This window comes from Scomber scombrus, chromosome 18, assembly GCF_963691925.1.
Source record: "Scomber scombrus chromosome 18, fScoSco1.1, whole genome shotgun sequence".
Taxonomy (NCBI): Eukaryota; Metazoa; Chordata; class Actinopteri; order Scombriformes; family Scombridae; genus Scomber; species Scomber scombrus.
Genome location: NC_084987.1, coordinates 10,281,790 through 10,342,737, shown reverse-complemented (window position 1 = coordinate 10,342,737; position 60,948 = coordinate 10,281,790). Strand labels below are relative to the sequence as shown.

General features: G+C 37.4%; 1 protein-coding gene across 1 annotated transcript; it reads right to left on the bottom strand.

The window, feature by feature from the left end:
- Positions 1-4,059: 4,059 nt before the first annotated feature.
- Positions 4,060-22,092, bottom strand: hs3st2 (heparan sulfate (glucosamine) 3-O-sulfotransferase 2). The gene is made up of 2 exons (XM_062438031.1): positions 21,581-22,092; positions 4,060-4,678 (listed from the first exon to the last, which is right to left on the bottom strand). The coding sequence occupies exons 1-2, from the start codon at positions 22,090-22,092 to the stop codon at positions 4,060-4,062; spliced, it is 1,131 nt and encodes a 376-aa protein (XP_062294015.1).
- Between the last annotated feature and the right edge of the window lie 38,856 nt (positions 22,093-60,948).

Genomic DNA, 60,948 nt, shown 5'->3' with positions numbered 1-60,948 from the left:
AGGTTTTAACAGTTAGCGCTGTGTTTGTGGGCACATACATTAGGTGTGCATTTGTGCCTGCATGGAGCTATTATTCCTTCCTTTCAAAGAATTCATGGCTCCTTTAATGGGAAACTTTTTTTTTTCATTAGTGTGACACAGAACTCGTCAGTTGTATTACATCAAACAGCAGCATTGCAGATGTCGAGAGAAAACACCAACAAGCATCTGCAGAGGAAATAAATCAATTTTATTTTTTTTAAACATCTTTTAATTTAGAGGAACAGCTTGAAGTACAACAGTGATAGAACATGTTCCTGGGAGAACCTTGGGGAATGATGACATATTCAAAAGGTGCACTGAAGCAGGTAGAGGTTAGCTCACATGCCATTTTAGTATTTAATGAGATTTCCTCTGGAGGGGTTTCTTGCTGCAAAGTTTCAAATCATCTAAAGAGAAGTCTGCTCTTCTCATTGTCCAATGGAGAAAAGGAACATTCTCATTATCATCCATGGCTTTGGCTCATTAGGTTGGACAAGGAGATGTCTCGATATAAATACTTCAACACTGTCCCCCAAATGAAAGAAGAGATATCTGCTTCTACAACTCATTACATGTGTGAATTTCAAGTGACACCAGAAAACAAATGGCAGAAAACTTGGTATATTATATTTAAGAGATACAAACTAATTAATATAAGATGTTCTAAACTTTTTGAGCATCTTTCTTTGTCATTGAGCCATTTTATGAAATAGGCTATTGTTACTTTGTCTGTCTGACAACAGTTTTTCTTTAGATGTAGAGATTACATACACAAACTTGTAAATTGTGTGGAGTTTCAGGGTTGGAGCCTTAGCAGAATTTCAATAGACTTTCATGGTTATGACAGACATCTAAAGCTTTTGATTCCTTATGAGGCCACTGCAAAACACATATCTTAATGGGGCCTCATTAAATGGACTCCACAGTAATTGATTTTATTGTGTACTGTTAGATATTACTCATGCAGCAGAGGTGTATGTAACCTCAGAGTCTTTCAAAGTTCATGACATTTACAACAGCTTCTTTGGTATTTACTTAGAAGGTTAGAATGGTCAGTCAGACAGTTTTTAGTTACCCAGTGAATGATTTGTTCTTCGATAAAGGGGAGTTGGTACATTATATACATCAATGAACAGGGTGTTTTTAACCACACACAACTACACATGTGACATTGCAGGTGTATGGTGTCTGTTATATATAATATATGTATATTGCAAGAAACAAAAAGACGGAGGAGCACAAGCATTTGAAGATGTACAGATGCAATTTTTCTATCTGCAACATGGCACGCATGTAAAAGAGGTATGAATATTCCCAAAAAGTTCACCTTATGTTGTTCAACATAAGTCACACAGAAAGGAGTCATATGCAGGACTATTACATCAGAGTATTCACTGGATTTCATACAGTGGCAGCGGTGTGCAAGTTTTCCTCAGTGCCTTGTCATCAAGCCTTAAGCATTCTTGGGGGAAAAAATGTATAATTAACTGAACTGAGATAAAGTTGAGCTTATTGCTAAACTGACGTGTTTGCTGATGGCTCACTAAGTAGCAGGCAGCGGCTGCAGACAGCATTGGCAGGTTAATCAAAAATTAATGTGGAATATCACAAATGACAATTTAAATACTGCTGTTGGCCAACGGACATGTGCAAGAGCACAAGTGCACAGTTGGAATGAAGGTGAATATCTAATTTCCTTAATATGGAAGTTCACATTGTCACATTTGCACATTAGCCCAAGTGTGGCTAGATAGGACTGCTCAATTCAAAGCCCTGCAGCGGGGGATTAAACAATGAAAGCGAAACACCTATGGAGGAAGTCGAAGACACTTTACTCTTTCACAATTACCATGTTATCTTTGCTTTTTTTGGCCAGGATGCTTTTGTGGGATTATCATTTTACCTTAGCAGATATATTCATTAAAAAACCTTTTAACAGTTGGGAATGTGTTCATGAAATATATTAAACGACTATAGAAACTTCTTTGACATTTTCAGTAGTAACCATTCAATTTTACTGAATCCTCCATTTGCAACACTTTCTGTTAAAATGATAATAATTATGTGTATTCCTACAGTGGCAGGTTTGTATTTGCAATGCTTTTGTGAAAGTACAGTATGATATGAAAAATACTCTAGTTCAGATTTTCCCATTAATTGACACTGCACACATTAAAATGCGTTTGTTTTTTTATTTTTTGGTTTTATTATCATGTCTAGTTGATTTCATGTGGCCTGGTTTTATTTTTTGTATGTAAATGTTCAAAATCTTACTATGTTTTTGTCCATAAAATGTTGTTGTTTGTTATTGCAAACATATGGATTTGCTATAAACCAAATGCACAAACAAATAACAGTTCAGAAAGCAAGGAGGCAAGGAGAAGACTAATATATCAGACCATTGAGGCTTGTTTATTTAACAGGCCTATGCTAGCAGTTTTAGCAGTGTTGGAAGGTCATATAGTTAGCTGACAAGGAAAGTTAAATCTAAAGCTGTATTCACACGGGATAGATTATTATCGAGGGACTTCATGTTGTTTGAAATAATTGCAGACGTCATCTGTTTTCTTAATCCTGTGCTTATCTCCCATACCAGTAATCTGCACAGTAAAAACACTACCGTAATTTTGCTGCAAGTTTTCACAGAACACACAAGTTATCCTAAAATATTAGTGCAGCCAAATTTGCATATAAGTAATTTGGGCTTTTGTTATTGTGTCAATTCTTAGGATTCTCTGGTTTTCTTTGGCTTCTCCTCCTCTTTTGTTTCGGAGAATTGAAGGCTTCAGTAGAAATGATTACTTTGACTGGCTTTAGGGTTTCACATTCAGGAGGTTAATCAAGCTTCTTAGCATGAAGACCCGTTCAGAGAAAGAGCACAATCAGATCCATTGAAAGAGGAATATTGGAAGATAATAAGATCAATGACATGCATGGCAGCATTTGGTAAGCGTCACTTTTCCTCTCAAAGAAAACAATACAGCTGTGAGATGTGGTCAGTGAGTGAATGTCACGCTCACATGTGAAGGTAAGGTCTGTTGGTAAAAGTAGATTTATGAATACAGTGTTATAGCTGGAGTAAGTTATAAGTTCTGATTTTGACATAGTTGTCTGTTTTCTTCCTTTGTTACACATAGACTGGAACCAGGTTGTATTAGAATGTTATATCATATCAAAAATACACCACACATGTAGGGAAAACACATTATGCAGAAACCATAAAAAGGAAACTGCTATTTTTTCCCCCTTATTTGTTGACAAGAAAAACAGAAAGTATCTCAAATACTTGAATGTGAGATTTTAGCCTTTTATTTATGTGATCACAACAGAAATACTAACACAGAAAGAGCTGAGATCAACAAACTGCAAACCTTTACCAGCGTTGATTTTAATGTTTGTTTGTTTTTTGACAGTTGCAGTTCATTTATTCAGTTAATTTGCCACTGTTGCCCAGGAGCTTTTGTCAACAATAAGGAGATACATTTCATTGCAGGATAACTGACAGGCTGATTTTAATATTCATTTGACATTATGCTGCGACTTTATGTTGAGAGCTCATTTTAGCAGTAAAGCCAGTAGTTCAATTTGAGTGGAAATGATGAAAAAATAAGCAATCTAGCCAATGAATATTTAAGCAGTGTCATTAATGTAGGTCTGGTGTGGTTATATGACAGGGAGGTATTGTGTGAGCTGATGAATTGTTTAATGGATTAATTCTGGTTGCCTGATGATAATAATTCATGGCATGTCATGGATGTATGTGGTTGAGAAACTGTGTTTTTGTATACTGTATATGTTCATATAGTTTTCATATATTTTAAATAAATGGAACTTATCATGACCTGAATGGCCTAACCCAAGACCCAGCAACATGATGTGAAACCATTTATATTACTATATATTTTATTTTCTGAGTTGTATAATATTTCATATATATTTTCTCATTGTATAGATAGCTTAATAAACTTGTCATTTAAACATTTTGGTAAACCCTCAGAGGAAGCCATTTTTAAAACAGCCTGTTTCTGTATGACGCTCTCATTCCCACTTGAAGTCCTGCCCCACTGTTTCAAAGAATTTGATATTAAATGGCTTATAAAATTCCTTAAGCTGCTCTATGACCTCCTCTTCAATTTGTACGTGAGTCCTGCCCTTGGACTTGCCGAGGCAGCGCGGCTGGCTGCTGCTTTCCGGCTTCTTCAGACAGGGGAAGCCTTTGGTTCTATTAAAGTAGAAGTGCTTGTCCGTGATTATTCGTTTCAGTCCCAAAAAGTCCTGGACGCGGCCCATTTCCCCTGCTGGATCTGTGATCAGCCGCTCCCCGCTCACAAAGTGCATCTGCGACAGACGAAAGTACTGCAGCCAGTTCTCCAGATGCAGAATATACATCCCGATCCGTATGGCATTCCAGGAAGTGTCGACTAGTCCTAAACTTCTGTTCTTAAAGGCCAGCTCTTCAAACGTAGGGATGTCAGGCTTCTTGGAAAGTGTCTGAGTGTAGTCGGAGATGGCTCTTGTGACTGGGTTGCGCACCACAACAATCAGCTTGGTCTCATGGGACATGCTGGAGATGCGTCTGGGTGCATCTCTGGTGACAAAGTAGCTCGGAGTCTTCTCTAACGTGATCTGGCTGTCTAGTGTTCGTGGCATCAGTCCCCTTGAGAGAGAAACAAAGAATAAAACAAACATAGATGACTCAGCAAGAGTTATTATTTTCCTGTCCTGGAGCATTTCTACATTTCTTTGCTTTTCTGTTTCACAGGTGACAGATATAAATATATAACTCAAAGGTAAATTTCACATTCAGAATGTAAACAATAATACCTACCACTTGCGCAAACTGTCTAAATACTGTGTCATTATTATTGGAGAGTTGAGATAAATGCAGTTAGATTTTAAAGAAAAGAAAGAAATGCAGAAAGCAGAAAAAGGAAGCCGCAGTACAATGTCCAGTTAAGACAAACAAACAAATAAACTCAGTATAAATGTATTTGGTAGATATTCATTGGTGACAGGACAGCTTGCACAACCAAAACATACATCATCATTATCATCATCATGCTGTCAAGATAATGGCTCTGCAAACTACAGGCAAATGTTTCTATTTGTCAAATTTGTCATCTGAGTTTTCCTTCAGAGTGTAATATGTCATTCTGCTTTGGCACTTCGGTTCAATAAAAGTTGATTAATAAGCATCTGGTGTTGGCTGGTGAGAATGCCTCGCCCACAATTCAGAGACAATCCATACTTTTCCTCCCGTTTCCTCTAAACAGAAAAAGTGACTTTGCAATAGTGTCAGCACAATAAAGTGGCAGTTTGAGAAGAATACCTACAAAATAGTAATATTAAATCAGTCTTTTACTTTTAGGATTGCAGAAAATATAGTGCCTGAATTTCTCCTTTTCACAGAAATGTGAATCAATCTGGATTTCAGGTGTGCTACCACACAGTTCTGATGATTAAATATCACATTATTGTCTTTATTATTACTGGGGGAAAGCTTCGATTAAAATCTAACCTTTCTCAGAGCTTATACTCTCTCAAGGTAGGGGTAGCCATAGGTTACTTTTAAAGTCTTGAAAATATCGATCCATTTAGCCTTATTTATGAATCCTGAGTTGTTGGCTTGAGTGCCTCAGGGCCACTAGGCAACTATTAATCTTGCATGAGAACAGCACCCTTTTCAAGCAAACACACTAAAAAAACTAAGAAACAAAAAAACATGCAGCTATTTTCCAAGAGATGCAGAATCTACACAGATCTGTGGTTGTGTGCTGAGGGGACTGCCTTGTCCATTCCATACATTTTCACCATCCTCAGATATGAAGGTTGTGTAGTTGAAAGGACCCTGCACTGTGTGTGCTTGTTCAGAGTTGCAACTTGTCGTACTGCAAAATTGGGCTGACAATGTGAACATACAGAGTGAAAGGTCACAGATGGTTTTGCTTAAAATAGCAAATACGCAGCTGCCTGGTGTCGACTACAGCTGTAAGACTACACAGCACACTGTACTGCACTATAAACCATGAGGATTTTCAAAATTAAGTCTGTGTTCATAAAATTATTTTGCTAATATTAGGAGAGGATTTAGCAATGGTTGATTTTTGTTTGGACTCAAAAATCCATGTGAGCCTGTCCACCAGAGGAAGTTACAGCATGCACTAACTTACCTTGAGTTATTGATTTTTACAGCTGTTACGTCTGTTTACTCCCACTGAGTCTCAACACTGGGTAAATTACATGACAGTGAGATGGAAGTCATAGAACACTGAAGGGACAGAAATAGAGATGTAAAATAAATACTGATGCATTTGAAGGTGGGAACCAAGTGGCACCATTGGGATCAATTACCATGAAAGTGTTAAGAAGGACTGATATAATATTGAGGTATGTTGTGAAATACTACACTTTGATTTGACATGTGTCTGTCCAATGTCCCTCCGTTCCACAGTTTTTGTTTGAAGTCAAATCTACATTTAAATGTCTAAAAATGACTAGACCGTTGCTATATAATTTGTTCAGGACTGACTGCCAGCAATTTGAAATGTAACAAAGCCCACCAATGGCAGAAGACCCCAAACAGGAGTTGAACATGCCACAACACCATTCCTTAGCCCTAACCTGCCTTTGCACTTGACTGCATCAAATATTGTCTCATGGTTGATGAATCAATTGATGAAAAGGATTCTGTTCACACAAGATTACATGAAAACCGAAATATTAACACATTCCTCTGCTGTGCATTATCTAACCATGACTCTAATCTGGCACTGTTGCTCATTAAACTGATACCTGCAGCACCCCTCCTCTGAGCTTTGGGTGTCTGATCTTTTACCTGCAGTTGTCAGTTGTCTATTCAAAGGATCGTTTAACTAGCTGTAAATGCAGCCAGGGAGAACAAGGTGCAATCCAATGATCAAAGGATTTTAGTCTTTATTTTTTTTATCAAAATCAGGGTTATTTATAATGGATGCTTTCATGTCAGTGGGAGCAGCCTGGACCAATAAAATCCAAGTCGCCTGTCTCGGAGTGACGTTAATGAGCAACACTGTGGGGTGTCTGTAATATCTACAAACATTTTTTGATCTAACATTTTGTAGTTAGGGCTTATGTTCATTCTCATTTGTGTGGTTATCACACAATTAGCATCCACATGTGAGTCAGCTCTACCACAACACATTTTAATGGTCACACATGAACCTTTAATGGCCACGTGTGCCTTTTAAAGTGATGTAAGAAACAGAGTGCGAGTGAAGGGCAGAGATTTATTATTACTAATAAATCATTTTCTTTGCTTATTCAAACACATGACAGCAGTGGCCTCATTTATGTATTTCTTTGTTATTAAGATAGTGGGAATCAGGCCAGAAGGAGAACATGTGATACCTGAGGCAGGCGTCTGAACCAACCACCAGAAATTTTTTTCTCGCTATGACCCCAAGAAAGTTTCAGCACTGCACACAATATCAGAAATTAAAAAATAAAATCAGGAGTCTTTACTGCATCAGGTCTGCTTTTCTAAAGCTGTTATGTCCTGGCTGGATATTAATTATCTGCATTTATCTAAATCATTGTAATTCAAATAAAAATGGTTTGAAACTTCTGAATCTTTATCACTGAAACCAAACTGCACTTTAAGTTAACATTTTGCTTTTTGGAATGACACAAGCATGCACGCACATACACACATGTTGTCCTAGGTCACTTTTGTGGACATTATGTAGACTTAGACTCATTTCCTGGAGACTTACCCAAACCATGACCATAACCACTATTCACCTAACCCTAACCTGTACCTTAACTTTAACCACTGACCCGAAAATCAGCTTATTCCAATTTGAGGACACAGCTTTTGTCCCCAATTGGACAAGCTGTTCCCAAATTAACTTGTCAAAAGTCTGAAAGTTGTCCCAGAAATTAGCCTATGACAGCCCACATATCAGATCATGGTCACTTTTGGTGATAAGAGTTACATTCATTTACTGGAGATAACCACTACTTGCCTAATCTTAACTTTAACCACAAAACCAAAAATGTGCCTTTTCCAAATTGGGGACATAGCTTTTGTTCCCAGTGTGAAAGCTATCCCCAGTTAATCAGGAATGGCTTTGGTCCCCAATTGGACAAGCCGTCCCCAATTAACTCTGACATTTGTCCTCAAAAGTAGCCTATAACAGACCACACACACCCATACACACACGCACATACACACACACCTTGATCAACTGACATTTGAGTGAAGTGCTCTGATTGATTACCGCCTTCTCCCTTGGAGTCAACATTAAATTCGTTGGGGTAATTTACAGTGCAATGTGGAGTCTTCACCATTCTTGGTGAAACTTTAAGTCAGGATGCATTACAGGCTTTGCTATGACATTTTAATCACTGTGGGAAAATGAACTCAGGTGTGGAAGATCTGCTCAATACTGTAAATGAGACCCGTTCTGGGTCAAATAAGAGAACGTAGTTGGAAGTTAGTTTGTTCTGAATGCAAAAATAGCAAATTGAATTTTATTCATTGGTTAAATTATGACATGATATAACCCTAAAGGAAATGGTTTCTTATAGAAGGACAGAAAACAGAGTTGTTTTTTAACTGAGCTATTCTAACAGTGAGAACCAGCTCAATCTGTTTAAACACATCACTGGGTGTCACTGAAAATGGGTGTCATGCAGGTGCTAATGGGTATTCACATGGAGTTCCTTTTTTGATTTGGCTCCTTTCACAACAGGGAGATTTAACAGTATGTTAAGTGTGTAGCACTGGTTCACTTTAATGTACTGCAAAATAAATTCCAATATGAAAACAGATGAAGCAAACACTAAAGGCAAACAGACTTATTTATACGTTTCTTTATTGAGTCTTCACATGTATTCATTATTAAATATGGCATTTTCTAACTAGAATTTGGGCTATGAAGTGAAGCATTAAATCAATTTTAAATAGACTTTCTACAATTCTAACAACTCTGGTCTATAATTATTTGATAAAATGTTTTCTGTTAGCTTTAATTCTGAGAAAAGAGAGCAAGAAAAAAAAAGAACATCCTTCTGCATCTCTTATCTACAGGTAGTTGGGGTCAACAGAGGAACGCAAGGCAGTCATTGCCACTCATTAATGAGCTGCAGTGCAGTGAAAGCTTGTCTGGATGTTGTAGTGACCCTGAAAGAGCCTTCTGGCTACCTTGCTCACCGATTTATCTCTGTTGGTGCAGTGGAAGCAGGAGGTCTGGAGTTCATTCTTAGTACCCTCTGGACTCTGGTATATAATTAAGGATGCATAAGCCACGAACATGGATGTCTTTATTTCAAAGTCCCGAGGACTCCCTATTAAACCCAGATAGACCGTTGTACTGCAGTGTGCATTTCCACCGGGAGAACATGCCACAATTGTATACACCGCTGAGGCACTAAAAGACAACAATTGGACTGTTATTACTTGGCCAATCAAGAGTCAAACTCAAGACAACCGTGATACTACTATTTATATTCCTAAAAATGAAGGAATTCATGCATTTTAAATCATGTGTGCCTAATTCAATTACAATTTATAGCTGAAAGTTAATCCCTGTAACAATTCCTTTAACTTCTGTGGGCTAGTTAATATCTGTAAATTGCCTGGTTATTCTATTTCACACAGGCTTTGACCTCTCATGAGGCTTTTAAATGTTTAGTTAATCTTCTAAAGTGTTCAGTGTACTTCTGTATGTGCTCTACTGATCAGGATGAGCCCTTTCAACCCAACATGGTCTGCCCCAACAGTTAGGTAGAACTTCATGTCATCAAGCTCACACAGGTCTGGAGAAAATGTTATCAAAAACAGGATGTCCACTCTTCAGGCAGCCATTCATCTGGCTGTGAGTTTCCATCTACAGAACTGTGGGTAAGATTTTGCAATATGTGCTAAATTTATGACAGCATAAATGTAGCACATCCTCTATTTAAAAAAAAAAGAAGTTACTCATGAACAGGAGCCAGGCAGCAATCTTGTCAGCACAAAGTAGGAAAACAGTTGGATGGGTAAAAAAAGTCCTCTGTAGCGCAGTGTTGTTGTGTAACCACCTTTTGTGCTCAAATTAGACTGACAGACAGTGATCTGGCAATACAACCATTCCAGTTACATCACCTCTCATCTACTGTTTTCAATGACAGCACCAGCAGAGGACTGCAGGAGACTCTAATACCCCCACCCCAGCTAAGTCACAGGCACTGACCTTATACACTGAGCGCTATCACTCAGCCACCACCTGGAAGCTGCTAACAAAGGAAAATGTACTGTTGTGGTCTTTTCAACACCACCTAGAGCACCTTTTTTTGTCCAATCAATGTGGTACTAGAGGCAATCTTATGGAATGACTGATAACGTAAGGGTTTATTCTCTTTTGATCATGAATATGCTCAGTAATGTTTATAGCAACCTCACATTTAAAGTTTGATATTTCTTACACAAAAGTAGACATTTTGGCCTGTTGGTGTTGCTGGAGAAACATCAAGGGGGACCAAATACAATAGGATTTGTTCAGAGGAGTTCAGCTAGTAGCTGTCAACATGTCTTCCTCTGTTTCAAAGTGTTGGACAGATGGCCAGACAGGCCTCACAGAAGGGACATCGCCCTCCTTACATCCCATGGCTGGCAGAGCAAATAACAAAACTAAATAACATTTTTCCCAAACAGAGATATGAAATACAGTCAAACTGCAGCTGAGTAAATCCAATCTGACAGCAGAATCCAAAAGATTACCACAGAGTAAAAAACCTGACTCACACACATACTAAACAAATATTGAATATTAAAGCCATTTGGTGCACTCCCTGTATGTGACTTTGAAGAAGCTTAGCCAGAGTGTCAAGAAAGGTGATATGAGCCAGACTCAGAGACTCATTGACAGACTACAAAAAGGTGATTTATTCTGACCAGTGAAACAATAGCAAAAAACAACAAACAAATCATACTTGACATAAACTAGATAACTCAACTTCAGCATGATCACATGCACACAGCTACACAGACTGATTTGATTGATTGATTTCTCTCTCTCTCTCTCTCTCTCTCTCTCTCTCTCTCTCTCTCTCTCTCTCTCTCTCTCTCTCTCTCTCTCTCTCTCTCTCTCAAACCAACAACTCTCCCCTTAAATAGGCCGTCTAATCTATCATAGATAGTCCTCACCATAAGCCAAAATAAGTACACATCTTACAGATACTAAACCAAACATTTAACTGAGTGAAATTATTCACCCCCTCATACTTAGTCTAACCCATGACATCACTGGTAATGTCAGGAAGAGGTTAAAAGCAGGAAGTCATTGGGAGACTCCAGCTGTGTCTCAATTCAGGGAAGGCATCCTTCGAAAGGCTGCATTTGAAGACCAAATGTGTCCAAGCGGCACAACCAAGGTTGTCATTTCAAAGGCTCCTTCAAATGCAGAATGAATGCAGCCCCTGAATTGAGACACAGAATCCCCCTTTGCCATGCTACTTTGTCAGAAATAAGACGTAGAAAGAAAGCATTTGATTCAATATCTCAGAAAGATAAAAAGGACACATTGATCTGATAGATATTGAACAAAATAATTAATAAAAAGTGTTATTGAATTCTTTTTCAGTATCTTAGACTAACTAATTTGAATGAGAAGATATGAGTTTTTTATTAATATTGTGCTAGACATTATGATCTACAATCGACACCAGTTGGTGGCGGTAATGCGACAATTATTTGTTTGCCAACTGCCAATAAAACTCAAAAGAAGAAGAAGAAGAAGAATAAGAAGAAACTTCCCCTTTGTCTCCCGAAAAAATGGTAGGTATGGTAAGAAATACAAGCTCCTCTATACTCATAAAACTCAGGACTAAATGAATACTTCTAAAGAGCTATGCAGATTCATCAGGGATGCAGACCATCAGAACACGTAAAGGTCAGCTTTGAATCATCTCCTCGTGAACAATCAATGAATTCAGAATGTATTACTTTCATTTCACTGTGGTTTGAACTTAAAACTGAATGCTGCAAATTGTCAACACAACACAATTTCTCAGTAAATGCTTGCAGCTCAAATAAAGCAGTGTCATGCAACTATACATGCAAAACCCAAATCCCTTACAAAAATACAACAAATAGAATCTATCACAAACACTATACTGTTGGCACAGGTGGTTTTCCAGTAGGTTACATGTGAAATGTAGAGTGGTGAAAACATCAGTGCCAAGGCTTTACCAGTTTACCAGTATTGTGTGAGTTTACCTTCCACAAATTACTTATATTATATATCAAACTGTTAGCTTTCAGCATGCTTTGTCAACTTTGTTTGTCATGTGACCTTTAATCCCAAATCTGGTCCCTGTATCAAAATTCTCCGTTTTCTCCTGTGGAGTTGAATCAATGATTCGTTACGTATTACCTAATAGTGCTGGTGCACGGCAAACAGTAGTTCAAGTGTAGTCACAATGCAGTTTTTCTTGTGCATAAGCCTATTTATTTGAACTTGTATTATTTTGTAATTTTACTGGCTCCACATGGACCTTCTCTGAAGTGGGAGGAGGACACTCAGTCTTTACTGCTGATGGGCACCAAAACTTGTTGGCCACTCGCCACATTTGTTTTTTTGTTTTAGCTTGTGCCCAGTTTCAGGTAGATAAGATCCTTTCATTTGGTTTGCTTTATTCGGGAGCAAAGTCCCAGAGTGGATCTTTGCTTGCTGTAAATAACCATTAAGTGTAGTGGGGAATAATTTGCTTAATTGCTGCATTTCTGTATTCATTTATTTTGCTCTATTAATGTGATATTGTCTAGATGTTTGTGGGGTTTTACTTGACTGAATCGGGATGATGGTTGTCAGATTTAAATCCTGAATCGGTTTTATATTTGTTTTTTCCAAATAAAACAGTAATTCACTCATTTGGATATAGGGACAATATAATATTTCACATACAAAGACGTTCATTTTGCATGTTCTTTTTGTGTAGTATTCAAACACATTGTTTTCCTATGTGACTCGATGTCATCAACATGTTTTTTGTCCAATGAGCAATCAAGCACATTTGAACATGTGAATTAAGACAGAAACTAGCTCTGATCTGATTAGGATTTATCTTAGGAACAATTAAACACAAACACTAAACCATTAATCAGAGAGAATTTGAAAATGCCCTTTACCTACCTCTAGACAACAAATGTTTGTAACCACAAGGACTAACAATGAACCCTACCCATTAAACAATATGCAGACTCACAGGTTGACCATTGAGAGGCCAAAATCAAAGTAAGAAAAAAAGAAAAATTAAGAAAAAATGTGTTGGGTGTGTTATCACAGCTACCAACACAGGGTAATGAGGGTCACAGGCCAATGTAATATCTTACACAAAAAGCTTTGGTGTAGGACAAAAATGTGACACTTTGTAGACAGAATAGTTCAAAACTTGTATCAGAGGTACTGCAAGTCAAATAATCTCAAACACACAGTTACAAATGAATTCAAATTCCAGTTTTGATCTAGTTCTCCAATCATGTAGCTTAATTATAGCTAAACATGCAATAAGATGAAATCAACAGTAACAAAGGGAAGAACAAAGTAATATGAATGTACTGATGAAAAGCTATTCTAATTTACACGCTCAATGTTGTGCCTGGGTTTATAAAAGCATACGCTCATTAAATGAGTGTCTGATTTATACACTGTCCTGAAAGCCTGTCATAGCAGCTTCAGGGTAAATCCTAGCTATGGTATCATTTTTGGATAAATTGGAGCACTCAGGTATTAGGTTTTGTGTTATCAGATGTCTGAGATACAGCAAATTATTTTGCCCCCCATTTGGGTTACATGATTTTGCATTATTTTTAATAATCACGAGTTAAGCCCTGAATAGGTTTTCTCTGATTCAAGTCTTTCAAAAGTGAAAATATCTTTTGTTGGCAAACTTCCTTCCATATTTTAACAAAACGAACTTGGGGAAAATGTGTTTCATACAAACCATTTGTCCTGAAATGTCCTGAAAAGCCAATACCACACACAGACTTGCTCCCTGCCACCCAAACCCATTAACAGTTTGTATTACACAGGTAGACTGTGCAGAAAAAATGTTCTTATGCTGTGTGATTCTCATAATGTCTATGCCACTGCACTTCCTAAAAATGGCATCTTCCTCTTCCCTGATATGACAGCACAGATCCAGTCTGCAGTGGAGAGGCTGCTCCATTATTAAAGTATCACTCACTAAGATTACAGCTGTGAAGACATTTGATCATTAATCACCAGCAACACCAGCCTGCCTCCTCCAAAGTCTATTAAGAGTGAACAAAGAGAAGTCCAGACGAGTACAGTAATCCTGCGGCCAATTCAGCTATGGGAAGAAACAGAGGTGAATAGCAATGCAGCGTCCTGAGAATCAAGCACCCATTTCTCTCATTTAATTGAGGACAAATTGCTTGAAAATAGCAGACTGACTGAGCCAAATGCCTCAGTGTAGAGGATTTTTCTGACATCAGGGTACATAATAGAATTAAAATATATTTATAAGAAGACAATACAGTTCAGCAATACTGTAAAAAATGGCATAATGTATTTGACCTTGAAACAAAACCTATTTTATTGCTGTCATTTCAACCCTAGGCCCTTGCTTTCCCTGAAATAACAATTATTCATGGTTTGGTCTGCAGAGGGAAATGACTGACACTTGCTCTCCTTGAGCAATAACACATTGAATTGAACTGAGCTTCGAGCTGTCACATTAACATGTAGCACGACCAAGTATCCACGGACACCAAAATGAAGACATTCAGGCTGACAGGAAAGCCTCTGAAATCCTGAACTGCACTTTCTCAGATGAGGATTGCTTCTTATTGTCTTGATTTTGGTGAATCTATAACTGCTGGACTACTGTTTAAACCGATGAACATGTAAATCACGTTGGTACAGTGTGGTAATGAGATATTTATATTATATATATATATTATATTATATTATATTTTTATACTTCATTTGAAATAATACTGATGATACCACTGTGACATTGCGGATGACAGCCAGTGATTGGCAGATTATATCCTGCCCCTGCACATCATAAACTGTATACATCTCCTGAATTTCACCTATTTGTCCAGTTGTGTTGCAGCATATTACTGAACATAAATAGATACTTCTTGAATTTTCATCAGCCATGGAGGCTGAAGCTCTTGAAGGTTCTTTCTGGGTTTACAGTATAGCCTCTGGCAATGTGACAGTCAAGGATATTAATAAATAGAGAGCGGACAGTCCACACACCTTTAGTAGTTTCACTCTTTACTTAGATGGTGAAAAAGTACAAAAGGAGACAGAATATGGGAGACATAGGAGGGAAAAGCTCAGGATTTGATCCCTGCCTGGTCAGTAGGGACACACCGGGTTCGCCAGGGGAGAAAGTTAACAAGCTGACAATCTCTAAATGTGAGCTAAGGATCACTGACTGCTGGAATCACAAAGTCCCTGAAGTGACATGAGTTATTTTTAAATACTATTTGTTACAGGGTGTGCTGTGAAGTCAAAATGTTATATATTTAAAGGTTGCACCAATTAACACAGATAAGCGACATCAATTATGTGTAATTTAATCTGAAATGATTTGTATGACCGCACAAATGCTTTTTGATGGATCTACAATTAAATGTGATGATTAGCACCATGCATTTAACATTAATTTGGTTATGTGTCCAGTCTCTGTATTATCAACAACATACATCACTTCATAAACAGCAACCCTGATGGTTGCAGCTGTGCATAATGTTCTCTCTGTGTATGAGTGGGTGTGTAAATGAGAGGCAAATTGTGAAGTGCTTAGTCTGTTAAAGTAGAAATGCACATATACAGTAGGTAAGTCCATTTACCATTTTTCAGGTGGCATTTGCCACCAAACACACACATTTTTTCACACATTCATTGTTCCAGATTATATCAATTTAACCTTTAGCAGACAGGGTTGTCATCAAAAGTAGTGCAACAAGTTAAGTGTAAAGAGGAGGTAGAATCAAGTGCATTTTACACTTGATTTCTCTGAAATGATTCCCTGCATTTAACCCATTCAAACTATGATATAGACAGACAGATAGAAAGATATTTAGAAATATTCTTTAAAAATACTGTTAAAATCTGCAAATGGTGCAAGTTCTGAAATGCTATTACATCATATATCACACCAAGACAGCTGCAAGATTGAACTGGAACTACGGCTTCTTCAATTATAAATATTACAGCTATAGTATATGACTGGTTCATAATATATGCATGATTATATCACTCCCTGAATAAAAGCACTATCTTGCTGCTTTTCAGACTGGTCTAAATGGGGAAACATCTCAAAAAGAGTTGTTTGGTAATTAATGTTAACCGCTATATGTCTCTGAGCTGCACTGGAATGAAGACAGCTCTCATTAATAATGCAGGGTTACGTCTGACCATCCCTCGCTGTAAAATGTGCAGTTTTCTGTGTTAAATGAGATCCATCTAACTTTCTGTCCTCATCAACCTTTCTGATGATACTGTTCCAGAGCTCCCTGCCTCCCCGAGCCAATTAATGTGGACCTGGAGAATATTCGTTACTGCAGCCTCTCATACAATTTCAACCCTTCTCAGGGAATCTACTGGAATGCTTCTGCCTCCTGTGAAATCAATAGGGCTGAGATGCCCTTTTAAGTCTTGATGGTGTATAGCAACATGTTTTTGTTTGATCTTTATGATTCGGTGAGAAGGGAAAATGTGGTGAGAGGAGTTTCAAGGAAATTGGTGGCAGTGAAATGTCTGTTTTATCAGGTCCTGTATGGTTATGTGAATATCGTTGCACAAAATAAATGAGGCCACATGTGTTTTCTGATCAGGAGGCACAGTAATGAACGCGGCCACATTCTTCTTCTGCACCTAAATGATCTGTCACATGCTTAATGTAACAGGACAGAGTGTGCAGAAAAACTGGGCAGTACACTGCACTTGAGGAGAGTTAAATTGGTGTCATGTTGTTTTCTATCCGTTTCTCAGACATTAGTCAATGACTTAAAATATGAACAAAAGGTTTTGAAATGATAACAAATTCATATTTTTATCTTCTTTAGAAAAGAGCATTTTGATTTTCAAGTTACACATACTTGTTGTCCTGTAATGGCATTTCCAGGAAGTTCTAGTTGATGAAGGACTGTGAGTTGATAATATTAAACTTGCAGTGAACTTTTTTTTTCTTTTTTAGATATAAATGAATGTCCATTATATTCAAGCCCTTGCAAAATGATTTCACACACTGTTGATTAAGCCTATCCCTGCCAGATGAATCTCTCTGCATTTCACAGTATACAGAGTTTTTAAATCTCACATTCCTGTGCTGGCTGTTTGGCTGTCAATTGTGTGGCTCTTCCAGACTTCCAAAATGTTATAGGACAATATCAATCAACTTTTGATAATGCAACAAGTCATTTCATTGGGTTTGTGTGACATGTAAAACACTTTATCCATCTTTTCGGCCAATGGTATGCTGGCCGTCAGGCATACAGAGACAAATCCTGGTGGGCCGGTGGATCGTCAAAAATATGTTTTTGGGCCGGTGTCAAAACATCCATTTTTACTGGCCCGCTTTATGTGCCTGCCATTCAGGGTGCGCATGAGTGTGTGCCGCATGCCTGTGTCAGGCAATCACAACCAAGCGCCCCCCTTTACTCTCACAGCCAGAGGGGGGAAGACAGAAGTCCCACACTCCAGCTTTAATGTACTGATCCCAAAGTGAACTTCAATACTCAAATTAATCAGAAAATTAATCAATGTCAGCAAACAATTATTGGACTCATTCATCAAGTATAGACTGTGGGGCTGTAATGTTCAAAATAGGCTACAAAGTTAATTTGTTGAATGAATTAAATTGAGAGTAATCCTCTTTGCTACTAAATGGCCTTTGAGTAAAGATTATTTTGTCAAACTACTGTTTCTAAGTTATGTTAGCATGTTAACAGCATGGATGTATTATCAGATCTGGACACCAGACTCAAAGATGGTGCCTACTCAATTTAATAAGAATTGATCGCCTGGAACATGAGCCAAAACGTTTCTAGCTTCCAGGGTTTACCTCAGTGTGTGTGTGTGTCTCAGTGAAAATGCACAGTTGTGTTTCTCCCAAGTCTGTGGGCTAATACTTTATATTGTGGTGGCGTCACATATCTTAAAATCATTTTCTAGGCTCGAGGAACGTTTTACAAATATAAGACCTTCATGGATCAAAAATGAATAATATAAAGAATGATAATGGATTGTAATCGCATTCATAGGGTGTCCTGCTAACAGTTTTATAGACATCTATAATGATGGTCTGTGTTTCCCATAGCCTATGCGGCCATATCCAGGTGTTATTATACATTCATGTTTAACAGTCATACAGCTGTAAAATGCTAATGTTAGGCATATTAGCAGTCTATGATATAAGATATAATGTTAAATGAAAAGTAAATTAATCAAAATAGAATAACACGTTAAATGGTAATTTATATGCAATAGTTTTTGACATTTTACCCAGGGCCAAAGTTGTTGACTGACTGACCATCTCTGTCCTAACTTGGCTAGAGGTTTCTGGTTACAGATTTTCAAATATTAATGTTTTCTTGCTTGTCTTTCATATCATATGAATGCAAACATTCACACTTACTGATTTGTTGACTAAATATAAAATAATAACAGAACAATAATACACAATGGCCATGTTGGTCCGCTGACTTTGGTATATATTTTTATTTTCTATTCTTTATTATTACTTTTTAAAATGTGTAGTTTGGATGAGAAACTTTGCACTGGAAATAAATCATAGTGTTTAATAAATATTACTTGTTTTATATTCCCCAACCAGGACTTTCTATTTCGACATTAAAAGATAAATAAGATAAATTATTGATTCATCTAAAAATCACCTTTATTTGCAGCCCTCTGATAAACAGGTAGATTGACAGATGGGGCAACTTATAAATTGGGCTGTTGAAAATAGCTCATTGCAGAGCACATGTAGAATGTACAATTACATAATGTAACTTGCTCTAGAGACACATCTGACAGTTAATCAAAATGGAAAGATACTTTATGTGACATGGTGCCAACAAACCAAACATTGGCCCTCAGTGATTATCTGTCACAGCCTAATACAATGAACATCACTCAGTCAGTTGCCAAGATGGATAACAGTTGCTGCAGGCTGAATTAACCAGTCTCCAAAGTATTGTTAAAGTGCTTATCTTGAATATATATTCTACAAGTGACATCATATCACTTTGGTAGCTGAATTTATCTTTGCTTAAATAATCTAAACTGACATGAATATAAAAAATTTTAAAAAATCGTACTTAGTTAAACCCCCACCCGCCTGGTCTAATAGTTTGCTCACCCATGAAGTAAACTGTTGCTTTTGCACCATTAGGTTGCATTACGATGGCATATCTAAGTGATGGGAGTTTGCTGGTGCAGTGAATGGACTAATGGATGGGGTAGGATAATGTCTGATGTGTTGCTTTCTGATCTGGGCTCTTGGAGAGGCAGAAAAAGTGTGGGTGTTGGTGTACTTCTGTTACTGCGGTGTGTTGTGTTGACGCTTATTAATGAAGTAACGTGAATACACAATGTACGAATGACTCCATCAGTCTGCGTCTACATTTGGCTTTGCGTGTGCATGTGTTTCCATAAATTAATCAACGTGGGTGAATTATTACTGTGTATAATGTCTTCATGTGCTGAGGTATTTACTATTCATCGCACTCATACAAGTGTTACAAAGACAGGAACCTTCATTTGTGAATATGCTGTTTGTAAATCTAGGACATTAGTGAAATACGCACAACAATAAGACTATCTATCAAGTATGGCCTTGGGAAGTTTTAGTTTTAACGTTTAAAAAGCAAAAGGCTCTTTGCTGCACATTCAAATAAAGTGGCATTACAATGTGTGCTTGACAGCCAAAAATTACATAGAAAATTAAGATTAATATCAGACATTTCAATTAAAAAGAGACCTTAATAAACATGCAAATTATTGAAGAAGCGTTTTCTTTTTAACTTCTGACCAGGGGTTTCTGGAGTGTTTTTGTGTCTTACTTTAATGCATTTTTGTAATGTTGTTTATTACTTTGAAGATAATTTCATGAGCATGGATGTGCTTTTGAGAAGAATCCATTGTGAAGACAAATTTTGTATGTGTATGTCTAAGGTTGTCTTGCGTTTGACATTCTGTTACAACAGTTTAGTCAATTATTTCAACTAAAATAAGGAGTATTATAATAGTCGTTCCAGCGCAAACACTGCCTTGGTGGTCAATAACTTGAATCCATGTGCAGAATTTAGGAAATATTTTAAACATAAAGTATCTATCCTATAATTTGATAATTCATATTTATTTAAAAAGGTGAAATCAATGCTGCCAAAAGAGAAGGTATGACAGAAAAAACGCATAGCCCACATGCATAACAAGATCATAACAAACTGTCAGCTGAGACATGATGGGAAGGTACTCGTATACATGATAATTTCCTGCAGCCTTAGGTGTTCATTCCTGCACTGCAGCCTGAGAAAATAGACTTCATCTTTGGCTCTATGTTCATGGAAACATTGCTCTGTTGCTGTTTCTGCCACACTGGAGGAACTAAGGCCATGTGAGAGGATAGCTGTATAGTCTAGGGAGCTCCAACATTAAGACATAATGTAACACAATAAAATCGAGGCTGAATTTGAGTGCAATATTTTCAGTCTGCGCACTCAGTTTGGCAGTGTTCTTTGCATTTTTTTCTTGAGATGACTCCTGCTTTATCATTATTTTATAGATTTAAGTTGTATTAGATTAAAAACACAAAAATACAGTATCACCCAGTAAGGGGTCCTGTTTTCAAATTGGATTGAATAGGACCATCTGTAATATCGAGAAGAAGTGAGTGAGACAAAGAGATAGAGTTGGGTGGGGGTGATACCCTTTGTTTGTTGCACCTCACAATATGATCTCCTTTGCTTTCACCAATCGACAGAAGAACATTTTGTGCTGTGTGTAGGCTTTTTGAAGCCAGCTGGCAACCTGGTGGCTGTCTGTGTCATCTGTACTGTTGGCTGTGATTGTTTGTGTGAACTGATCCTACATCAGCCTCATGGAGCTGTCTGTTCAGCACCACAGAGCTCTGCTGACAAGAAACATCTGCGTCATTCACAAAAAACATTATACAAAAGTACAATCAAACTTGTGATCTTGGTACTGGCATACTACTTGTGAGTAAGTGAGTTTATATTTGTGTCTGTGTATAGACAAATGTAACACTCATAATGAATTTAGGCATATTGTGTTTAAATAGAGTAAAATGAAGGAGACTGAGAACTGTGTCAGACTATGGCATGCTTGTCAGAAAACTGGTTAAATGCACATTTTCTGCACAAAAATCTACAAAAGCAGCCCACATATTAAAAGAGTCCCCTGTTTGAAGAGCAGAGGGGCTCTGCACTGTGACAGAAGTAAAGACAGTGCAGGATCTACAGTATGCAGAAGAAAAGGTCAAGCAAGAGTAGCAGAAACATTACTTAAGTGTTTGTTATATCTTTTCCCACCTGTACCATTCCAGCCCTCTGTCATAGTTTCTATCGAAAAAGTGGGGCTCCGTTCCCAGTGCGCGCACATCTGGATGTATCCGGATGAACTCCAGCACCGCCCTGGTTCCTCCTTTCTTTACACCGACTATTAACGCATTAGGCAGCTTCTTATTCCCATATCTTTGTGCAACACTCATGTTTGTCAACTTCGTGTCAGCCCAGTAAGTGCCGGACGAGGCAGATGCTTTAGTTAGGTATCGGGGATCACTTGATCCTCGCTGGGCAGCAGACTCATCCAGAGCGGACCTGACTTCCAGCGAAGCGCAATCGTCTAATTTCCCAAGAAGTTTCTTCCCTCCTGCGTTCTTGCTCGGCGGGCATCTTTTCCCCTCGTAACCCTTGTTTGTCATGATTGTGCTGCGACAAAAAATAATACTATAGAATAAATAGGTGCAAGACAGTGAAACAGTGAATATGAAGGCGAATCTTGCGCTGAATCTGTTCGTAGATGAGAGGAGCCTATGTGCCATGTCTCCATGGGTTCAAAGTGCTGCATGATTTTCCATCGGAGTCTTCCTCCTCTCTTGCTCTGCGATTAGAGTCTGGCAAAAATGTAGGTTCCAAAGTCAGACAGACTGGAATATAAGGATAGGGGTGGCTTGTCTGAGGCATAAACTGCGCGTAAATCGTGTTATTTCTTTTCATAGGCTGCTGAACTGTACGAGAAAACTTGGAACACAATATGTTTGCAGCTGCTTCAGAGAGAAAAAATAGGTCAGTCCCTTTTAAAACAAGTTTTTCCTAAGTAGTTTTGAAGTGATTCCTCAGGATCAGTTACTGATGGCACTGTCTTATAACGAATCCGAAAGCAATTTGACGCCCATCGTGATCCTCCTTCTCCTTGTGTGTGGATTGTGAGAGGAAAGGAAAAGTCCAATGCGTCCCCAGTGTACCCAAAACTCTCAGCAGCGCGACTGTAGCCTATACCGCTCGCCTCTGGGGTAGATTTCGATGCTCAGCCCATCTTTCCCTTTCATAATGAAGTTGTGAAGATATATGCACTTAGGCTACAGGCTATAAATATTTAATCAAGCCTCTGACGTAATTCACATGATCATAATTCAATATGCGTTTTATTTTTTAAAGGAACATCCTGAGTATTTTAGGGGACATCAAGTTTTGAGGCTTAAAGATGCAAAATGAGTGTCAGAGTCTTTTAACATCTGTAGAAAAATGTAACTTTGATTTCATTAGTTTCAGCCTGTCAGAGCTACAGTACATGGTGTGTGTTAAATGTGTTAAATTAAATTCTTATGACATGGAGTTTTATGATATCCAGATTAATTTCAGAAGAATCCATCAAGACTTTCGTAGCAGCTATCAAGAGTTCTGTAATCAGTTTTCTGTTGTGCACTTTTCATTTGAAAGAGAATAACTCATCAAGGCTGCAGCATTATTCTAATCTCTACATGTTGGAGACTTTTCTTCACACTTGCCTGGATATTAAGAGCCTGAAGTCAAGATCACACTTGATCCTCCTCAGTGTCGCCACATTGCAAGCTGTTACAGACTGTTGAACCTTTCTTTATGGAAGAGTTAATAGCTATACAAAGAGTAGCTACAATGTTAACAATGTTTCTTATGATATAATATAAAATTTTTATACTTATATGAACATAATCTGTTTCTGTCCAAGACCCTGTACATGCACATGCCTCAGTCTTCCTCTTTGCCTCATATTAGCTTTTTTTATGCAGTCTGCTGGCTGTGTGTATCTGCTTTAAAGCACTCCCACCTTAGCAACAATAATGCAGTGAAGTGAAAGCAAAGTTGTGTGGCGTGATACACTCACAGCTTCAAGGCAAACAGTTCTTTAAAAAGAGTATGAAGCGCAAAAGTGAAAGTAGTCTGTTTTCTAAAGGGTTATAATGATTTAAAAAATATGCTTTTGTATTTGCTTAAGGTGAAAAACAGAGGAGGTGAAGGTGAAACCACTCTTACATAGAAAATGCAGATCAATAACTAGCTTCTGCTTCCTTCCAACTCTTTATTATTTCAATACATTGCACTCATAAAAGTCTCATTTGACATTAACAGCTTCACATTAACATAAAAAGCTGAGACAAAACATTAATGGTTTGGCATGTGTTATCTACTAATAACATTTTCTTTTGTGTATTATAAATTGAGATTGATGCCAACATTTTTTAATCAGGCAGCCTCATTGAGATTAAGATCTCATTTCTAAGAGAGACCTGAGAACAAAAAAAACATTCAAAACACAATCAGCAGCAAGAAGCAACATTGCAACACAATAAACCATGAATTAAAAAGAGTATCAAGAAACATAACAAACATCAGATAATAAAGCTTTAATCTTCAAGGGGGTATAATACTCACATTAGAGAGCCATTTGCAGTTCATTGCATTCAAAAAGGTGCATATTACCTGAAACAATTTTTGTCAACATTAGTGCACACATGAAGGATATTTGAGGTTAAGTAGTTACTGGATTTAAATGAGAGATGTCATATATTGATTTAATATATTGATGAGTCTGTAAGATGTTTAAAAAAGTCTAATCCTAGCAAGTCTATGCTGCATTGAGTTACTCCTTATAAAAGAGTAAAGTAAAACTTTTTATAAGAATTTGTGAATATTGACACTGAGACACATTAAACTAATATATAAGTAAAATATCCAAGATTCATTGCTGCTTAAACAGTCCTGGCTCCCTCGGGTTTACTACCACACTGCACTCCAGGAAATAAACAAGTGGCTGTATTTTTACAATACTAAACGGTGCACTGTTTTATGAAGTCATCTGTTAGGCCCCTTCAGCTGACCACAAAACAGCATTTTTCACCTGCAGCTCATGTTGAATGATGGCAGAAAATGTAACTAGCCCAAAATGTTTGATAATATACAGCCACTTGTACACTAGCAATTCCTTTGGATGTCTTTTTTCTCTTGCTGTTTGCTTTCAATTTAACTTAACAAATTTAGCATTTTGTTCAACGCCATGGTGCTGAACCTGCTTCTGAATCAGACTTTAGTAAAACATGGTCTGTGAACATGTAGATTACGGAGGCTCTGAAGGTCAAAGCACAACATTTCACAAAACACAACAACTACAATTGCCACAACCCTGGTTAATAAACTTCACAGTCCTGAATGTACCCCTGCCATGGCCTTCTGGAAATCAAATATGATGGCTACAGGAGTTGCCCATACTTATTTATTCCTTCAAGCATGGCCATGAATATCACCATCAGATCAAAACAAGGCTGACAGGAGCAGAATGGTGTGATTTGTTTTTTATATGTAAAGATGATTTCCATTTTGTGAGAGTCCAATTTGAGGCTACCTTATAGGAGGGCATTTAAACTATACTTTATAACTTCTTTTTTGAGTATTTCCTCCCTATTCTTGGCCAGTAGGTGATTCAAAAAAGTGAATGCCATAGTAATCATAGTCAGTGCAAACTTCAGGTAACAGGAATTTATAAGTGATATCATTGCATCCCAATCAAATCTAGAAGGCCAGGAGCCTAACTTGTAACCTTCAAAGTTCAGTTATCACCTGACCATTTACCATATTTACATTTTGACACATTTCTAACTGTGCATGTAATGTGCTTGTTTAGCCAGTATAAAATCTTCATCTATAGCAGTGCTAGTGCATATTATCAAGACGTTGTTTATGTTAAGCGTTGTATTATAGTTACATCACATTAATTTACATTTACTGCTTAAATCAAATCAATCAATTATTGTTAACATACTCCCCATGCTTCCTCAAGTTTCAAAGTTTCAAAGGGGGTGACAACCAACCACTTCCTGGTTCTATACTATTAACCAATTATGAAGGGGAGGAGGGGGGCGATTATTGTGGGTTAAATATTTTATTGATTATAATTTGTAGATTTATGATATCTTGGCAAGTTGGAGATGGATATTTAAAGTCATATTTGTACAGATAAGGTGTCAACTAATACAATAAACATTGTTATTTACTTTATTCTGACTAAATTTATGGTGCAATGGATTGTAAGACCTATTAAGGGAGCTGTTTGTCATTTAGGAAAGGGAGTGATTTCTGTGTACATGTGTTCACATTAACATGTTGTAAGTTTTGTGAGTGAAGTTTATTTTTCTTTTCATCTTTGTGGTGATAAACAACTATTTTTGGTCGCCCCATATAGATAGATAATCTTATTTTAATCTGAGTCTGCCTCCTACCACGTTCCTCTCCATGGTAATACTTTGAGACGCAATTGAAAACATTTAAAAAGACTCCAAATGTAATGCATAATTACAAAACATTACCCACAATGCAACTCCACGGCTGATTCATGTTTTATGCTAGTAGTGGCTAATGTAGCCTGGATCTGCTAGCCTCAAGCAGATATATTTATTTTTTTCATTTTCAAACTTGAAGTCTTCAGCTCCAACTGATGCTGACTCAACTGGCTTCACTTGAGGACAATATCAGATTTCACACTGCTACCTCTGGAGACACGAAAGGCTTCATACTACTTTTTTCACATGCAGTTGAACGCCCGACCACCTGGAAACACAGTTTTATGTGGAATATTGGTCGAGTTCCCCTTTAATCCACAATGTCCTGTAGGCCATATGGTGACAATTTTAAAGGAGTTCTCCAGTAACTTACTACTGCACTTCTATGAAACTGGGACTCAGAAGAGACAGATTTTTTTTTAATGAATGAGAATTGAAGCAGCTAAACTGTCCTGACTTTTAGTTCCTAGCATGAGACAAGTCTAAAAAACGCTGCTCCTATGCATCCCAAAATGCATCCTCTTTGTCAGACCATTCATGCATGTTATTTGACGAACTCCACTTTGAGAAACAGGCTTTCTGTTTAACATCTGTTGTCTCCATGCTGGGCTGATATAACCCTGATGATGTCATTGTGATGTCAGTTTCTCAGACAACAAAGCTTCTCCAGAGCCTGATCAACAGGACGGTCTCAGCCTATCAGTCTGCTCTGATTTCTGTGCATAAAAATAACAGATAATGATGACAGCAAATGGTAACACATAACTTTGTAATGTCTCTATGGGTTTTGTCAAAGATTTGTCCATATTTTTTCTATAGCGCTAGAAACTGATACAATTTATAAATTAAACATGTTTGCTGTTATTGTTGTTCTTTTTTGTTCTCCCTTTATTTTCCTCCTTTGTCTCCATTGTTCTTTCATTCACTCTTCCTTGGATTGTGTTCTTTGTATTCTTTCCCTTCTCTAACTGACTATAATTCAGAGTGATGGATCTGTGATTTATTTATCAGATTCCCTTCTCTTTCTCCGTGTCTACGCTGTAGACCCATTATGAGAAGCAGCCTGTGTATGTCCAGTCATGTTTTCTTTAAAAGGCCCCACCTGTGTTATGTGAGTACACACCGAGGCAAACATTAACAATATAACGGTGTACATAAATGCAGAAAAACATGCTGTCACTAATGCTTGTTTGTGACATCACAAGCCAATCGCGGTCAATGAATGAAGCCTCTAGTGCACATACTGTATACGAAGGAGGAGACAGCTTGTCCTGTAGTTCAACTTTTGAGATGAAAAATATTTGCATATTCATAGATTCTGCACTTTTGAATGAGAACTGTTTTTCAGATATCTTAAAACATGTCTGGAGGCGGTCTACACAGCGAGTTTTGCCACAAATTACAGTATTTTCTTTTTTGCTGCCACAGTACCAAAGAGACAGAAGCCACATGCAACCAATGGCATCATATAGTCATTGTTCATTGTCCTTTGTGGAGTTAAACCGAAAGGTCAGTAACGTCTTTCTCAGAAAATAGAACTACATTTGTGCATCTGGTTACTCAGTTAGTGACTATGTTTAATTTTTGCTAACATTAAATTACGTATAATCCTAGCAAGAACCTGGCAGGTACAATATAGCATTTTTAGGTAGTGTTCTTAAGTTGGAAGTTTGCTGCTTGCAAGTCTAGTTTAAAGATTATTTTTGGATGACTCTTTTCTCTTGAAATACACATCAGTGAATGCTAATGTTAGTCTGGCATGGTCTATACCTTGTACTTCTACTTGCATTTCATAATTAATAAAAACCTATCCAAACCACATAATAATTGTAGTTTATCCAAATATGTAGCCAAGTTGATAAAGATATGTTTGCTGAACTCCAAAAGACAGAGTGGATATATTGGTTATCTTAGCTCTACCCAAGTGTGTTTTTCAGCTGTAGTTAATATACTGTAGTTTGTTGCCAAGCTGTACTAAAACCTGGCACTTAATAGATGATTTTCCAGACAGTATTATCTACTTATGCAAGTGTTACATGTTGTTTTAGGTACTTCATTGTGATTAACCCTGAGAGAAAAACAGAGGCCAGCAAGTGAAAGTAATTCCTAAGACAAACAAGCTAATTGAGAATACTCATCAGCACTCTTCTGAAGAAGTTGACGTCACTTCATGAGGTAGAGTTAGGTGTCCTTGTATAAAATGTTTGTCTCTGCCATTCAATCAATTCATTTATTTTTCTCTCACATTGTGCTCAATGTTTTATTCTAGAGTCTTTCTCACTCAGGAAGCCTGGATGCCAACCTTCTACCAATTTTAACACAGGCCATTTGAGGCATTACAAATTGTGTATCCTGCAATCAGTTTATTTGTGCTTTTACATTTTTGTTGCTGTCTACACTCAATACTAAGTTTTGCTGGTAATTCTTCCTCTCTTCTCAATTAAGAAAATAAGCAGGCTGAAGCTGAAAATTAAAGTAGGCGACCCATAACCTTTAACATCATTATCACCCACCCTCTCCCTTTCTCTCTCCCCCATCTAGGAGCAGCAGTTTCCTCAATAAGAAGAGCCTGATAGCAGACTCACACCAGCACGCTCCGCTGGGCCGTGTGAAAGGATGCCAGGTTGGGGTGAATATCTCTGTGTTGCTTATCACAGTAAACGTTATTCACTTATTGAAATGAAGCACTGGCCCAAGTTCATTAAGGAAGATCGCAATCATTACACTCTGCCTTTAAATACAATGGATGAACATTGCTACTTCCTTCTGTTCTATTTGTGTTACTTCTACTTCCCGCTCTACTCCCACACTTTCAAAATCCCTTCATTCTCAACTGTGATGTGACCACAGCTGACAATGATTTTTGCTGTTCTTTCTTCTAGCCAATCAGACTAGTATAATATCATGGTAATTCTGCACTGTTCTGGAGAACTATAAATCAAATGGTTTGACCAGCACATATATTTTGGACCGTTTTGATTCAACAAAGTGAATTCCATACATTGTTTATTAACGATCTAAATTCTGATCCATACTTGGATGACATGTGTTTCTTCTGGGTAAATTTATGCCCGGTTCCTAAGCCAGAGTCTGGCCCACACAATTTATACTGATACCAAATTAAAAAATGTGCTTCTGGCCCAGGCCTGGCTCATATACATGAAGGGTTGCCTTGTTGCCATGGAGATCCAAAGTCCCACCCCAGTTCAGGGCTAGCCTCTGTTGCATAGTGTATTTTTGCATTTCTTTCATCACTGTTTCTGAAGAGCTGAAACATGATACTCAGGTCTTCTGATAAATTAATTATATTAGTAGAGTGTGACTGATCTGCAGGTGTTGAATGCCACTTACACACAGTGACATAGAGTTGGCATTTGCGTATAGTAAATGTACAGCCTGTTCCTTAGAATATGAATAACAGACCAAAATACCCTGGTATCATTGTTCAGCTTTTCAGAAAAACAGAGTAAAGAAACATTATGAAAAAAACAAGGCTACAACTCTACAGCCATGCTAGAGGCTCAGCATTGACTCCGCATTGCTTTAAATGAAATCCTAATGCTGATGTTCACCATCTTAATTGTTAGCATGCTAACATATGCTAATTAGGACTAAACACACAGTATAGCTGAGACTGATGGGAAAGTCATCAGTTTTGCAGGTATTTGGCCATAAATCTAAAGTATTGAAAACATTAAAATATTGACATGATGGTAGTGGAAAGTTGAAGGATCACCAAAGTTATAACAATCTATGCATTCATGTATGAACCAAATTTCCACAGTTGTGGAGACCTCTTTAAAAACACAAATGTAAACATTATGGTGATCCTAGATGAAAGTCATTAGGATATATCTGGTGGAACCTATGAATGTCTGTACAAAATGTCCTGACAATCCAGTTGTTGTTGAGATATTTCAGTCTAGATTAAAGTGGTGGATTAACCAACTAAGCATGGTCAAGTGACTGCATTTGAGCGCAGGGTCATTGTCTGGCAGGAACTATGTGAAGAAGGCCTCCCCAGCAAGAGATCTGGTATGCTCATTCACTAGATACCCCGTATACAGTCTATGGTATTAACCCATCAGCTGTGTTGCTATGTCCACCAGAGGAAGGTCTTGTTACAGCCAGATGATTATTCTTCTTTTTTGAACTGGAACAAAAGGATCAATCTGGACCCTAAATTCATGCCACGAACAAATAACAATCAAACATCCAACTGAGACTAAACAAGCCTGCCTGTGTCTGTCTTCACACTCTAATTTATGTATATGCACACATGCAACATATAATATGCGGGACTGTGAGTAGAGATAGACAGACACAAGAAAGGCAGCGTGAAGTTAATAATAATATTATTCCTCCTGGCATTACAGTTTTCATCAGTGATCAGTGTTTCCACAACTGGCCCATATGTTGAATTATGCAGGGCCATTGTCAGTACACGTGGTCTTTTATTACAGTGACATTTATAAAATGAGGAGAATGAATTTAAGATATAAAATTAATATTTTTTCAGGATCATCAGCATGCCCTTGACCCAGTGAAAGTAAATTAAAAAAATTAAAAAATGTGTAAGTGATTGCATCGGCACTTAAAAATGCCAGGAATCCGAAAAGAGGGCATAAAAAGATAAAAGTGAAATCTCTGCTAGAGGATTTAAAAAAACAAAAATATGGTAACAGAAAAACTGCAGCAAAAGCTTGGTTCAACTGCCCAGCTCATTCATTTTAACAGATGAATGTGTAACATGTATAATTTTGTTGTGGTTTAAGTTCATTTCTCATCACAGACATTTTAATTGCAGGCTCACCACTCTTCTTTAATATTTAATGAAACACAACAGTTGATAAAATCTGATAATTTGAATTCTTTTTTCAAAAACACTCCTTTAGAAATCAACCTGAGCTTCCAACTACATACTTTTCATCTTATTTTCTGTAACATTTCAATACTGTAATATTTAAAACACACACATATTTCATCTAATGTTTTTCTGCAGTTTAAATGTGTCATGTTTTGTGCTGGTCCCATCATTAATGTATAGCTTGTTTTCCCAAACACTTCCAATCCTCCAGTTGAACTCTTTAAGCAGCACCATGCCTTCACTCCTGCTCAAAGGGAATTCGCTTTAACACTGCATTTTTATGGACTCAAATATATAAAATAAACAATAAAGATACCAATACCACATCCTCACACTATTCAAATGTAAATATAACCTTTTCCACATCTTCACACTTGTTAAAAGCTTACTTAACAGGTGATATGTCAGTATGTATTGTTGTGTTTACATATTATCTACAATTTTACCTGAAACATATGGTTACAGACTGTGGATGCCAAGCCTGGATTAAATACATAATTTTTACATACATGTAAATAGTATGCTAAATCTACATGCTAAATGAACAAAAAAATGAAACTCCAGCAAGATTCAGTCAACTGTGTCTCATGTTGGATGCCATGGCCATCAGGAAGAAGTTTCAGTATGACTCTCACACTTAAACAGTGACAGGCATTGTGGATCTTGGAGACAGCATTGATGAGACCAGTGTGGCAAGTGAGGTACTTGTGATTATGGTTGTTGGACTGCAAGGCCACTGGAAGAAGCAAATTGCGTTTGTGTCTATTAAGACATTGACACCAGACATTGACATCGTTTTGCTGAAGCATGCCTTGGAGGCACTACATGAGCAAAGTATTAAAGTACTGTGTCAATGGGTGGTCATTTATCCAACATCTCAAGACATCTTTTGCCCACCCATACACGGGAAACAGTGTTTGTGGTGATGGAAACATGTCATATGTTGAAATTGGTTGGGAAGATGTTACAGGGATACAGTTCGATCATTTGTCCTGCTGGAATAGAGAGATAGAGCTACATATCAGAGCTAAATGATCTACAAGACAAAGACAGGCTGCATGCTCCCAAAAGGAATACCAGAAAGCCAATAAACTTCAGCACTCAGGAGATGAAGGTGTCAGATATTGTGTTGGTCTGGTGGAAAAGCTCTGCAATTGCTTGAGGAATCTGGGTATCCACAGTTCAAGGATTTTTCTCCAACAGCTGAAAATATTGAGGTAATCCAGTACCTCTACTTTTCAGCTTTGTATAAATGTGATGTATAAGGAATAAATGGGCTGCAGCAACAGATTAATTGATCAGTTGACCAACAGAGACATTTCAGAATGGGAGCATTTGCTGCTTTTCTCTATCTTATATTGTTGTAAATTGAGTATCTTTAGGTTTTGGACTGCACAAAATAAGGCATCTGAAGATGTCATCATAGGCACTTGTGAATTCTGATCAGCATTCCTGACATGTTTAGGCAAAATGATTAATCAATTAATCACAGTAATCCATCATAAACAAAACAATTCTGTCTAAAATTCTTGATTGGCATTGAATATACATGGATTGTTGAAACTTTTCAGTTGTGTGTTACAGTGTATGTATAATTTCATTGTTTACCGCCAATAAGGATTCAATAAGGTGATTGACAGATTATCTGATGCGATGATGAACAGCAGAAATTCACATGCCAAAGGCTTGAAGGCTCCACTAGGATCCCTCAACTGGAAAGAGACATTAGAGTTTATGACTGAAGCCTGGCTTTACTTGACTGAGTTGACAGTGAATGATGACACTCCACTTCATGACTCAAAGAGGTGTTTTTTTTCATAAGTAAGGTAAATGCTATTAGGCCTGTCAGAATCTTTATATACAGTATATTGAAAAGGTTTTTGTTAATAGAAGCACCGCTTTTTTTTTACCAGGGAATATACTTGTTGATTATATGAATATATGTTTATTAGAAGCTCCTCTTTAATTCCCACAATACTATTAACAGAGAAGGCTTACGTTTTAACATATGACAAAGTTTTCTCTTTTATAAATGTCATGATGGAACAACAATCCCATTGTGGCTCATTTCCAGAGTGTTTTCCATCATCATACTCTGTGGCATAATTTCTCATGGAAACACAGGCGCCGCCAGAGCACTGGATGACCCGTGTCTGTCAGCTGTGGACTCTGACATTGCACCCTCTCCATTTGAAAATGATGCTAGTGTGGTGTTGGACGATAGCTACCTGCCAACCGAGAATGCTGTGGTTTATATTGCAGGTTTTGTTGTCGGGCAAGTCATGAGGCAGCTTTGAGGTATGCTGTTGCGTTTGTGAGGCTGTACCAGCATCATTTTGTGATGGCTACCACCTGCTAACCTTGAAAAACAATGGAGGCTTAATGATTCCAAGCATAGTCAAGGTGATCTGCTCAGTAGAGCACTGCATCCAGCGACAGGCCACAAACATTTAATCTGCAGCACATCAGTGCACTGTGTCTCTGGTCAACCGTGTTGTCAGAGCAAACATAGATTTTGAAGATGTGTTTAATCTTCGTGACCATATTGTTGAAACTCAGGGTGGCATTGACAACCATCACTTTAGCCTCATATCTTTAATCGTGAGTAGCTTTCATGAGCTGAGGTAACAGCATGTGGCATAAATTCACACTCTACAATTGCAGAGTGGCAGCTTGAGAAAGAAGCTGTGTAAAGTAGTATTGTTACAGAGTCTGTCTGACTTCGTGTGTGAACATGTAAATCCTAAAGGGAATTTGTAGCTTTAGATTGCTGTTGATACACTGTATATATTTTTTGATAATTTGTGACTTAAATTGTGAATTAGCATTTATTGTTTCTGCTGATATGCTGTATATATACCTTATATGAGATTAACGCTAAATGTGTATTATTCATCTCTCTTTGTATAAACATGACAAGCCCTGAGTCATTTATTATAACTTATATATGCTAATGAAGGTCTGTTAGGCTGAAAGCCCCAAATAAAGTTAAGTACTACATAGATCTAAGCGTGCAGAATATGTTAATCAGAATGTGTAACTATTGCACTTCAATTCTGCACAACCATGCTGTATATATAAGATAACACTGTATATATGAAATAAAGATACATAATACTTTGGTATGAAATCTTCATTTTTAATTAAACAAAATATCCTGTATAATAAATACATGTCTGGCTTTTGTAACAAACTTGGTTGAAAATTCAGTTATGATGAGTTTAATTGTGGATAGATGTCCTGCCTCGATAGACTTACATACATTAGGAAGCGGTGCAACTTCCCCTGACAAATGTGGCAGATCACTTCAATAAGCAGCACCGGCCAATGCAGTATGTGTATATATCTATGAGCTAATGTTAACTGCTACAGCTAGATAAACTAGGCCCACATTGGGCAGCTCTAGCTAATGATAGCCCACTAGGTTAGCTATGTAGCATGAGCTCAGCATCTAATGTTGATGTAAGCTAAATTAGCTAACCACATTGTCTTTTATATCATGTCAGGGGCACTTTTAACATATGCAGGCATACAATCACCATCTGCCACCCGAGGAAACTCATGTGACAGATGGTGATTGCACATGAGTTACTGGGCTCAGAGGATGAGAAGCTCAGACATCCAGGAGGAGCTCATAGTACAGCCCCTGCTCCTTTGTATTGAAAGGAGCCAGCTGAGGTGATTTGGGCATTGCTTCCTGGATGCCTCCCTCTGGAGGTGTTCCAGGCATGTCCAATTGGTAGGAGACCCTGAGGCGGACCCAGAACACGCTGGAGGGACTACATATCTCTTCTGGCCTGGGAGTGCCTTGGGTTCCCCCAGGAGGAGCTGGAGGGTGTTGTTGTGGTGAAGGATGTCAGGGTTTCCTTACTCAGTTTGATGCCACTGCATAATGGTAAACTGTGGAAAATGGATGGATGGATGGATGAATTACAAGTAGTAAAAGGCCCAAGTCCGTCCACAGATGTGCATATTTCTTCAGGTGAGTGACTGCAACATGTCAATTTAGATGTTTTCAGATGGTAAATAATCTGATGTAAATACATGTAACATACAGTATAATACCATATACAGTCAATGAACTTTTTCCACAGATTCCAACTTGTCACTTTTTTCATGTGTGTGAATACATGAATACAAACATATGCACAAGTTTAATGATCAACTTGTTTAATAGCCACCTAATTGCGCCACTGTAATTGTGTGCACACTCCAAACATGCCTCTATCAGTTGATTCAAGTAATCCCTCATAAAAGAATATATTATCTGCCCTGCAAAAGCACCAGATTCAGCTTCCTCTGCCCAGCCTTTGGAGCTGCACACACCTGCTGCTGCTGAGACAGATGAGCCACTTCCAGCTGATCCCGCTGACTGGCCATTACATCATTAAATCTGATGGACATACTATATATATATGACTATTTAGAACAGTTTTTGTAAATATTGCAATAAACAAAACCATGTTTGTGACTTTGGTACCATCACTGCACATGTATTCATTTATTTAGTTTATCTATTTCATTTTTCTGAGAGGTTGGGAGGTCGGGGCTGGAGTGAAGCTCGCCTATGGCACCAAACAGGGATTCAAATAATCTTTCCCTTTTAAGTTTGTATAAACCACTGAGAATAACCAACCTTCCCAAGCTTCTGCACAGCAGCATAGCAGAGCGCCCTGTGGTAATGAAACACCTTCTCTTTCTTCTTGCCGTCGTCCTATAATGCCAAGGATATCTGGATATCTTACTTTTTCATTTAGTTTTGTGCTATTCGGAGATTAGGTTCACAGTATCACTAAGATATCAGGACTTGACAGCATTCAGTTATTCCTCCCACTCTGTGTGGAAAACCTGACACTATACTGGTAAATTATGTGGCACACTGTAGGCTGCAATTTTGTAGATAAACTTGAAAAAGATACCAGTGTAAGGATAATAACTATTGTTTCTTAAAAAAAGTCTGACAGCAACAATAAGTTTTGGAATTCAGGTTATACAGTAAAATGTGTCATCTTTATTTGTGGTAAACACCCACCCAGTGTTTCCTACAGATTGCTATTTATCTGATGACAAACCAAATTGACACAATCCTCCTTCAAACTAGAAACACATCTCCTGAACAGTAATACAAAGAGTACAAGTCATTAAAACAAATCTATACCATACATGCTTATAAAAACACAGTGTAACATGAGCCGTCAAAAATGGCCAGCTAAAAAACAATGTGAAGTTTCAGAAATTTGTTGGAGAGTCATGCTGAAAAACTTTGTCAAAATTCTATATTTATTAAAGCAGACACACTTCTTAGTGGCCTATAAGATGCATTTATTGTCAAGTTAGGAATTACAGTCTGTGCTGAATATGCAGAATTGTGCTGTGTGATTGAACTAGCTAGGAAATGATTGTTCAGGGAGAATTAAGAGTCACAAAGTGAATATACAGTAGGGAGTTGCAGTGATGTTGTGTTGCTTTGAGACTGCACTAATGTTTCTTTGAGAACAAACATAAGTACTGCATCCTGGATGTTTATGCCCCTCCGCTGAATCCAAAACACAGCGTTATACAACCACTGAACAAACCCAGTTTATCAAAATGTCCCATCAGAGTGAGTTTGTTGCTGATTCTAATGGAAAAATGAGGCAGCGATGTAAATGTTTTAGTTGAGAATTCTCTTTTTATGCCATCAGTCACTCCTGCACATTTTATGTAATTAAAACTGGACCCAAAGACTGACGGAATTAAAATTTAGATGGCACTAAAATAAAGCACTTTCCAGATCAACAGTCCTCTTTTATTACAGCTATGTTATATCATCAAACTTAATGTCAGAATGTAATATAGAGGTTAATCTCCTGTATGTACATGTTTTAAGAACAGACTTGTCAGCATGGTCAATTATTCATTGATTTACTATATGTTCAGTTATATTTTTTATTTTTATTATTTATTTAACAAGTTTACTGGAGCTTTTTACTTACTTGAGAGGAGAAAAGTATGTATGATTAACATGAAAGAAAATTTGCTGATTTGTAACACTGAAAAAGATACAAAATGTAATTAAATTAACATCTAAGGGCTACATTACAGGAAAGGATACCAACATGCCATTTGATGATTATAAACACCTGAACTAGTGCGTTATAAACTCTGTACCTACATGTGGATCTATAACATACTGAATTTCAGATAGCAAAATCAGACTGCTTGTTTCAGAATTCTCTCACATTTGACCTCAGCTCTCTTAAACTAGCTTCTACTGCTAATAGCGACTATTACTAGTAATTCTTAATTGCCTTTTTCTTTTTAATGTTGTTATTCACCTTGTTCTTCTTCTTGTGTATTTGTTGCTGATCTGAGAAAAGACAACAAGAACAAAAACAGAGCACCAACTAAAGGCCATTGAACAGCGGGTTGCCTCTCTCCTTGCCAACCGTGGTGTCAGCTAATTGCTGCTGACATTTTGCCCGTGTTGTTTAAATCAAAACTATTCTGATGCATTGCTTTCTTTTGTTTCTTCACAGAAAGGGGATATGGTTTAGAAATGTCAACCTCTCTGCCATCCGCTGAGCATCTCACTATTCGACAAAATCGTCTAATTATCACACAGTTGGCTGTGACAGTACTCAACATATTCTTGAATACAGCAAATATTTCTGAATGTCTTGCATCGAGAGTGAAGTCAACATCCACTGATTAGGCTGTCACCAGATAAAAAAGAGTGTTTACTGTAAGGATACCAAAAGTCCAATTTTTTTCATCTAAAGCAAAAATATTAGAAACACAGGAGGTGCTGTGATCCTTCCTCCCCTGATTTATTAAGTTAAGCAGCATTGATTTTAAGCAGCTGCTTGCTTTATTGAGTAATTTAGCAAGATTAAATGACTTTTAATATAGAAATTATTGATCATAGGTCGTTCAAGTGATTAGGTGATACAAAGGCTCTCCCTGCACTGTACTTTATAATATCCACAATATCCAGTGTCCCTACAATTAAAACATGTTAACACCTCTGTGTGGGACTGATTTACATCCGCTCGATTTTTATGCAGCACTGCTTTGATGAATGATGGACAGCTGCTTTCAGGGAAGGACATGAGTGTTGTAAAAAATTAAGCAATTTATTTTGCTCTGAGCAGCTCTGAACACAACGTCTTATTGATTGGGATAAACCACACAGCTGATGGATTTAGTGCGTTTTATTTTGGTTTCAATGACACAGACAAAGGGTTCCTTCGGTGCGTGATTGATCACTGTGTATGCAAGGCTACACCCCTGTTTCTGTTGCCTAAATGCAACATGAGTCGATTGATGGCTGTGAAGTGAATTTCGATGTCCTTTCAGTGGCTCAGATTAATTTTCTTTGATTGCTTCTTCAAAGATTCTTTTCTCTGGACGTCTAGCACCCTGTGAAAGCACATAAACAGGGAATAGCTGACCCCAACTGTTATTGTGAGGCTCAACAATCCTGAATTCAAACAAAATGAGAACTATCCCTCAGTGGGACCCTGAATCATTAGTGTCTGACTGAGAAACAGGAAAAAAACACTGATGATGACATGGACACAACAAGCCTGTATTTATGCAAACAAATGTTTGCCATTAGCTGCCTAACACCTTGTTATCAATATTTTAACTTGAACTCATCTCTTTCCTGTTGAAGTCAATAACTAGTATTGTCACAGAAGGACATACACCACAAAGTAAACCCACAGGTTAGGTTTTATTGTCTTGAGAGAAACTTTACATACACGTTGCTGCATATTTCCCTTCCAAAATACTGTTTATTTCATCTGTAATGAATAGTGTGGGCAAAGTACCTATAGCTGCATGTTTTCACAGATTATTTTTTTAAAAACCTGATACTGACTTCTCTCGAGCTTTCTCCTTCTTAACAATAATTTAGATTTTTCCTAAGGAGCATTACAGTTCATCAGTCAGACATCTCAGCATACCAGTGCTGTCAGTGCTGGGAGAAGCAGCTCACTTTTATCGCTCGCCCCACTGTGAAAACAGGAGTGAGAGCTCAGTTTTTAGTATCTGTTTGAGTGTTTGTTAGTGTATATTACAAATGTGTAAATCCACCCGTTGCAAAGAAGATGACGGAGAATCCCTTGTTAGCAATATATTAGCTTGAACTCCTCTCCTCTCTGTCGAAGTCAATAACCAATATTGTCATAAAGATGTCAAATTTGGTTTAACAAAGTTAAGTGCTGCAACTTTAGATGCCACCTGTTACTACCTATCACATTTAAGTTTTAGTTGCCTCGTTGATGGCCTTGGGAGAGAATGAACAGTGACAAATATTGATTGGAATGTCCTGTGGCATATTGTGTCCGACAGAGATGAGAATATTTAATTTGGTGATATTATGCTTCAAGCAAAACTGCAGTGTTTAATTTTCACACAGGCTGATGTGACCACATGCACAGAATATTGTGTGGAGCATTTATAAGTTATCCACACTTTTCAATCAAGTAGTTTCTCCAACTGGCATACTGAGCAGGAAAAACATGAGGAAGAAAACTACATGTATGTTCTTTTGCAGGACTGCTTTCAGTGTGTATAAATGTAATTCTTCTCCTGCAGGTACAGTATATACACTTAAAAAAAATCCTTGACTAGATTTACATTAGATTCAATGTTATTGTACAAAATTATTTAGGTGAATGGAACTCATTTCTTCGGGACATAAGCCAAGAAGTAAACACACAAGTTAAGTTAAATGTTACTATATTGGATCCATGCCAACTGGTTAATCACTCGTACAAGCAAAAGTAAACACACTGGAATTAAATGGACCTGCAGAGCAGTGCTGTATAACAAACCACTTAACCTTATATCCTTCTAGCCAAAATATGGTATTAGTGTGACTCAAGAAATTACTTTGTGCATAACGTTTTTAGGGATGAATTCACTGCTTAACATTACACTACAGCGTACAGACATCAATGCACTGTTGAACACCCTTTTTACCATTGAATATAATGTTTATCTAAACCTAAAGTTTGATCATTATCTGAGAATTACTTGAAGCAAACATAGGACTGCAGTCATTTATCACCGTAGCTACGTGCATCAATGCTACTACAATCGATGCACCATTTGGATAGCTCTGCTTGGGTTTACCTGTACATATTGATGTAGGTATTTGTAAGCAGTGCTTTCATATCACTGCAACAGGGAGCAACTGAGCCCAAAGCTCCTGGCTTCTGGTTTGACCAATGTCCACATCTCCTTCTTTATGGCATTTTTTGATTTATGTTTAATAATTAAATAAATAGGTTATGTATTGCTATTTTTGGAGTCCCATAGTCCAAATTCAATGTCCAGTTTGTCAATGTTCACATTTCATTGGAGAAATCACGTGCCATCTGCCATTTTGTAAGGGGACCCAACAGGAAACAGATCATGTCTGTATCCTGTTATTTACCTCAGATTAACAGGTAGTCCACATAAGACTAAAAGATCTGTCCTTACACCAGATTCTAGGAAAGCAATAGTAGCCTATGAACAGGTGGTGTAGACAGACCTTACATACACATTGCTGCACATCTACTAATCATCTCCGATCCAAAACACTTGTGTATTTCTGAAATTACTAGTGTGAGCAGAGTACCTACCTGCCTGTATTCATAGATTAATTTGAACCTGATACCGACTCCCCTCCAGCCTTCTCCTCCTCAACAGTAATTTAGATTTTTCCTGAGGAGCCTTGCAGTTCATCAGTCAGACATCTCAGCATACGGGTGCTGTCAGTATGGAAAGAAGCAGCTCTGCTTTTACAGAGCACCCCACTGTGAAAACAGGAGTGAGAGCTCAGCTTTCAGTATCTGTTTGAGGAAGTGTTTGTTAGCATATACCACAGATGTGAAAATCCATCACAGAGGAAAGTAACACTCAGAACACTGGATTCACTGCTCAAGACAGGGTGTAATACATTTTGTTTAGTTCAGAAGCCTTAAATGTGTTGTTTTGTTCAATAATGTAGATGTTAGGCACTAGAAGATGTTTCACACCTCCAAAAACAAAACAGGTGACACCTGAAGTGAACATTACTTAGTGTATCAAACAATAGCGTGGGTGCTGATACTGAAGAATCAAATGCACCATTATGAATTCACAACCACTCAACAGCAAAAGCCTAAACAATATTAGACATTTCATCTATTTTATTCAATAAAGGAACATTACACTCACAAACACCAGTGTTTAAATGTGGATCCCATATGGATCGGCTGAGCACTAAACCATATCTATTATTGAAGCATGAGGGAGAATTTTTAGAGCACTCTGAATTTCTGCTGTATTCATAATTTATATTTAAATCCTTTTTGGTCCTCTCTACATATTCAGATCTCATTTACTGCCATCCATGCAGACCCGACGCCTTTATCCTCCAGAAATCTCGTCTCAATTAATGTTCTTATCAGGATTTGAGAGAGGATTTGAAAGGAAAGGTGCTTGGCAGTGACCATGGAAACGCACGTTAGAAACAATCTGTGTGGTCTTAACACGGGCATTGGAATAATTTAATAGAGTGGCATTGCTTTTCTCCTACTTTTTTAACATATCATTGAGATCACACTATATGTTCACCAGCTGAACCATGTATGTTTATCACAGGGTAGATATGGCACCACATACACAATCTACAGATGCGTAAATATTTCATTTAAACAAAGTGATTGTTGCAAATACTGATGGAGGTGTTCAATTTTCTGCCAAGTTTGTCTTTTCACAGAGGGCTGACTCTGTTACCAATTCTGCACTGCTGAGGGAAACTCCGCACACAGCCAGTGTCTGTCAGAGGAGATAGTGTTGCCACCACATAGAGGAATGAAAAAATAGCAGGGTGAGGGTGGGGTGGGGGCTTCAATCATTCATCAACTTTCCCTGCACCAATGTCACAGGGGTGGAGATTCAGAATACAAAGAACATGGTTCAAGGATGCTGCAGAAGCCAGCCGGGATGTTTTGGTGATTTGTTATACTTTTTGCATGGTAGACAGAACTGTAAAGTGCTACAATTTGGTTCTGGGAAAGATCTTCCAGGACTACAAGATCAGAAGTGTCAGATTTATTTCCACTTGTGTGTTTGTTTTGTTCTCAAAAGTGCTGATTCTGTGCTTTTTTTATGCCATAGCAAAAATTGAAGCCGAAAGCAACACATAAACTACAAAACACAACCAGCAACGGTAAAATGAAAATACAAATACAAAGGAAAAACAAAAGGATGGAAAACAGCAATAAGCTACCACATGAGCTAATAAAGCTGCTATTAAGAAGGGCAATGTCAGTTCTTTATAACCACATTTTAAGTTGATTTAGAATGACGGTTAACAAATAAAGTACAACTGAATATACAACTATCAACATGTTGACCATGTCTGCAAACTCTTTACAAACAGATTTTATTTGGTCATAAAATCCCAATGTGGAGCTATCCTTTGCGTGAAAATGTTTTGCAGCTTGCTCATGTGAGTCTGCTTTTCCCCCATTTGCAACTTGTTAGCTGATGTAGGATACATCAGCCATTTGAATGAATTATTTACCATAAGCAAATGTTGTACAGTACATTTAATTATAGATTGAAGGGAATGCATATTTGATTTCTCCTTTTTGTGTGCTTAGCCTACACCTCTAGGGTCTGGCATAGACAACTTGGCAAACAACACTCATAATACAGACTGGAAGTTCTTCTAAGGACACTTTTGATCTGACCAGTCATTACAGTCTGGTCCATTATAGCGAGACTTTCCTCCCAAGAAAAACAACAGCATCTGTGTGCTTCAACACAACATATTTTTGTGCAAGTATAAATGCCCTAGGTGTCGTGGATTTACTGCATGAATCCTAACTGTCAGGAGCAGAGGAGGAAGTAGTGCTATTAAGCAAGTAGCTACTATGGATGTATAAAGACAGCTAGGTCCTAATGGCCATCAGGGGGCGACTCCACTGGCTGCAGAAAGTTTGATTGTATAGAAGTCTATGAGACAATTAAATTACTTCTCACCTGATTTATTGCCTCAGTAAACAGCTTCCTAATAAGTGCATTGTATCAATCGCTGGTTTCAAGTCTAATACAATACAGCAGTATATGCATTTTGTAAATTATAGTCCCGTTTAAAATAAAATAGACGATAAAGCAGCATATGATTTAGGGTGTGGCTAACTTGTGATTGACAACTACCATGAAGGCCACGTTGATAATATGACGTAGGTGTAGCTAAAAAGGAAAAAACAAAAAAACATGGGAGTTGCTGAGCTATTTCACAGTGTGTTTTCAGTTCAGGAAAGTTAATTTTAATATTTTGGTTGCCAAAAAAGTACTGTAAAGCATTTGGTTATAAAAGGCACTATTAGGAGTCTGATATTCCGTTTTTCTGGTAAGTACATTTAGTTTTAATGGCTTTTTGCTGGCGAAAATTAGCATTAGCATTGTCTCAGACTCTAAATGCACTGTGGTAACCAAGTTAGCAGCTAGAGCTAATGTCAGTTCCCTCCTCTCCTTCAAATATAGTCACTCTTGGCTCCAAAAACCAAAGATGTAGACCGCTCCCTGAGCAGTAACGACTAAGGAAGACTAACCTTATCAAAGTAACCCCAACCATGATGTTTTATTAACTTTCACCAGGCTGTCTTGTGCCTAAACTTAACCAAACCTTATCATAGCTGTTGTACATCTGAATACAGTTTAATTGACCAAAAGGGTGATTTGTAATAGTTGTGGACGGCACAGACAAATTATGTATCAGACCAGAAAATGCTTGTGGGTCATTCCAAAGGACATGGGCACGCCACATGTGCCCTTTAACATTAGCTGCTGAGTTTTAAAGACTGGTTGATCATAGTACAATGAAAGCACATTTCAAAAGCATATTGCATTCTCTCCTTTTGGTCTGTAACCTGCAATGTTGCCTCTTCCTCACCTGCCATAAGTGGTGATGTAGTACAGCTACAGCCATTATGTGCTGAAATAACATTTTTGTTGCTGTTTGTTTATATAATTGGTTGGCACACATTTGGTTTCAGGAAAAAGGTTCACACAGAGAGTCCTGAACATTCAGAAATATAATGCAGCAATTATTATGTATTTTTCTTTATGTACAATATCCTGTGACCTGTGAAGGATTTAATTTAAGAGTTAGCCTCTTGTTTGTTGTATGTAATTTTTTGTGTAAACTACAAAGACAGGAGTATTTTTGAGCTCAACATCGTCTACTATAGAATATCATTACTGACATTGCCTTTCAAGGATGTTGGAAGCAAGGGAGGTGCCTAAATCCCACACCTCTGAGGCATACTGCCAATTTGTTTTAATAAACAGAGAATAAACAGGGGACTAAAGGCAAGGTTGTGTGCTATATAACCACCAATGCTCCCAACTTTGTAAAAGCCTACAGGGACATTTTCCAAGGAGATATGAGCGCAGTGCACACACTCTACACTCAGCTATGCAGAGGTTAACTTGAGGATATTTATCAGCAGACAGCTTTTGGGATTTGTGCAGTGGAATTACCATACGTGCTCTGGAGGCCGTAAAATAAGGTTTGCGCTCATACAGCAGACAGTATGGTACAATATGGTAGTGTCTGCAGTACAGAGTGCAGAGAGATGAAAGTGCAGCTCAGTGTCCTCCATTGGTCTTAAAATTTCACTGCAGAGTTTCTGGAACTATAACATTTAACTAAGAGGAAGTGCTGGTCATTCCGATTAATGGACTATAGCTCTCAAAACTCAGTTTACTGATTAAAACATATTAACAGTGCTTGTGAATAACACTGTAAATATAAAAGCCAACTCTCTTCTTAAGCAGTATGGCTTCATGAAAGTCACAGCTGTTTCTGTCAAGTAGCCTTCTCCTAAACAACTTGAGTAGACTAAGACTTGTTGTTCCAAAAAAGAGTAACATGTCCATCAAATGTCTCAAAGGAATGTAACCATTTAAAATATTTCACATTGCTCTGGACAACACAAGGGTACAACATGTACTCACTCTAGTGCTTGGTTAAGTAATGAGTCAAGCACTAGAGTGAGTATTTTACTACAACTGAATATGATTCACGTTATAGCACTTTCAGTTCTAGAGCACTTAATGCACCATGTGATGTATATTTTACTACTCACTCTGTGGGCATATACTGTAACACGCACCTGTTTCTACTTTAAAGGGGAATTGAAATCAAATGACGTGCATGTGAATGAAGTCGACTACAAGACCCTTAAATTGAATGCACTTGATGTCCTAATGCACAGACTGAAATACAGTTTTCTATTCCCTATCTTAGCCAAGCTGAACACATCCTATTTGGAGAAGATGACAACTAAGAGGCTCCACGTGATGGAGATGACACATCCAGAGAGTGCAGACTGTGATGTCCTCATACTGAAGCCTGACTTTTTGCCACACTAGCAGTGTAAGACTGCTTTTGAAGTGAGTTGAAAGAACATAAATCCCATGTTGACTGGGTGCAGTTCCTCATCTGTGACCAGAGTATGAGTGAGTGTGGGCACACAGCAAACCTATTGAGGATGCAAATACTTCACTTTCCTCCAAAACAGCCTACAGACAGATGATGATTATGGTTTAATCATACTTTCATGAGTTTAATATTATAAAATACAACAAGGTTGCCAAAAAAATTTGTGTAGCCACCTCAGATTAGTTTCTTTAATATTTTTTTGTAACTTCAGCTTGATCTACAACTACCAATTGGGGACCCAATGCATCAAATGCAGATCTGAGGAAAGAAAATACTTTTTCTTTTGTCTGCAGTACCTGAGTGAGAGGATAAATGTGATTTTAGAAAGCTTTGTGTGCTGTTGAAAACACAAATGTGCGTTTGGATTGCTCTGTTCCTGGCAGTGTGTCAGCTAAAGTAAGTCATGTTGTTTGCACAGAATAGACCAAGAAAGCGAAATTACAGGAATGCAGCATGGACAAACATATATATATATATATATATATATATATATATATATATATATATTGATAACATGGATAAGGAATCTGGTCAGAAGCTCTTAGAGCAACTTTTAAGTGCTGCCAAAAACAGATTCATCATCATCCAGAAGTTTGATCTTTTTGTTCACATTCAGAGCATCTTTTATGTCATAGAAACAACAAACAAACTTTCATCTTACATCTGTGACCTTTATGCGACCTCTATCTTTGTAAAAGAGTTCACAAATATTAACTGGACTGTTCTTGACAGTAGGAAGGCCAAACAGCATGGTTCATATTCAAACAGGGTGGTTTCAGCAAACAAGGTGTGTCATTGCAGTTATAAACCATTGAAGACTTCTAAACCTTGGGAAAATGTAGTTTTTGAGTATCGGTAGAATCAGCACCATCATTCAGAGATACTTTTTGATAACTCAGATAATACTTTACTCTTTTAATTAATCATATACTTCCCTATTTAGATAATTTTTTGAGCAATATATATTATTGTCTCATGTTTCGATTTCTTTTCCTTTTTATAGTATGCTTTTACAGATACAAGCTTCATGAATACCATTCAGAGAGCTTATTCCTGATCTGCAGCTACTCAGGAATAAGAGGCTGATTTGTACATATGTGAAAGTCCTTGAGCTTTAGGATTGCAGTTTCATGCTGAGGAGGTGTTTGTTCAGTTTTTTTCTTGAAGGTATAACCACTTCTTGATGTGATGTCTCCAACAACAGTAAGGGAAAGGCTGTTCTGTGTTGTTACAGAGTGCAGAGTAGAGAAATCTCCTGTCAAGACATTTGGTGTTAGCTCTGGGGAGTGACAAGGCATGTCTTGTCTTGGTGGTAACCTCCAGGTGGTTCGACCTGGGACATGAGCTGAGAGTATCAGTGTTTTCAGGTCTGCTGGACCTGGAGTTGGGAGTGTACATCTTGAAAAGAACAGTTGTTGCAGCAACTGTTCTGCAGTGGCTCAGCTTGGTGATGGCATAATCTTTTAAGGCATAGTCCTAATTCACACCAATCATATCACCAATGGTCTGGTTTATATCTGTCTGTCTTGTGAGGCTTCCAGGCAAAACATGATGCTCTTGACCTGGGTTTTGTAGATTTTGGCTCTGCCTCAAGGGTCAAGCTTGTTGGCAACTTCCACAGTGCTCCGGTACATTGTCCGGTACATTTGCAGATGTTAGACTGATGGCTGGTCCATTGGAGTTTTCTGTCAATGCATAGCCCTAAAATTTCCATCTGCTCACTGAGCTTGATTTTAGTGCTCCCAATGCTCAGTGCTCCCTCTTTCTGGACAGGATACTTATACTGGCTGGGTTTGAAGGTGACCTTCTCTAGAGGTACTGATACATTGATGAGGCATGGTGATGAAGACTGACTAGGGACCGCAACTCTAATGGATCTTCATTGGAATTTATTCTGTAGCCATATATGTAGTAGCAGGAGGTTGTTTCACATCTGGGACAAAATTGTGAGGAGGTCGTCCGTGTTGAGATTTAGTCAGAATCTGAATTGTTTATCAGAGATAAGGCCATGGTGGAGGATGTAGCCCTGCAATTGTTTGTGAACTGTGGATCTCTTTGCTGATGGCAGTGAGAATGTGAGAGGTACTTTGATGAATCTGATTTTGAGTTCCTTTTATGGATTGTGATAACTCTGGCTAGGTAGGGGGACTGGCCAGTTCTGTGGTGTACTCTTTAAGGACCCTTGTTAGAATTTTATCAGAACCCATTTCTTTCCTGGATCCAGGTTGTGCTGGTAGTTTTAAGTGTACATTGCTAATAGAATAGGATGGTAATTGACATGGGTGCAGAGATTGTGCATGTTCATCAGGCAATCTACACTTCTCCCCAAAGGTCTGGCAGAATATGTTGGCCTTTTCACTTCCCTGATGTGGGGAATGCCCTTGTGTTCAATGACAGGGATGTCTGTAGACACACTTATCCCAGAAAGTGAATTTACATACTCCACCACCACTACAGTGTAGCATACATGACCTAATCAGAAAGCATCATGAAGCACCAAGGGACTTGTTTCAGGACAAACCACATGGTCAAGGACAGGGTGGTCCCACTATTAATGATCACTACTACCCTACAACATTTTAACATTGAAAACATTTTTTACATTTTGAAATGGGAAGACAAATATATACAAACTGTTGTTGAGTGCTTGCAGTTCTGTAACTGAAAACTAATAAAATTAAAGCTGTCAGTCTATCTCCCATTTATGTGTATGATTCCACGTCCTAAGCAATGACTGGAGGGGTTGATGTCCAAATATTTAGATAACTTAGGCTTAAGTGTCTCAGTGTCCCACATATTACATTTTCCCAAACAATATTCCTCTCTGGTTGTGTAAAAGACATGCTACTTTGTATTGTGGGGTGTGGAGGATGAGAGAAGATGGGGGGCAAAGGAGCACCGGCGGAGTTGGGAAGGCAGAGTGCAGGAGCAGAACCATAGACAGCTGAGAGTCAGTGGTGCTAATGTGGGGTCTGAGTGTGTAACCTCACTCTCAGTGCGCTCTGATTAAAGAATGATTTATAGGCCTGCTGGAGAGCCCTCCCTGCAATCCGTCTCCTCAATGAGATTTTTTTCCATTTCGAGGGGTTTGGTAAATCAAGCCATCTTGGAGAGGATCTTGGGTGGACAATGTCAATGTGTTACTGAGAGGGAGCCATTAAATGCAATAATGATGAAAGCATAGGAGAGGTTCACAGGTGCATACAGACATGTATTTGTCACCCACAGTATTGATCCTGACGTCTTTAGTGGTATATATCATTTTATGGAGACATTTATCATTTCTACAGTCTGATTATCAGACTAATCTTCCTTTAGTGGTCGTTTACATGTGAAGATTTGAGATGTGTTTTGATAATGAGTGTTGGAATATAATATTTCTTTCTCCCTCCTCCATATTCATGCTGAGTTTATGCAATGTTCAGTCATTTGTTGGACTACTTTAGTCCAGGCTTAATATCTTAAATATACCAGACTTTAATGTCCCAATCGAGATTAATTTGAATGACTTTGGTGATCCCCTGGATGTGAAAACGGTAAACATTATAAAATTTGCTCGTTAGCATTGTCACTGAACGTTCAGCTCAAAGCACCACTGTGCAGGAACACAGAGACTCCTTTCCACTAATTTTATATGGATACGATGGCCAGTATTTTGAAGGAAGATGCAATAGAGAAAATGGCTGAATAGGATCATTTAAAGTGACAGCTGAAACAGTGTTATTTGTGTTAGAATCACAGGAGTTAAATAATCTTTTCATCATTTGCACTGTATTGAGAAAACAAAACTCAACAGAAGACTAAAAAATACTGCAGAGTGCTCTGACACACCCATTAATCATTAACAAATCATCTCCCGACTGGATCATATCTATCAGATGGTGTCATGATGCCATTTGTCCACAGTGTGCTGCATGAAACTGTGGTCTGAATCACAAGTGCAACAGTTATCACACAGTGAAAAGCTTTTAATTTCCATAATATATCCAGATAGTACAGTATGTCGGAATTTGCGAGGCAAAAATCTAATTTCAGGTACTTTACTTACAATTATACTGCATTCATGTTTATATTCCGCAATCATGACCTTTTCATAAACCAAAGCACACAACCGTGCTATGTGATGTTTCCCAATTATCTATCCCTGTTTACCCAATTACATTAATTAGAATGCACTGTATTTACATAACCTAGAACAAATAAGCCATTGAGCTAAACCTATTATTAAGCTTCTTTGTAATTAATTACTCTACCTACTGTTGCCACTGTTATAATGTAGCTACACTGTGCAGCAAACTCACACAGACAAGCCTGCTTGTTTACAAAAAAAGGGTTTGGGTCTCATGTTATCATTTTAGATGTAAACTCATAATTAAAGCTCAATGTGGCAAATCACAAATAACTGGAAGCATGTTTTTTTTATCAGTGTTGGCAGAGGTATAAGAAACTTTGCTTAAGTAAAAGTACTGATACAACAATTTAAAAATACTCCACTACAAGTAAAAGTCCTGCATTCAAAATTCTGGCTAAATAAAATGCACCAATAGCACTTGAAACATGTAACATTTTATGTGTAGATTGTTATGGTGGAGCTATTTTAACAATTTTGTATACAGTTAGGTAGATTATTCCAGTGGTTCCCAACCTAGGGTCCAGACCTCTCGAAGTGTCACAATATAAACTTGGGAGGTTGTGAGGTGATAAGCGTGGCAGGAAAAAAGAAAAATTTCCATCAGGCACTTTTTAATGACTCTATTCAATATTTATTTGCTATAGGGACAGGTATATTGCATTAACTACTGACAAATACCACATCATTTAGAGCATGAGCTACTTTAAAATACATTTAAAAAAAAAGAGCAACCCCTCTTTCAAAACAGTTTCAATTTGAGTTTAAAATGATCCCAGTCATGATCCATTTTGAGTTCTGTGAGAAGCTCAACATGTTGATCCCCAAACAGATTAAAAAATACATCTGTCCAAGTGAGCATTTACGAAAAGGCGTCTTACAGTTCCCAGTATAAGCACCTCATGTTACTGAGCCAAAAACCCTGACAGGTACCAGCAGGTCACGGAGCACCTTAGGAGCCTGTTTATTGAAGCATTTATAGATAAGTTTAAGATGTGAAAACTTAACATCTTTAGTTTTTTAATAACATGGCAGTGGTATGACCTTATCAGCTTCCTGTCCAAAAATTTTATTTTCTCAATTATAAATCATCATTAGAGGCTTTACTGTTGTAACTGCTGCTTGTGACTAAGAGGTAGCACAATAACTTAAATATGAAAAGATCATTGAATGCATAAATCCCTTTGCAGCATGAAATGGTAATCAATCTCTAATCTAAATCGAGTCTAAATATATCTAAATTTGGACTGAATCTTTGCCTCTGTGTGAAATTTTGGATCAATTGGTACTCAAACTGTTATGTACTTTAATTAAAGGAAAATATCTCAGAAGTTAAGAGGGGAATCATTTTTTGGTGGACTGCTGCCAACCATCTGAAACATGACAGGGCGCCCCGCCCCGCTTTTTTGTGAGAAGTCACAAGCCAAAAATATGGCAATGTTTTGTATTTAATCAGCTCCTCCTATGTTATTTTTTGTGAAAAATTTTTGTGGGCATCTTATAAATGTTGCAGGGTAAAAAGTTAAATAAAACCATCTGAAATGTGGAGAAGTATAAAGTAACATAACATGAAATAGTCAAGTAAATTACAAACAGCTTAAACGTGCACTTAACAGTACATGCAATTGTAATTGATTGCTTGACCACTGGTTGAATTCTGTAGGTAAAATACAATAGGTACATTGACACACTAAAGTTTATGTCCTTCAAGATTGTTTAAGCCCCTTTTTATTCTATCACAACTTTTCTCACTCATTTTACAAGTATAAAAAAACCAGCAACTTTATAGCAGTAGCATTAATGCAAAGCCTTCTGCCCTTGAATAAAAAACTCCAGTGTGACAATGTCTGTGATCCAGTCAATAACAATGTAAACAAAGCCAGCACAGGTACAAAGGTGATTCAGCTGTGCGCCTCACTCTATATTTTCAAATCTGGCCTAACAATGTAGCCCACGTACCAAGCTAACCTGCCTGAATAACAGTGATTAAATTGGGCAGACAGCTTGCTCATCATTATGGCACAAGGAGAGGGCAGTCAGAGAATACTTGAAAGTGCTTAACAGTCACAGAACACAATATTTTTCTCTGTTGATTAGCTTATAAAAAGCATAAGAGCACGGGTGATGATTATTCCTGAGGATGACAGTGGCAACATGTTGGAGATAAGCATAGTAATGTGATGCTTTTAGCACTATTTCCCCTGTTGCATATTCCAGCAGAGTTGAATCCAGCTGAAAACCTATTTGTAACTATTATACAGAATAAAGAGTAAAGACACAAAGGCACCTCTTAGAATGCAAACACACACACACACAAAAGTTAGACTACATCTGCATTGCAATAGCCCATTCTTTTAGTCACCTCACAGTATTTTGTCTGATTAACCAGGTAGTCCATCTTGTATGGATATGACAGGCCTGCAAACATTATGTCCTGAATATATAAAAGATTTTTCTTCTCTCTGTTATTTGTAGCTCCTTGCAACAGAACTGTCTCCCTGGAAAAAGTGCCAATTATAATATTAAAGCTGTCTCTACCAGTGACCTTTTTGCATTTACTCTGTATGCTATTACACTCAATCAAGAAAGGTCAGTGTGGGACGTGGGTCCCATGCAAAACTATTTTTTTTTCATATTGTGTTGCCTGTTTGTCAAATCAGATGTCACAGCACAAACACGTTGAATACTATCTATGTGACTTTGCATCAGATTTGCTGTACGACATAAAAACGTGGAAGTAAAGTACTGATAATGATTTAGCTGAAGTTTTAAAAACTAAAAAGGAAAAGTCATGTTTGGTAAATTGTGGCACCGTTATGCAAAGACAGCAGACAGTAGTTAACTGATTTATCTATTTCTACAATTGATATTTTTTCATCATAGAGCTATTAGTTAAGAGTGCTGTTGTGCTTCTGGTAATATGACAGACAAGCAGAACATTTGACATAATATTGAAAACTGAATAGAACTAATTCTATCGCACTAAATACAGAATCTCATGCAATTTTGATAAATGCTTGCACTTATACTCATTGTATTGCTCAATCTTTGTGCTGGTGTCACTCCTATAGCGCTTTATAACTTATTTGCCAGGCCTACCATTCACACTATCATGATTTAAAAAACAAACTTATCAAACATTGTGACTGAGCAAGCTTTGAAGGATTGCACTTGCTTTGCATAGTCATATCAGTGTTTGAGAAGGGAGCCCCTTGGTGGGCAAACGCTGAATTTCTCTTGTTTTCAAATACAAACAGAACTATTCTTCTCGTCTTCTTCTAACTTTGAAATGACTGAAATGAAAACATTAATAAGAAAATGTATAAAATGTATTGATGGTGCAATATTTCAGGAACAAATATCTCTTTATTCAGATATTATTATTGCTTCACAACACAACTGATCATATATTGCAGTTGTCACTAAACACAGTATCTTTAATGATAATTACCCCCTTTGTTGTGGTTCTTTTGTATCAATCACGAATGTGACATTAAAAAAAAAAAAAAAGAAGAAGAAGAAAGGTAACATAATATAACTGATCGATGCTCAAACTCTGTGTGCCTACAAGGAGAGACTGGCCTAATACAACTTCCTGAGTCACTGTGGGGATAATTTCTGGTTCTGGTTGGAACAAAACTTCCTGGCCAAATTTTCCAAATTTAGTAACTGGTATAAAAGCAGCCACATGGTCACCAACAAAACATTTGAAATGCTCAAAGTGGTTAAAAATAGAACAAGCCAATCTCATGTGCCAATATGGGTGCAAAATGTGCGCATCTAATTAGTCAGACTTATTAACAGGATTTGGAAGACGTTATAATTGTTTTCTGTTTTTTGCAGGGAGTTCACACAGATTAATCTACATTTCAAGACATCCACATTTACTTATTTTCTGTCCTCTCGACTTGACATCAAAATGAAATAGTTCAGGATATCACAACTTTGTTCAGCATAAGCACACAGCAAAAAAAAAGGGTGATGTCAAATGAGCCCTCAATTTTCACTGTCCCCTACATCACATGGGCATCACTGTCAGGCAGCAATACAGCATTATTATTGGCACTGACATTACAATTACTATGAAGTTTATTTTGTAAACAGTTCTTTACATAAAAAACATGGTAATTGTTTTTATGAACACTTTATATGTTAATGCACAGCACAATAAACATATTTGGTCATTTGTCTTCCACTATGTTTGTGTATACATTAGCATCAACAGCAGTTGTATTTCCAAATGGAGCAGTATGATGTGCCAAAATACGTCTCTCAGTGTGGTTTTTAATTCAAGTTTCATCAAATTGGCTACACACACTTCAGCACAATTAGCGATTAAAAAATAAGTTTAGAGGTTGGCACGATACCGAAGCTCATTGTTTAATGTAATTTCCTGCCACTAAGAGAGTCTGAATTTGATTCCTGGCCAAGGCATTGTACTTACTTTGCATTCCCATCAATATTATCACAAAGTTCACTGCCTGCACTGTAAACACGTCCGCATGAATATTTCACCACTATTGAAAAACTTTCATCTGTGAACATTTGGGCTCGACCCCTCCATTTGTGGCTTGAAGCTATGCTATTTTTTTTCTCTTTTGAGAATACATTTGTTAGTGAGAGCACTCACTTACTGTGTGGATAGAGACTGTTAAATTTGGATTAATCATTTCCTGTGGGTGGAGGAATGTCCACTGCCAAACACAACATTTCATTAGAATAAAAAGGATGAATCTGTTGGTCTCAGGGGGAAAGAGACATTACTCTGTATTACAGTCTATTTTAAATCAGGCTCATGTCAAATAGAGAATACAGTGAATTATAAACAGGCAAAACCAATTATTATGTTTGTAATGAAGTCACTGGATGTATGTGTTGTGCTGTGTCGAGTAGTTGTAATATATAAATACATATAATAAATATTTTTGTTGTTGTAATATATAAAACATGTGGTCATGTAAACATAGTCTTTTTGTCATTTCAATAGCTATTGTACATATGAAACATGATTTTTAAAATTGGTTTTACATTGCCATATATTTTTAACTGCCACATCACAATAAAGGTTTTACAAATAGAAAGTACAGGCTTTTTACACAATAGGAATCAATCAGGTTTGAAGAAAATCTATTTATGTTATCTACTTTTCTTCATAAAAAAATACTATACAGTATATTGATGCCTTGAAATTTGCCACTTAGAAAGTATTTTTGTTGTTGTTGTTTTTAAATAAAGTTATGCAAATTAATAAACAAGTCCTTTTTTGTGTCGGATTTAGTTGCATATAGCTGTGAGATATGTATGTATATATATATGTGTATGTATGTATATATATGTGTATATATACACACGTATGCGTGTTATGTGATATTTCTATATATATTTGTTTGTTTGTTTGTGTGTTGTGTATAGATTTATTTCTGTTAATTTGTTTGTGTGTGTGTGTGTGTGTGTGTGTGTGTGTGTGTGTGTGTGTGTGTGTGTGTGTGTGTGTGTGTGTGTGTGTAGATTTCCTTGAGAATTAAGTGAGTTATTTGTATGTGCTTTCTCACACACACACACACACACACACACACACACACACACACACACACACACACACACACACACACACACACACACACACACACACACACACACACACACATATATACTGTATTCAGGTTATGATGTGCCATGCAGAGTAACACTCATGAATACCATCACAAATTAAATAGTCATTGTTGATTAGCTGAACTGCACACATATGTGCCCTCTGAGGCACTCTGTGATACAGAACCATTATCAGTGTTTCTACAATCTATTACTGGAGTTGCTTCTTCAATTATAGCCATGAATCCCATCAAAGTGTTAATTACTTTCAGGCTGCCAGGCTCTGTTAATGAGTTACCTTTTTAAATATTCAATATACACTTTGCCCAAATTCTGGCAAGAATGTGATTATCATGGAAACATTTTACAACATAATTCTCAACATGTAATTCACACATTGTGCCTTGTTTTAATGATTATCAAACAAAATTTCACATATTAATGAAGGGAAGCTCACTATACCGAGTTATGTCTATTGTTGGAAACGTGGTTGAGAATGATGGGGTGGAAGTAGGAGCTCAGTTGTCCTTGTACTGATTTCATTGACCTCTGCAGGGGTTCATTCACGTCTAATCAATTCACCGATCAGAACAAGCTGAGCTCGAAATAACCCCTGCAACCACATCCCAGGCCCTCCCATTCCATCATACATATGCCAATATAAATAAATGCTCACAAAGACCTCCCCACACATCAGTCTATTAGACTGCTGCATACTTGCTAGAGCATCACTTTGTGAAATCCTCATACAGCTGACCAGGAGTATTTCATGCAACAGTTACATCATGCAAAGTACATATAGCACATATAAGGTGGAACATGTTAAAACTGAATATATGATTAGAGGCTATCAGCTCACAACACAGCATTGCTAAAATTCCTGATGCGTGAACTGCAGACAAAAACCAACAGAGGAAGACTGAGATTAATGTTCTGGCGTTACTGTTTGACCAGGTGAGACTGAAACAGGACAGCTAGGCTTCTGACTTTGAGCAACATATATCTGTCCATACAGAATCATTGCATCACCTCAGTGGGAGGCACAAATGCTCATTTTTTTGTGTAATTGCATGGTAGTGATAGTAAAACTGAGACAATTATGGGATAATAATAGGGCAGTGTTCTCTTTTAATTTGCCTTCCTCTGTGTAAATAAGAGCAGATCAAATACAGAGCAGTCAGTCTGAGTTCAGGGTCGTGCACAATAGCACTTCAGTGGGGTGAATGCTTGCAGACTCTAGGGTTTGAGGACAGAAAATGACATGTTATCCAGTTCACTGCCACTCTGCTCCCCAAAGGCCTTAGAACTTGATGACGAATTATAGTAGACCAGACATCAACCATGCTTTGAGCCATTAGACATTTGAAATTATGGGCTGCAAAGTGGCTTAATGGAGTGTTTGATGGCTTTTAATGAGCTACCATACAACACGATTAGTTCTTTCAAACAGATTTGATGATAAACGTTGGAAACAATACATAGATATATACATGTGTGTGTGTGTGTGTGTGTGTGTGTGTGTGTGCATGTGTGTGTGCGCATGCACATGTAAGATCAGAATTTACCGTCACCTGTGTGCAGTCAGGACTTTTTCCTCTGCTGTTGATGTTGATGTAGTGCCACCCATAGACAGGTCAATATATTACATATCCTTCTTCAGTCTGTGTGAGTGCAGATGGTAATCACACAGATACCAGACTGACAAAGTAGCAGCAATGTTTTTGCAAGTTGTTTGTGCAGTGGATGCAACACAAGTGAGGTACACAACAGAAATATATCAGAACAAATCAAATGCATGTCACACCTTCACATGACAGTGGTGCTAGTATGTCTGTTCAGTAGAGGTTTATTTTGGCCTGGAGTATGTATTTGCATAACACATAAACAAATATTTCACTTTTGCAAAACAATGCCACAGTGTATTTGCATTGACATGATTTGTTTTTGGTGGAAATACTAATACTTAAGCTTTAGATTTTCAAATGTCAAATGCAACATTGTTCTAAAACTGAGTCAGTACAGTAAATTTGATTTGTTGAGAGCTTCACTTGTGTGAAAGTATCCATCATCAAGGGTGATTTTTTTTACCCTGAGTGACGATCATAATATTTGTGATTTCACGCAGTTTGCAAAGGAGAGACTTGCTGCGTTCACAAATGTGTTTCTGCAGCATCTCTGAAATAAGAATGTTCTTATTTGTTTTTTCCAAACAAATCCCTAATTTTGTGATCTGATCCAAAGCATTACTACTATTGCATATTATGAAGGGCTGCAACTGAAACTTATTTTATATAGATCCAAAGATGACATCTGTTTGCTTTATCTCACCAACAGTCCCACACCCAAATATATTATATCTACAATATTATAACAAAGAGATTCTATATCAGAAAGTGTTTGATAATTGACTTGAAACAATTAATTGGTTATTAAAAAAATGTATTTACAGATTAATTGTAATTACTTCACCTTTAATATTGAAGCTTTAAACAAATAAAAACACATGTTTAGCCAGTCACTTCATTGAAAGTAAACAGATGCAGATATTGTCTTCTGTGTGCTGGCAAAAGTGCAAATAATCAAAGCTCCCATAATATTGGAAGATTTATTTGAACATACAGTGCAGTATTTCTGCCAGGATTGAATGACTGAGCTGTAACAGGAGAACAATTTGAGTCTGGCTAATTATGCCTGTAGTATATCACAAATTAAAAGGGTTTTAGAAAACAACACAGGCAATTTCTATTTCCTGACATGCACAAATTCCCATGCCAGTGCATAGAAGCACATTCCCAGTTGGTATAGATATGTCCTGTTTAGTCAGACGATGCGTATCTGTTCACTGTGTATTGTATCAGACAGGATTCTGTACCTAAACAAATGTGGTAAGATCAATATCAAGTGGGTTTATCCTGATGTGTATAATAAATTAGACTATAAATATCTATTAGGCAGTAATTTCCTAAAAAATATACATACAGTATTTATATTAAATTGTGTGCAGTCCCTCTACACTGGATGTGGATTGATCTGTTCCTGCAATAATAGCGGAGCATTCACTGTCAGCCTGCAGCCTGTCTGTGGGTTCCACCACATTGGTTTTGCTTGATGGTAGATGTCAGCAAGACCGTAGAACAAAATAGTTTTGAATGAATGCTGGCAAATTGAATTCCTTCCCCATTTGCTGGATGCCGCTGTAAATGGATGCTTATTGACATCCGTACTGTGGAGGCCAAAATGACCAACTCTCAGCATCACAGATCAATAATATTAAGTGAGACGTCCCTGCAACGAGTCTATGTTAATAAACAACAGGGAAGAACAGAAAATGTGCACAAAATAGATAGAGGTAATATGAGGTGATTTTTTTTTTTACAAGAGTTGCAGATGATCCTCCATATGGACTCTATTGACCAGTAGTGGTTTTTATTTTACCTTGTTTAATATGTCGTTTTATTTCACCTATTCGTCTTTGTCATCTCAACGACATTGTCCATCGATCAATAAGCATGGAGCAAAGTAGTCAAGATGAATAATGTGCTAAATTAAGATCTTTAGCAGTTATTGATTATGAATTTGCCCCTGCCCTTGAACTCACTCACAGCACTTGACTTATTTATATGCAAAGACAGCTTTATGTCCTTTTATCACAACAACAGAAAACGTACAGTATAGGTCAAACTATACAAGAAGTTCCATCTATTTTCGGCATTGTAGATTTTGTGCATGTCTTCACAGTGAGGCATCCTTAAGCACTGCCCTTTAAAAATGGGGAGGCGAGTAAAGCACACAAAGCCGCAGTGATTATCTCCATCCTTTACCCCGGTGGTGAATGTGATACAGCGTGCCAAAGAAAAAGGCCTGATCAGCCCTGAACATTTTGTAGAAAACCGGCTTTGCAGCAATCATGGCATGAAGCTCCAGCAAAATGCAGACAGAGACATGCAGTCAGAAATTATGTCTCTGTCTCCCGGGGTAAACAAGCCAGCACACATTCATTAAAGAGCTCTCGACTGGACCTCAAATGTGTATTGACCAGCTGGGGACAAATAGAAACCATTTCCCTCTATGAACTGAAGCCATTTGTTACAGTTTAGGATTGATTCTTTGTCATGGCAACCAACAGTGTGTAGTCATGAAATAAGGAATTGCATTATCTCAACTGAAATTGATTTAAGGAAAAGAAAATGGTTATGTTTTGACAAAGCGAATGACCTCATCAAGATGTGACCCAGAATACATGAATGTATGTGTCAAAGACGTGAATGTTGACATTATCATCAATGCATAAACTTAGGTTTTCATCATCTGTCCCTCTCTAGATATTTTTTATTTTGACTGTTCACCAGACGTACTCGCATTTTTTAAAAGAAAAAGTTTCTGCTTATAATTTAGCTGTTCTGTAAGGGCAGTTTAAACACCTAATATATTAGTGTTTAAAGATCTATCTCTAAAATCTAAATGTTGCTCATTGACTGGAATCTGCTTTATTTAATAATAAGAATAAGGTGTTGAAATTTTCATCTAATGGGGAATGTTGAATGTACATTAAACCCAAAATCACAATATTCATACATGAATGCATGAACAGTAGCAAATGCTGCAGTGAACGCATGAAATAAACATGTGGTGTTTGATGTTTTGCACAGAAACTGTGACAAACAGATGCTCCCATCCCAGTTGCCATCTTACTGTAATGGGCCAAGTAAGACGCCTAAATCCATGTTAAAATTTGAGTAATAAGGGTGCATGCTTTTTTTAGAAGGGGATGCTTGGGATGGAGCGGACACCCCATTTCCCCAGCATTTCAAAAGACAAAACCCAGGGGGATGATACTGGAGGGGAGGTGTAATTCTGACAAGATGCCAAAATTAAATACCTGCAAATCACAAGTCTAAATATAAACAGCCTTCCTTCTGGCTGTTTTTCTTTATACTTTTAAATTTGAATGCAGAAAGATGTTAATGTGACTGAAACTGAGCAACGCTAAATAAAGACTCTCTAAAGATTAGTTATATCAGTTATCTCAAGATATCTTAGCCCAGCCAAAGAACTTGTATGTATAGCACAGAGAATAAATAATTCAAAATATGATGTAAAATGTTGTGTAGCTTACTATTTTTTAGCACTCCATTTGCTAATGTAAATATTTTGTTTTTTTTCTGCTGGAGAAATGTCCTTAATGTTTATAATCTCTTCCCATTCATTAGGTTGTCCTATATGCTTTTCCATTACCCACACAAGCACTGGGGAAAAGAGTTTTAAGGGCCTGTGACTGAAGGGCTCTAAAAATTATATGAATAGTAGTTACAGTAATTTTTATTCAATATAAAATTAATTATTAATATCTTCACAATTCTGAGTGTTTAATCATTGAATCAATGCAAGCAAACTTTTAGCAAACTATCCATACTAAATCAGTTGGCCCAACAGATGCAGCTTCAGGCTCAGCAGCCTTGTCTTTCCATTCCCATCCCCCTACCAATGAACCAGCCTTACTCTCTGAAGGAGGAGGTGAACAACATTGTGTAAAGTGACATGTCAGTTGGCATAATTGCAGATGATATGTGGGAGTTTCTTTGTTTTATTATAATGAAAAAAAGATAAATGAGTAAATCCTTCTCACTGGTAAGAATTGGTAGTATACTTTATTATTTTCTGTGTTGTATCAACTCTCAGATGTGTGTCACTTTGGATAAAAGCATCTACTAATTGAAAATTGTAAATTGTTATATCATTCTGTAGATGATAATGTTAATTTATTTTAATTGAAGAGGTTGACGCATATTTGAATTATATTTCTTTCAAGTTATTCATTAATGGTAAGATCATTTTCCATTCAAGAATTGTACCATTAAGATTACATTTAGACTGTAAAAGATGGCCTACAGCATGTAACTTATAGAGGGTATCAGTCTTGCATCAAATAGTACATTTCACTGTATGCAGGATGTTGCATGCAGGTCTGCACAGTGTTATATATTCACAGCTTAATGTCCCAAGTATTGGACTACAAGA

Excerpts from the sequence above, each read along its gene's own strand:
- hs3st2 (XM_062438031.1), bottom strand. The coding sequence starts at position 22,092 with ATGGCACATAGGCTCCTCTCATCTACGAACAGATTCAGCGCAAGATTC. Across the intron at positions 4,679-21,580 it reads AGAGGGCTGGAATGGTACAG|GGGACTGATGCCACGAACAC; the intron begins GTGGGAAAAGAT and ends TTCTCTCTCAAG.